Source organism: Apostichopus japonicus, chromosome 4 (genome assembly GCF_037975245.1).
Source record: "Apostichopus japonicus isolate 1M-3 chromosome 4, ASM3797524v1, whole genome shotgun sequence".
NCBI classification, from domain to species: domain Eukaryota; kingdom Metazoa; phylum Echinodermata; class Holothuroidea; order Aspidochirotida; family Stichopodidae; genus Apostichopus; species Apostichopus japonicus.
Window position 1 is genome coordinate 22,408,336 of NC_092564.1, and position 61,581 is coordinate 22,469,916.

Here is a 61,581-nt window from a genome sequence, read left to right on the forward strand (position 1 = left end):
ACTGGAATAGTCGTTACTAGAACAACCTTGTCACAACAACTCTGTCAATACCCATGAGTTCCCCAACCTCAGGGACGTAGCCAGGGGGGGAGCAGGGGAGCGATCGCTCCCCCCCTTTCAGTGTCGATTTTTTTTTTTAAACTGTCGTTTTTTTAGCATGGTATTTTGTCAGTGCTCTTTTGATCTTGAATACTCGTCAGCTCCGTTAACTCGATTGTAATCGTAGTAATATTCACGCCTACTGATTCAACTACTTACTTAGTTTGGCAGATGCAATTAGCTAAATTTAGCTTATAGCCAATTACAAGCCTACAGTTGGCCACTGCGTAATAAAATACATATTGCCTACCAACCGCACTCTATGGAATGTCACGAACTGTATGCACAACAACGTCGACAATGTTCGTTTGAGTCGTTCTAAGTTGTTGCATGAACAGCATGTTATGAAGCTAAGCTAGCAATCGTACGTGATACGCACTTCCTATAAATAATTATTACACTGCTAATACACTGCGATAACGATATTTGTTTTTAGGCCACTGCATATCTGGCTGTATTACAAAATATGAAAGTTTATATTGTCCATCACTTAAGTTCGTCAAATGTATTAAAGTCCAGACATTGGACAATAAACAAGAATCATCCTACTGGAAAACTTGTAAAAGAGCACTATGTTTGTCTTTCTGATATATTATGTAAAAGAACATGTAAAAGAATTTAAACAGGAAACAAAATCTGCTGATACTGATATCATATGATCAGGGCATAGCCAGTATGTAGCACGATAGTTTCATTCAACACTATACCCGCCGAAATCCGATCTTGTCAGTTTTTTAACATGTAGTTAAGAACCCGTTTACGCAGATAATATTTCAGTTGAGAAAACGCTTGAGAAATTTGCATCAGATGGCAATCGTCGGATAGCTCTCGCCTTCTCTTAGTAGGCTAACTTAAACATGTACTAGCTACAGTTGTATCAAAGACATTTCTGGACTATCTTTGTATCTACAAGTATCAGAAGTTGAAAAGTAAGACTACTTTGTACATGTACCTTCAAGGGCGGCGGAACCGGGGGCACAGGGGGCAAGTGCCCCCCCCACTTTTCCTCAGGTTAAAAATGTGCCCTTTTTCTACATAAAACTTGTACTCTTGATCACCTTATTAGGTCAGCGATATTTCAGTAAGAGATCTAATCCTAATTTAGAACTATCAGGGGTGTAGCCAGTATGTAGCACTGTAGGCCTGGGCCTACACTTTTTTTGGCCAAGTTATCTTTTTATTAAAACACCCATAATTCAAATCCATAAGCTTGCTGGACGAGTTTAAGAGTCTAGACAGGAAAAACTATTGAAATGAACGTAGCAAGATTATGGCTAAATTATGTGACCTATTCTTCTGTCATCTAGGCTGTCATTCATATCGCGTGCCATTTCATTCAATACTCTACCCGCCAAAAAAAAAAGACTAGGATACGATCTTGTCAGTTTTGTAATATACTTAAGAACCCGTTTACGCAGATAAAATTTCAGTTGAGAACATTCCACAGTCAAATAAGCCTATCGTTGATTAACAGACTTTGTATGTATAGAGCTGCAGCACTTTCTTGCCTGTTGTTGTCACGATCGGCGTTCCAAGTTCCAAAACAGCCTTTTCGATAAACATTTACTAGCTACAGTTGTATCAAAGACAAATACTGGCTATGGTTGTATCAAAGACATTTCTGGCCTATCTTTGTATCTACAAGTATCAGAAGTTGAAAAGTAAGACTACTAAGACGGGGGGGTTGATGGAGTGATGTGTATACGCAAATAAGATAATACATCAAGATTTATAAAGGGTACTAAATATCAGGCTGCATCAGTCCAATCGAATTTCTGCAAAGTGCCCTTTGATGTCGGTGCCCCCCCCCCCCCAGATTAAAAGTGCTTCCGCCGCCCTTGTGTATCTTGCTAATTTTAATACATTATGTATTTTTGAATTACGTACTATTTTAACTCGTTTGTTTTTTGGGTTTAAAAGTGATATTGAATGAGGTGTCTCAAGTTAGCAAGAGGCCAGGGAACCAGAATGAACACTAGGGAAGGGCCGTTTCCGGCCATCTGGGGGTTTGTAAAACCAAAAAATTTCTTGTACGCTCCGCGCCAACCGATGGTGGCGCTCCGCTCAGATAGTCGTGCCTACAACTTTGAAAATCCATATCAATCGCAAAAAGGGCTCCCCCCCTTTCAAATTCCTGGCTACGTCGCTGCCCAACCTCCACATGGTAATTTGTCAATGTGGTAACAAATAATGCAATTTTCATGGTCAAAGACATTACATTGCTTTATGATGTTACACACTTCACATTTGAAGGTAAAAGTTGGTTACAGGGACAATTTGTGATATCTTGAATTAGTTGGTGACATTTGTGTGATCGATATTTATGCACTTCTCTACAGCTGTGCAGGCAGCTATTCTCTCTGGAGACAAGTCTGATGAAGTTCAGGATCTGCTGCTTCTTGATGTTGCCCCTCTTTCATTGGGTATTGAGACTGCCGGTGGAGTCATGACTAATATCATTGACAGGAACACAACTATTCCAGCCAGGAAGGAGCGTACTTTCACCACATACTCTGATAACCAACCAGCTGTACTTATCCAAGTCTTTGAAGGGGAACGTGCAATGACTGCTGACAATGTAAGTTAACCTAATTTATTTTTATAAATTGAATCAGTAGGGGTGGGAGGTGAATTTGATGCAGTTTCTTTGTGTTAAAAATTGACAGTGTGACCAAGAAAAGTCTTGTATTGCTTATGAAAAGGTGCTGCAAGGTGGCCGGTTATCACATACTGATTACGAAGACTTCCTTCAAATGTTTAGTAAGATATGTTAATGTGATGTTTACCTTGAATCTATCCTACATTTTTAGAGACCAAGATAACATTCTAAGGATGCATGTTCACCTCCAGCATATTCGACTCAATAATTTGTTTGCATAAGCCAATAAGTGATGTCCACCTTGTTCTCCTACAGAATATTTTGGGTAAATTTGAACTGACTGGAATTCCTCCAGCACCTAGAGGTGTACCTCAGATTGATGTCATCTTTGACATTGATGCCAATGGAATCTTGAATGTTTCTGCTCAAGACAAGAGCACAGGCAAAGAGAACAAGATCACTATCACAAATGACAAAGGTGAGTACTTCTTGGCAGACTATCAAGCACAACTTTCCAAGGGCGAGCACCATTCTCATACATAACAGTTCCCAGCAACTTTTGTCATACCGTTCTGGGGATATGATTTCATATTTTAATCAAAATAGTTTGATGTCATACGCAGACAACAGATGAAACTATGTAGATATGGCAGAGGTTGAATTTCTAGGTTGTGTTATCATCTCAAGTAATAGCAGCTCATTTAATTTAGCCTTTATAACACACTGCAAAATAAAGTGAACAAATCTAAACAACAGAGCAAACTATAAAGCTCCGAGTTTGATCAATGTACTTGATATTTGATATTGCAAAAGTATACAATATTTATTTTTAAATATCTGGCGGTTTGGGGGCTGGGGGGTGGTGGTGGGGAGAATAGGAGGAATGATCATATGAATCTTTGAGTCTCAAGGCTACTTACTATTTACACAAACGACAGACAAGTACAATCATGTTACCAGTGTAGTCAATAATGTCATTGCAATGTTTACTAGCCATGGTGTACGTCTTTTGCAGGTCGTCTTTCCAAGGAAGAAATTGAAAGAATGGTTTCAGAAGCAGAGAAGTACAAGAATGAGGATGAGGCTCAAAAGCAGAGGATTGGTGCAAAGAATGCTTTGGAGAGCTATGCCTATAACATGAAGAGTACCATGGAGGATGACAAGATTAAGGACAAGGTATCAGAAGAAGACAGGAAGACTGTGATTGATAAATGTGCAGAAGCAGTGGACTGGCTGGACAAGAACCAGGTATGTGCTGGAGTTACGTTGCATTGCTTCCTCCCATTTCTAAGAAGATGTGCTTTACCCCATAACAGATGAGGTACTGCCCTTGCAGATTTTAGATTGCAACAAGTCTTGTAGGGGGGGTGGGGGTGTAACTACAAGTCCTGTAGGGGAGGGGGTGACTGAAGTAGATCCGCAAACTGACAAGAGAATGCCCATTCCCAATGGCTACACAGATGATGAAAATGTTGATTGCCATTTCATTTTTGTACCTAACTTTATAACGATGCAGTTGTTTATGAACTATTTGGCTGTGTTAAACATGTGGTACATGTGTGTATTGCTAGTGCCAATACATGTCTAGTGTACTCTGTATAGAATGGTTATTAATTCTGGGTTACCATTGGTGCAAAACAAGTGTTGTTTTTGAGATTGTCATTAACAGCAGAAATTCAGACGTACAAACTGTCAGCTTACTAACATTAGAAATGGACTGTATGAGTATTGAGATTCCACAAAAACCGCTGCTGTAGTGATACTTTAGGCATTCTACAGATGCATGAAATGAGACAAAGTGACAACAGATAATCTTTGATAGTAATCACCGTTTTGATCTCTGTTGTTGTTTAGACTGCTGAGAAGGATGAGTTTGAATACCACCAGAAGGAATTGGAGAAAGTGTGCCAACCCATCATCACCAAACTGTACCAGGCTGGTGGTGCTCCAGAAGGGGGAATGCCTGGTGGTATGCCAGGAGGAATGCCCGGTGGTGGTATGCCCGGTGGTGGTATGCCAGGAGGGTTTCCAGGTGCAGGTGGAGCTGGTGGTGCCCCAGAGGGCCAATCCAGTGGTGGCGGACCAACTATTGAAGAAGTGGACTAAATTGGTAAGTTTGCAGCACTTGCTATAAAGTGCCCAACCAAATAACAAATAGTTGTTTATACAACTAGGAGCCCACATAGACATAAAATGCACTATCAAAATTTGATAGCAGACAGCCATAGTATTAGTGTGGTAGAGCATAAGATGACTATGCACACATAGCCTTAAGGCCTCTTTCCTCACATTTATGTCACCAAGCATTTCTGAAATTTAATGTGATGATAATGGATAGAAGCCATTGCAAGATTCTTCATGTTTGAATTAGAACGATCATTTTCACCACCAGAGCCAAAACAAAAAATGATCACGATTTTCTCAGATACATAGAAAAGTTCTGTCGTACCGTTAGTCAGCTATGCTGACTACTTCCGCCTAGCAAAAGTGGCAAGGGCCTTGTGTTTGAAATTTTTATTTTAAAGGAATCAAAACTGCATCCATGAATTTGTAGCTTTTATTGCTCATCGGAGCCAAAAATGTTAATTGCATGTTAGTGATAGGCTACATGGTATTACAAACATTTTTCACCGTCTCAAGGTGACCCCAGTGTTTTGTTTGAAAATTAGGGTAAGGGGTGTCTTGCATTCTTGCCAAGAACTTTTGGAAGAGTTAGGTGTCATCCGGGTATATTGAATTTTTCTTGTGCAGTGCTCAACTACCAAAAGTATCTGTACTACTGAAATTAACTGTACCGCATAGTGAATCTTGGCAGCCAGACATTATTTGGCCATAAATTTAGGTAGCCCCAGGAACAAGGAGCCCAGGGCACCCTGTGCATAGGATTTTTCGAGCTCTGATGGTGGTATGCTGTTACAAGTCTATTTCTAAAATTTTCACCCATTGATGAGTTGTTATTGTGTAAACTATTGTTCAATTCTCTTTTTGTTTGTTTGTTCACAGGGTCATTGCCAACAAAATAATAGACCAAGCAGTGTTGCCATTTGCAGAAAGATGTATGACCCATAAAGACATAGGGAATTTATTCAATCAGGCCAAATCACAAAACAGTATGCTATGTGCATATTCCCTGACTGAGACAATCACCCATAAAGCCATCCAAGTTCAATATAAGTAACCAAACTGTACTGCAGTGGTAGTTATTTTTTTCCCTAAATAGTGCACATCAATTATGATTTTCTTAAAATGGTCACACCAGGTTTTGTGGTAATGTTTCAACCGTACTAATTTTTTAAAGGAGCATATTGTGAAGAAATCATCCCAGGTGGCGACTGCATACCATTAAAACTGTGATCCTTTCGCCACTCCAGACATGTACCAAACATATTTTGCACACAGCAAAATGGAGGAACAATTTCATCAGCAAAATAGATTATTATTGAACAATAAGTCACATCTATAAACATTCTGACTATTGCATATGCATTACATGCAGAAAGGTCACGTCAGGTCACCTCAGGAAATTCTTGGATTACTTACTGCCCCATAGACAATACCAGTATGCAAACATATACAGGAGGGTGTATGCACACATTACAGTGCCACAAAGTCTTATAAGAATGTTATACAATTTTAAGCTGCATATTGCATTGAAAATCTGTTTATTTAGCAACACTTAGAGGCTTCCCAATTCAAAAGTTAACCATTTAAAGTGTAAAATGAAATTTGCAATATAAACGAATAAAATCATCAGTTTACGTAAAAAGAAAAGCTCATTAACGTGCAGTCAATCACGAATCATGTCTGTGTTGGATGTGACAGAGAAAAAACGCAGTCCTGGACACTGATTGGTCAATTGAACAATAACCGTTACCTTACAGTACCTTAACCTAGTTGACTACAGTTGTAGGTCCTGTTTATCATTTATTGTATTTATGCCCCTTGTCATGATTGATTTGTCTCATTTACTACAGACGACTAATACACCACTACCAATAGTAATACAATAATACTGTATGTAGAACATTATACTGCATGCAATATAGCAGTACAGTAGTACATCACATTATAGAGCGGATTTTGGTGGTTGAGTTAAAAATATGAATGAGGAAGGTGTGGTTTGAATGCAGAAATGTCAATTTTTACGAAAGGCTTATTACTCGTTAATTATTAAAGGTTCACCAGGAAAAAATTCCATCACAGTTATCCCCCTTATACATCGATCACTTTGCTGATTGGTAACGTACAGTGGAATGCTAAAAACTACGGATGAATGCAATATGGACCTTTAACATAATTTCAAAAATAATAATCAAAAATAATAAATGTTATAGAAACAGTTATTGTTGTGAGTGTCCTTTTGCTTTCATTGTATGTATCCTTTTGCATGTACCAGATCACCTCTGGAGTTTTGCAGAAAGAAAAATGTAAATTTTAATTACAAATTTCTGATATATTTTTTGGTACTTATTTTCAGTAGTATTCTGTTTATGAACAAATAGAAATGTTAGGAAGTTTAACATCCGTATTCGTTACCTATTTGACTCCATTCAAGTTCTGTTAGAATTTGTAAACTTAGGCCAATCGAACTGAACAGCAAATGGTACCATCTTGACTTGTTTATAATTACTGTAGAATGCTACCAGATTGATGTAAAGAAATCATAAAAACTAGAAACTACTTCAATATTGTTTTTTCACATTTTAACATTTGCATTTACTTGTGCATAATTGATTTGAGGAAAATTCTAGACCGTATTCCGAGACCTGAATTAAAATGTAACAACCTAGGGTTAGGACTAATGCGACGGCTATGGATTCGAGGCATTTCTGCCGAAGTAACATATTTGAGAGCATTTTGGCAAACATCGAAATTTTGAAAAAATTAGAGATAAGAGAGTCCAGAAAAGAAACATCAAATTACAAATTATTGCATCAAATACACTGCACTACGGATCATTACATGCCTAAACATAACCTACACTCAGCTAATCAACAAAGGCCTTACATATCCAGCACGTTTGTTGATTTGCGGCATTGGTATTGTTACCATGCTTACTGTGTCGAGAAACATTGAAGTCTGTTTCGTAGTAAAAGAACAGACCTAGAACATCAGTTGATATTGTCACATTCCATAGTTTTTAGCTCATACCAGCATGCTGGTGTGAGCTATTGTTACAGTGCGACGTCTATCACTCTATCATTCTATCACTCTATCCGTCAACAATTGGTAAAACCGCTCCCACTCGCACAGTGTTTGATGGAATTTCATGAAACTTGGACACAAGGACCATTGGGTATAGGGCCATCAGATATGGTCCAAAATTTGGGGTCAATGGTCACCTGTGGGCCGTAATGGGCCATTTTGTGGAAATACGCAAAATGCTTCTTCTCCTACAGATTCCATGGTACAATGTTGAGGGTTTGTCACAATAGTCCTATGGTAGTTTTACCTTCAGGGTGTTCATGAATTTGAGATCAAAGATCAACTAGGGGTCTTTTGTGGCCCGGGCCGCGGCCCTATATTTTCAAATTGCTCCTGTTCGTACAGTGTATGGCCAATTATAATGAAACTTGGTCACAATGTTCCTCGGGATGAGAGTTACGAGGGGTGTTCGGAAAATTGAGGTCAAATGTCATTTAGGGGGTCATCGGGGGTCATTCTTTGTAATATTTTCAAATATCTCAATCTCCTCAAGATTTTAATGGATCATATTCAAAGTTGAACTGATGATTGTTGGATTGTGTATGAATAAGGTGATGCCTAAAAAATTTTGGTCAAAAGTTAATTAATTACAATTAATCCCCATTGTTTAAAAAAATCTGAGCCTTCACTTTTTGCCAAAGCTCCTTTAATTTGTCTCCCAGTTTCTGCAGTGTTTGTTTACATTTGTGGTTAAGCTCTGCAGAGGCTGTTAGTGGAATTAAAGCAGGACTGGGAGTTGTTATTAACTGATGAACTGTAAGCATGAGAGCCCTATAGCCAATCAGCACTTGCCGATTCTTAGAAGTCTTTGAGCCTGAGGTACGTAGGCAGCTTGTGAAGTTATGTCTTGTAGGTATGGAACGCGAAAAGGGCAACCTTATTTCGTTGTCTATACTAAGTTTGTTGCTGTCTAAACTAAAGTTGTTGCTGCTGTTTGACTATGTTGTTGCTCAAACTCACATTGCTGTCTAAGCTTACGTTGTTGTCTAAACTTACATTGTTGCCTTAACTTCCGTTGCTGCCTAAACTTTCGTTGCTGCCTAAACTTACATGTATGTCTAAACTTTCGTTGTCTTAACCTACGTTGATGTCGGAACTCATGTTGGTGTCTAAATTCACGTTGATGTCTGAACTCACGTTGATGTCTAAAATTACGTTGATGACTAAATTCACGTTGATGCTCAAAATTTCGTCGATGCCTTAACGTTCGTTGATATCTAAACTTCCGTTGCTATCTAAACTTCCGTTGCTATCTAAACTTCCGTTGCTATCTAAACTTCGTTGCTATCTAAACTTCCGTTGTCTAAACTTCCGTTGTCTAAACTTACGTTGTCTAAACTTACGTCGTTGTCTAAACTTACGTTGCTGCCATCGGCGCTGTTCAACAATTGCTCAACCATGTGACGTAAAAATAGCTCGTTTTAATTTTTCGCACGAAATTTAACAACCCAACACCAGCGCATGAGAATGCTGCTATGAACTATATAGGCCTCAGACTACCACTATCACACCCGGGTCCCACGAGCCATATTGGTACTTTTAGCCTTACTACCAGACTCAACAATGGAAAGAATTCTAATCAGTCTAGACTACCACAGCGAGTGGTCGACAACTTCGATCGTGAAGGGGTAAGCCTTTTTAGTTACCAAAGTGATTGGATTAAATAGCCCAGTGCCTTATCATTCACATTAATATATTGTAATACCCAAAGTGCGCCCTGATGAGCTTGGGCTAGGCTAGGCGGAATTAGTCCTACTCCCAGTACCCCTATGATTTAGTTCGATTACAAAACTAAATATCCTCATCTCTGTTCATAATGATTAATGCCAGTGGCGTAGGAAGATACTTTTGAGTGGGGGGCTGAAGACTGATGTCCGGCCTGGGGGAGGGGTCTAAGGGAAGGGGGTGTCCCCCACTCCCTTTGGAATTTTGCTACATTTCCAGATGGCCTCAGATGCAATTTGGTGCAATATAGCACACTTCAACAACCACTCCATTTTGTATATAATTTCGCATTTTCACCTGGCCTTAGATGCAATTTGGTTCTCCAAATGAGATTTTTTTTCTCATTTGGAAATGAAAAAGGGGTTTTCTGACTTGCGAAGCGGGGGGCGGAATGATACTTCCGCCCCCATATTTTTCATACGCCCTTGATTATTGCCATGTTGGGTTGGCCCTTTGGGGCTGCTGTCATTGGTGTTTCAGTGTTCTAAGTACTAGCCAAGTACTAGTAGTAGTACTAAAGGCCAGGCCTACATTACTAATCATCTGAGTACGTTTCATTTTTGTCTCTCTACATGTTAATAAATGCATTTTTGGCCCCCAATTAAGTATTATGGGACTCCCAGGTTTACCTCACTCAGGTTTTTGTTAAAACGTCATACATCCACCAAACCCTTTGTCTATTTCCATGGGATTGAATCTTCTGGGCCCCCAGTCGTAACCAATAAGAGCAGTAATTCTATTTCTCAACCTAGATAATGTACTACTACTAGTACTAGGCAGACGTACCATGCACTTTGAACATCTTTGTTTCGAAGGTTGTATTCTTTCCTCCGACTCTTTACAGTCCTTTCAGAGCATCCCAAATACTCTGCAATCTTCCTGTTCGTGTAACCCAAGAAAATATATTGCTTAAATTGGTCGATTTCCGCCATGTCTGTCGACTAATGGCTCAGTAAAAATTAATTGTTATACGTGCGTATAGTAGTAGTAAGCATTTGCAGCGCAAGTTGAATTTCGAGCGAAAAGTTATTTCATTTACATCACGTGCTTGAGCAATTGTTGAACAGCGCCGATGGCAACAACGTAAGTTTAGACAACGGAACCAACTTTAGACGTCAACGTAGGATTAGACAACAACGTAAGTTTAGACAACAACGTAAGTTTAGGCAACAACGGAAGTTTAGACAACCACGAACGTTTAGACAACAACGGAAGTTTAGGCAACAACGTAAGTTTAGACAACAACGTAAGTTTAGGCAACAACATGGTCAAAACAGCAGCAACAACTTTAGTTTAGACGACAACGAAATCAGTTTTCCCTTTTCGCGTTCCATATGTAGGGAGTGCTTGTTATGTCTGCTAAGGTAGAGGGGAGAAAGTTTAATAGGGTAGGTCATTGGTATTGTTTGAGAGAGTGGGTAAAATAGGATTTAAAGGGGCAAATAGGAATTATAGCCAGTGGTGTGGCCAGGATTCTGCTAACGGAGGGGGAGGGGGGTATCCCTCACGGGCCCAAAATTGGTTTTGTGGGCCCTACATTTTTCAGCTCGAAAAGGTATGAGCTTCTGCACCATTGGTGCTCTAGTTGAATAATGATATTTCATCTTCCATGTGTTTTTGAATAATCGGTATGACAACTGGTATTTCACATAATTGTTACAGATTCCGATTATCGTTTGAAGTTTCATGAATCATATTAGGCAGAAACCTATGTTCATGCTTGAATGTGGCCAATTCAACATCCTCTCTTCAATGTAGGAGGAGCTATTCTTGGTGGTAAGAGGAGTTCCAGAGAAAGAAAACCGGCATGCATCATTACAAATTTGGCAAAGAAGGTTTACACAAGTGGATGTTCAATGTATCAGATGTTTTGGATAAACAAGTCATGTAATTGTCTGTCAACTGCCATTTCATAGTGAGACCAAATTTGCAGTCAAGGTTAGATTTGTGCTCAGTGGTATAACTAATGGACACCATGTTTTGCAAGTAGAGGCTGTGCTAACCTCTGAATCTACACAAAAAACTGAAATTGCCATCTGGTAATAAAAAGAACTTCTCTAATCCTTGTGCATAATGCTTGGAAGAAGGGTATTTTACCTACCTGGAGTGTAGTGCCCAATGATTTCACTTCCAGTAGAATTCAGCTGCTCGCAGGGTTCTCTTTTGTAGCATGCTTATATTATTTACATAAACCAGAAAGGCAAATGATTTAGGATTCCCTGACACATATCATGAGAATGTTACGCTCCTAAAAAGATTTGACCCTGGCAAAAGTCAGGAACACTAAGTGAAGTATAAATCTGATAGAAGTAGCAGTCACAGCATACAAACATATACTGTTCTATATTTAAGAACAGTATGTGTTAGCATTGCTAAATAAGGACTACTTAAAATAAAAGTGATACCACGTTATACTACAACAGAAAGGAGCACAAAAGATTTAATTTCTTTCTCATGTTTTCCAAATACAAAAGGAATATTGTACTTTGGCTATGGTGACCAAGTGTCCCTAATCTCTGGGCACCACCAGTATAATAGATAAAGGACTGCAGTCTCCAAATTTAAGAAAGACCCTATTGGGCCTCCATGGAATTGACTTGAATGTAGGATCACCACAGCAAGCTGAAATTCAATTCCATAGCCTGTATATCTCATGGAAAACTTGTTGGTAAATTCCAGAGAACTTTATGTTGGATTTCGCTCCTGAACAAACTGCTTTCTGGATGACCATACTTGAAATATCAAAACACTGAGAGGCCTAACCATCCATAACAACCACCCTCTAAATATGTAATGCAGGTAATTAACCATGATGCCAACATAAAGGACCAACATAGTTGCCCCTGATACTCCTGGAAAACAGACCAAGAATCTATCTTGACACAATAGCCCCATCCAAAGCATGGCGTATCCATACAAGTCATTGGTTCACTCATAATGTACTTGAGTAACACTCTAGGTGAGCGGTTTTAAGACTTCACATGTGACAACCTTGTTGCAACAATTGAGAGAATTTGGATCACCATACATCCAGAAAATGAAACAATGCATACAAAGGTTTCAATAATGTACTTGCTGCATTTTTAGGAATCTCAACTAAATATAGTTCATAAACTGAAAATAGTGCAAGGTTGAGAACCATTCAGGCTTCCCTTATCCTGATTTAATAGGTTTTCAAACCTGTGACCTTTACTAAAAACAGCATGCCTAGGGTATTTATTTACTCGATTTGGAGTGTCTAAATGATATGATACATCCCGGATTCCATTCTTAAAATATTTTATAAAAGCTTCAGACTTGTCATGACCATTAATCTCCCATAAACACAATAGGGTTAATGTTATCAGTATGACACAACCACATACTACAGATGAATTAAGTATTAAGTTTCCCTTTGAGTGAAATTTTTCACAAGTTTTCCTCTGCTGATCTCAATGAACTTAAACCACCATACACAAGAGGAAGGTCCATCCATGCTGTGCTGTTTGGGAACCTTGACTTTTACACAAAACAATGGGGATCTTGTTCTATGGTGTATCTATGTAGCACATCTGAAGTTCACCCAGGATTTATTTGAAGGAGTATCACGTTAACAAATTCAAAGCTTAAACTACCTTGATGAGAAAATCAATTTCTGTGACTCCTAAAACCAAATACTGAAATTCAAGTGATAACTTGCCAGATTTTGTAAGGGTAAGTCTTATGTAAACTACATCAAGATTCCTGTAAATAAATTCAAATCCACAAGTAAATGGACCCACACACCAAATATGAAGTCCATCAAAACTTTCTCTTTTGTGGTGTCACCCAAAGGTTTTACGATTTTAAGGGGCTAGCCGCTTCAGATGCTGAAGCTTCCCAGCCAGTTCTGACATCATACATAGTAATAAGTAGATGACAAATAGGTAGCTGATAATAACTATGTTATGAATACCGAGATCATTTCTGTTTCCCAGTCACAATATATGAACAAATAGAGTTACTTGCCAAATCGCCTCGCACTTTTGGTGCCCTCTAACCTTTGTGTGACCTTTCACAATGATTCAAAGACATGCCAACTACATTCTTGCTATTAAACAAATTCAAACTCAGGGAAAGGAAATATGAAGTTAATAAACATAAAATGAAAGACTTTCAGTTAAAAAAAGTGATCGTTCTCCATTCAAAGGATGACTTCAGGCAGACTATTGGTCCAAAATTGCTGCTACAGTGGCAATTGACGGTGACATCAAAATGGAGGACACATTCAGAGGCTTGTTGAGCCACAAGGAAAATTATAAAGTATACTACAAAAATGAGAATACATTATTCCTAATCTCACAGTGTCCCCTACATTTATCCCAGGGCCCCCTCCTTCCATACCTGGACAAGACAGGCTGCTTATTGTGGACCATGTTTTATAAATGTGTAGTGGTAGGACTCCATAGCTATAGAAAGTTAAATGAGTAGTTTTGCTCCATAAAAGTGCTGGTCAAACCTGTGATAGTCATGAACGTTGGAGGATAATGCACTGAATTGCTGTAATGTTGGATGCTGGGCAACCCTATAACTGCAGCCACATCTGTCCCACCCCTCCCCACCCCCCACCCAAGAAAGCAGGGTGGTGACATTGATACAGCTGTTCTGCGATTCAAGAAATTCCAGCAGCAATGATTCTAGCGAGGATAAAGTAGTGGTTTCAACATTAAATAATATTTCAAATTTGTGCCTTCAGTCATCCTTTAATTGCTGGGGAAGAAAATAAATACATTTATTTATTTATCATTCACCAAAGAGAAAAATATGCTGATTCTAAAAATCTGCAGAAATAATTTCATATAAAATGTTACAAACCACTCATGATTACATAACTGAATGTCCTCATTAGGTGTAACAAGTCAAGTGCCATAATGAAACATGACTGCTACAAACCACTAAATTAATGATATTACTGAACATAAACATTAGCTGTAACAAATCAAGTCAGTGCTATTACAAAACACGACTCAAGAGTGCTTCTAGCATATAGTGCCAAAGCAGTCGAGTCCATTTTCTGAGTGAAATGCAATCTTACAAATTTAGCTCCAAATAGAGGGAGAAAACATCCTCTTGTTTAGAGGTAATTTTGAATGAAGCCTCTTGCTTCAAATTGGTAACTGCTTTAAGACTGACAGTAGATTCTTCGTCATGAACTATAGTGGCTGGATGATTATATCAGATACTTTACGTATAACCTAATTTGAAGCTAATAATTTATGATATAATACTTAAGATATAAAGATATAATACTTAAGAGAAGCCAAACTCTGAAATAGTAGACGGAAGGCTATTAAAAATTTCAAAGATAACTTTAGGCAGCATGAATATTTGATAAGAAAGAAGATGTTTCTAGTGCAGTTTAGAGGCATGTTCAAGCTTACTTACATTATTTCCCTCTGCGTTCTCTTTCTACAAGAAATTTAATGTTTGAACTTTTGGCCATTTAAATACTGGTCCCTATATGTTAGTGCAAAGCTAATATTAGGGTCCAGTCAATGTTTGTTGACAAAAGATTTAGGGCTAGTGTAGGTAATGTCTTGGTAACAATCCATCAGTCATGTAAAAGAAAATGACCTACTGTAATTGTAGTCTGCTGTCGGTGTAATGTCGTTACCAGCGACACATTTATACCTTCTTCTAACACTGGAGGGGCAGTGATGTTAGTCATATTGTCCTTATAACTAGTGTGCTAATTTAGGTGGTAACGGCTTTTGTCCTTGGGAGTATGTCATAGCTGTAGGTTTTGCTGGTGTTTGTCCTTGTAGGTTTCCAGTGGAGAGTGGGATACATCACTTTAGTGGCAGAACCAGGAAAAAGTTGGGAGGGGGGGGGGGGGTTAGGGTTAATGATCATAATTCTACCACCTAGGGACAACTGGACCATTCTCATGGATGCCTTTGCATGTCAAAATATTTCTGTTGGTGGGGTGGGTGGGGGGGGGTCTCCGTTGGACATACCCACCAGGGCTTAAAGATATATACATACATTCTAACAATATTTCACAATAGCTTCTCTTCTGACATGTATTGTGTAACATTATCAAGTGGATGTAAATCCAAAAGGTCTTCAAACTGAACCCCTACTTATGCAACCCCCATCCTCACTTTGAATTCTTGAAAAAGCCACCATCAATATGGGACACTCTACAATCTACATAACTTATGAAATATTACTTGTGCATAGCATCCAAGTGGTTCCATGTTACAGATCTTGACTGTTACACCCAACAAGTCAAGTGCTGTTGAGTAAGTGACTGTTACACCCAGCAAGCCAAGGGCTGTTCTATTAAATGACTGTTACATCCAGCAAGCCAAGGGCTGTTCTAGTGAATGACTGTTACAACCAGCAAGTCAAGTGCTGTTCTAGTATATGACTGTTACACCGAGAAAGTCAAGTGCTGTTGTAGTAAATGACTGTTGCATCCAGCAAGTCAAGTGCTATTCTAGTAAATGACTGTTACATCCAGCAAGGTCAAGTGCTGTTGTAGTAAACGACTGTTACAACCAGCAAGTCAAGTGCTGTTCTAGTATATGACTGTTACACCAAGAAAGTCAAGTGCTGTTGTAGTAAATGACTGTTGCATCCAGCAAGCCAAGGGCTGTTCTAGTGAATGACTGTTACAACCAGCAAGTCAAGTGCTGTTCTAGTATATGACTGTTACACCGAGAAAGTCAAGTGCTGTTCTGGTAAATGACTGTTACATCCAGCAAGTCAAGTGCTGTTCTGGTAAATAACTTACATCCAGCAGGTCAAGTGCTATTCTAGTAAATGACTTAACCACCCAGCAAGCCAAGTGCTGTTCTAATAAATGACTGTTACATCCATCAAGTCAAGTGCTGTTCTAGTAAATGACTGTTACACCTTGCAAGTCAAGTGTTGTACTAGTGAATGACTGTTTCATCCAGCAAGGTCAAGTTCTGTTCTAGCAAATGACTGTTACACCTTGCAAGTCAAGTGCTGTACTAGTGAATGACTGTTTCATCCAGCAAGGTCAAGTTCTGTTCTAGCAAATGACTGTTACACCTTGCAAGTCAAGTGCTGTACTAGTGAATGACTGTTACACCTTGCAAGTCAAGTGCTGTACTGGTGAATGACTGTTACACCTTGCAAGTCAAGTGCTGTACTAGTAAATGACTGTTTCAACCAGCAAGGTCAAGTGCTGTTCTGGTAAATGACTGCTACACCCATCAAGTCAAGTGCTGTGCTAGTAAATGACTGTAACTTCCAGCAAGTTCAAGTGCTGTTCTAGTAAATGACTGCTACACCCATTCTGTTACTTCCAGCAAGTTCAAGTGCTGATCTAGTAAATGACTGTTACTTCCAGCAAGGTCAAGTGCTGTTCTGGTAAATGACTGCTACACCCATCAAGTCAAGTGCTGTGCTAGTAAATGACTGTTTCATCCAGCAAGGTCAAGTTCTGTTCTAGCAAATGACTGTTACACCTTGCAAGTCAAGTGCTGTACTGGTGAATGACTGTTACACCTTGCAAGTCAAGTGCTGTACTAGTGAATGACTGTTTCATCCAGCAAGGTCAAGTGCTGTTCTAGTAAATGACTGCACCACCCATCAAGTCAAGTGCTGATCTAGTTAATGACTGTAACTTCCAGCAAGTTCAATAGCTGTTCTAGTTAATGACTGCTACACCCATTCTGTTACTTCCAGCAAGGTCAAGTGCTGTTCTGGTAAATGACTGCTACACCCATCAAGTCAAGTGCTGTGCTAGTAAATGACTGTAACTTCCAGCAAGTTCAAGTGCTGTTCTAGTAAATGACTGCTACACCCATTCTGTTACTTCCAGCAAGTTCAAGTGCTGATCTAGTAAATGACTGTTACTTCCAGCAAGGTCAAGTGCTGTTCTAGTAAATGACTGTTACACCAAGCAAGTCAAGTGCTGTACTAGTGAATGACTGTTTCATCCAGCAAGGTCAAGTGCTGTTCTAGTAAATGACTGTTACACCAAGCAAGTCAAGTGCTGTACTAGTGAATGACTGTTTCATCCAGCAAGGTCAAGTGCTGTTCTAGTAAATGACTGCACCACCCATCAAGCCAAGTGCTGATCTAGTAAATGACTGTTACTTCCAGCAAGGTCAAGTGCTGTTCTAGTAAATGATTGCTACACCCATTCTGTTACTTACAGCAGGGTCAAGTGCTGTTCTAGTAAATGACTGCCACACCCATCAAGTCAAGTGCCCTTTTGGTAAATGACTGTTACATCCAGCTAGTCAAGTGCTGTTCTCGTAAATTACTGTTACACCTTGTAAGCCAAGTGCTGTTCTAGTAAATGACTTAAAAGCAAAACAGTCAAACATGTTTTGGAACATCACTTTTAGGAAGTGTGTAACCGTGTAATATATATATGTGGATGATACCTAACTGTAACATAGCTCAAGGATACTAAATAAAAAATAAGCACAATATCACAAAGCTTTACTCATCTTTGTGATAAACTGCTACACCTCAATTTCAGCATTGTCATTTTATGGCCAAACTGTCATGATGGTGTGTTAAAATTCCAGATAAGAAAACTGTTCTCAGCCGGTTCCAACATTTTCATTAGAAATACATTATTCTTCAACGTAGTTGTTACATTTATTCTCTCTGTCCAATTACTTACAACGATTGCACTGGTTTGATATTCTGTCAGTGGAATACTTTAACTGCATACAAACAAACACTCTTTTCCTCTTGTAATAACTTTCAATCAATGATGACAAACTCTAACAGATTCATCTTCTAACAGATCAGTAGGCCATTTCCTGCCACAAATCATCACAAAAAGAATCATATGTTGGGATTTGCTGTCTTTACAAATAGCTGATTTGGAATGTTCAGATGTTGGTTTTGATGGTCCTTTTTTTCTCAATGAAATTTGATTCTGTATGTTTTGATTTCCATTGGTTGAATCTCAACAGTAGCTTTGTCCCCCAGACTCTTTTCATCCTTGATACCAGACAGAGATGTTGCTTGAATGTCTCGAATTTCCATATCTGGGAATAGGTAAGCTGTATCAACCTGAGAGGTGAAAACAAAGTACACAGTGGTAATATGCAGTTCATACACACAAGGTATTACAACAACAAACCTGCAAAACCTGAGGAAAACAAGGCAGTAATTGGTCAAAATCCAACTACAGCAAGATAGGAACATTACACATTTACAAAGTACATTACAATTGGTATTCTACATACATAATTTACAACATCAATATATTGCCTTTTCAATAATATAGGTCAAGTTCAAGTAATTAGTGTGCCAATGTTAGAACTACAGAACACAACTACTTCAGGAATTTGTACAATTCTCCCATACACCCCCTCCCCCAAGTGGATTTTTGTCCACTTTAGTAATGGTACAAGCCATAAAACCAGAATAGCTGATAAATTAGCAAGGATAAAAAGCAGACCATAAATATGGTAGCAACAATATTTGCTTTCAGTTGGTTGATTTGCTAAACTTGATCTATCACTCGTATAGTGTCATGTGTCAATCTATAATAACAGTGCACAGTTCATAAGAGATTGTTCTTTTAGTGCTGCAGGTCCTAAACTCTGGAATTCTCTTCCCCATCACTTGAGAAATATCACACATATTGACACTTTTAAGAAGCACTTGAAAACTTATCTTTTTAGGCTCGAGTATGGGCATTAATCTTAAGCCCGGGTCACATCTGCGCGATTCAACACACGATTCAACTCGCAACTAAAATCACGCGCATCGGAAAAGTTGCTTCTAAGAAGTTGCGCTGATTAGGACATTGCTCTATTGCAAATCAACCCAAATCGACGGCGCAACTTTTATTGCGCAACAAGTTGATACCCGTGTCTAACTACGCGATTCAACCTTCAATTGTATTGCGAGTTGAATCGCGTGTTGAATCGCGCAGATGTGACCGGGGCTTAATTCACATTTCTTTGTTTTATTCACTTTACTGTGCCCATATTTATGTATATTTATATATTTTATTTTTTCTTTATTGTGGTTTATTACCCTGTCTTATATCAGGTTTTACTTTTACTGCTGTTGTTATTACTTTTAGGTTTTCTTAAGTTTGGTATTTTTATATTCCAGGTTTTGGTTCTTTTGTACAGTGCTCTTGAGCATGTTTTATTTCATGATAACAGCACTTTAATACATGGTATTTATTATATTTTATTTATATTAGCTTGAAGAGTGCGATGACTCAATTTAATAACAACTCAGTCATTAGCTAGAATAGTGTCATGCTTCAATTAATGATAACAATTTAGTTCATTAGATGGAATAAAGTCATGATTTAGTTTTTAATAACAATGTACAGGTAGTGCGTTAGCCTGAATAGTGTCTTGTTTCAATCTATAATAACAATGCAGTTCATTAACTTGAGTAGTGTCATTTTTTTATTCAATAGTAACAATGCAGTTCATTAATATCATGTTTCAATCTAATAACAAAACAATTCATTAGTCTGGTTATTACATATGTAGTGTTTGCTTACCTGTCCTCCCTGGGTCATACACTGTAGTCTGGTTATTACATATATGTAGTGTTTGCTTACCTGTCCTCCCTAGGTCATACACTGTAGTCTGGTAATTACATATGTAGTGTTTGCTTACCTGTCCTCCCTGGGTCATACACTGTAGTCTGGTTATTTACATATGTAGTGTTTGCTTACCTGTCCTCCCTAGGTCATACACTGTAGTCTGGTTATTTACATATGTAGTGTTTGCTTACCTGTCCTCCTTGGGTCATACACTTAGTCTGGTTATTACATATGTAGTGTTTGCTTACCTGTCCTCCCTAGGTCATACACTGTAGTCTGGTTATTTACATATGTAGTGTTTGCTTACCCTGTCCTCCCTGGGTCATACACTGTAGTCTGGTTATTTACATATGTAGTATTTGCTTACCTGTCCTCCCTGGGTCATACACTGTAGTCTGGTTATTACATATGTAGTGTTTGCTTACCTGTCCTCCCTAGGTCATACACTGGTTATTTACATATGTAGTGTTTGCTTACCTGTCCTCCCTGGGTCATACACTGTAGTCTGGTTATTACATGTAGTGTTTGCTTACCTGTCCTCCCTGGGTCATACACTGTAGTCTGGTTATTACATATATGTAGTGTTTGCTTACCTGTCCTCCCTGGGTCATACACTGTAGTCTGGTTATTTACATATGTAGTGTTTGCTTACCTGTCCTCCCTGGGTCATACACTGAAGTCTGGTTATTACATATGTAGTGTTTGCTTACCTGTCCTCCCTAGGTCATACACTGTAGTCTGGTTATTACATATGTAGTATTTGCTTACCTGTCCTCCCTGGGTCATACACTGTAGTCTGGTTATTTACATATGTAGTGTTTGCTTACCTGTCCTCCCTAGGTCATACACTGTAGTCTGGTTATTTACATATGTAGTGTTTGCTTACCTGTCCTCCCTGGGTCATACACTGTAGTCTGGTTATTTACATATGTAGTGTTTGCTTACCTGTCCTCCCTGGGTCATACACTGTAGTCTGGTTATTACATATATGTAGTGTTTGCTTACCTGTCCTCCCTGGGTCATACACTGTAGTCTGGTTATTACATATATGTAGTGTTTGCTTACCTGTCCTCCCTGGGTCATACACTGTAGTCTGGTTATTACATATGTAGTATTTGCTTACCTGTCCTCCCTGGGTCATACACTGTAGTCTGGTTATTACATATATGTAGTGTTTGCTTACCTTTCCTCCCTGGGTCATACACTGTAGTCTGGTTATTTACATATGTAGTGTTTGCTTACCTGTCCTCCCTGGGTCATACACTGTAGTCTGGTTATTACATATATGTAGTGTTTGCTTACCTGTCCTCCCTGGGTCATACACTGTAGTCTGGTTATTTACATATGTAGTGTTTGCTTACCTGTCCTCCCTGGGTCATGCACTGTAGTCTGGTTATTACATATATGAAGTGTTTGCTTACCTGTCCTCCCTGGGTCATACACTGTAGTCTGGTTATTACATGCTTACCTGTCCTCCCTGGGTCATACACTGTAGTCTCAGTCCAGGGTATCTACAATCAAAGCCAAGTCTATGCAGTATTAAGAATGCTTCTCTTCTAGCTGTCACACCAGTGGTTTTCTGACTAGATCTGGTCCTGTGGAAAAAAAAACAAATCATACCAAATAGTAAAGAAAGTAAAGTCTTTTTATGAATTGGAGCTAACTTCAGACAATCGTAGCACATGGTAGGTACTAAAACAACTTTCAGCATATAACATATTATCCCTGAAGTTATCCAAACTAGCATGTCTAAAATCAAACAATTTGAGCAATGGGCTTTCCGCTAGTTTGTTGACTGAGAATCAGCAGAGGAATATCTCTTTGCTTTTGAAGTTTCACTCTTATAGAAAATCCATACATGATTTATCTGTAAATATAGCTTCTATAACGTTTATTCTTGAAGTCTTAATAGCTACAGAAACCTTCCGGTAACAGAAAATGTCTTATTTTATAACGTGAAGATTTGATCTGTCCATAGGCATGCACTGAAATATTCACTAATTCCACTAATCCCACTCAATGCACACAATTCTTGGTATAGGTAGTTCTCATTACCAGTTTTAACTTGCTCGTTCCCCATTTGTGTTCTATTTGGACTGAATATGAGAAAGATTATGCACATGTTTCATACTGATAGTCATTTTTGCTAATTTTAGGGTTTTGTTTTGTCATTATCAGTTATTTTACATGGTCATCTCGAGCATACCAAGCACCTGATAAACTATCATATAATTACATGACAAATATTACATTTATAGTTGTAGCAAAGATACGGAAGCCAAGTTTTGTCAATTTCAAGAATTGGCCATCGTTTATCTTGATGCAAAAAATAGAAAATAGATTGACATCAAAACAAAGACCACAAGTTTGAACTAAAAGCAGTTACAAATAATTTTTATTTCTTCTAAGGTTAACATAGATTAGTTTAAAACTATGTATAAGGAATCTAAGCCATTGCTGCTAAATTTAAGGAGGCCTACACTATAATGGACTCAAACAAAGGCCAAGCATTTGTCTTCTGACTAAAGGATCAACAGACTACAGTAACAACACAGTTTTAAGGCCAAAAAATAAGATTAGACATAGGTGTAAGTATATGCTTGCCTTTTATACTTCCCTATAGATGATCCTGTCTTTAACTTTTGCTGTACACCAGCATAAAGTAAGTCAAGGTAACAGGCCAGGCCTAGATAAATATGCATGTTTGATTGATACAGCTATCAGTGAAATACTGAATATATATAGGATATGTCTTACAATTTACCAATCAAGGATTTAAAGACACTAACAAACACGATCCCACAAAGAAATAAGTGAGTTGTATGAAAGGGGACCTACTGTGAAGGAGTAACAATATGGTCTGAAGTGTACATGCTTCTTAAGAGTTCCATGGTGTGAAGCAGCACAACCAGCATTTAAAAGCAATGTTTTACACATTTAAAAAGGGTGTCTACTTGGCTGGTTTCCATTGTCACAATAACTGACTTTTGACTTGACATTATCTGTTGCACCTCTCCACAAAATCTGGTAAGATATTATGATACCGTTCGAACATTGAAAAGAAGACATTGGCCAAGAAGGATATCCCTATGCAGCATGACATATGTAGTACACACATATTGATATAAAATCAAATTCCATACCTGAGATTTAGCAAGTGAACATCACAAGGCAGGCCTTTGAGTATAAGACTAACATCACCAACAAGACTAGGTTGTTCCTGTCTCTCAGCCATGGTTACTATGTGAGAGTAGATGGGATGATTCAAGGCTAGGGAGGTGAAATGACCCAGCAAGGATGGATACCCAACAGGCACTGTATCTAAAGTCTGGGGAGATAGAAATAATGCATAGTTATAAAACATATTGCAGTGTGACTGTTCCTATTGGGGAGATGATCCAATAGGCACTGCATCTCAAGGCTGGGGAGATAGAAACAATGCATTGTTACAAAACATATTGCAGTGGTGACTGTTTTTTGGGAGGCGCTTCTACTTTAGCAATGCCAAGAATTCCAATATACCAATCCAAGTCAAGTCACAGTTAATTTCTTGTCAGCTCAAGGCAAAGTCATTTATTGCCAAGTCAAGGCAAGGTCCAAAAATGTGACTGCTTACAGTAAGTACGACTCAAGTCCAGACTCAAGGTCAGACAAGACAAGTACGACTTAACTGCTAAACAGTCATGGTGATGTGTTAGTGCTACCATAGTCTAAACATGGTGGGTGATGTGTAAGTGCCACCATTGTCTAAACATGGTGGGTGATGTGCAAGTGCCACCATTGTCTAAACATGGTGGGTGATGTGTTAGTGCTACTATAGTCCAACCATGGTGGGTGATGTGCAAGTGCCACCATTGTCTAAACATGGTGGGTGATGTGTTAGTGCTACCATAGTCTAAACATGGTGGGTGATGTGTAAGTGCCACCATAGTCTAAACATGGTGGGTGATGTGTAAGTGCCACCATAGTCTAAACATGGTGGGTGATGTGTAAGTGCCACCTTTGTCTAAACATGGTGGGTGATGTGCAAGTGCCACCATTGTCTAAACATGGTGGGTGATGTGTTAGTGCTACCATAGTCTAAACATGGTGGGTGATGTGTAAGTGCCACCATAGTCTAAACATGGTGGGTGATGTGTAAGTGCCACCATAGTCTAAACATGGTGGGTGATGTGTTAGTGCCACCTTTGTCTAAACATGGTGGGTGATGTGTATGTGCTACCATAGTCTAAACATGGTGGGTGATGTGTTAGTGCTACCATAGTCCAACCATGGTGGGTAGGACATGCCTGTTGAATTTAACCTGCATCTATGCTCTAGCGACCTTGGAAAGTGGCAAAGTTATTGTGTAAGTAAATTTGTAACAAGTCAATGTGTGTAAGTCAAGGTGTGTATTAAGTCAAGGTGTGTAAGTCAAGGAAGCAATAATTAGTTGTCAAACAACATTATGGATAAACATTGTCATTAGCTATTGAGATTATTGGTATTTTATTCCTTGTGTTTATCTTGGCCATGTATTTTCACATTGCTCAGCTGCTGTCTGTTGCCCTATGTACAGCAATTAGCAATCCTAGCTATCGTAGGGCATTATACATGAAGGGTATTAGATGTTGCAGTAGACCACCTGAAGCAGTAATGCTATCTGGTTCTTCTTACCTTTAATGAACTGCTATCTACTCTTCTCTCTAGTAGTAATTTGAAGTAACTTGGTGTTCTCCTATTATCTTGGACACCTTGTTGCAGGCCTCTGAAATCATCCTGCATTAACCTCCTATCTAGAACAACTTCAAGCCAGCCTGAGAAAGATCAATCACCAAACATGAAAATGTTTATGACTAGTGTCAAACATATGAGATGTATAACATTGATTATCGGTTGCATGATATGAGATTCTAAAATAGTCTCTTATCAATCACATGAAATATGAAGCAGTAAATTATCAATGGCATAAACCATATAAATGTATAAAAAATGGATTACAGGTACCAATAACTTAAATAAGAAGACCCAAGCAGATGAGTTTGCAAGGTTAACAAAAACCTATGGATACATGATTTTGTGGTGTCAAAGCAACATAAACAATTTGTTTTGTTGGAAAATAATCATTGGAAGATAAATGTGATTTGTATGTTCTCTCACAAATTTTAAGCATTTCTATAAATGATTAAAAATTGCAAAAAGTCTGAGAATGGCTACATTAAAAACACTTCCTGCATAAGGTTTCACATTGATTAAATAGCAGATATTTCTGTAACAGTTAAATGGTAGATCTGTTATGGTTAAACCTCTAAGACTATGACCTTTGACGCAATAATGTCATCACTTACAGAGGCCCAACAGCCCATGCCCTATTCAACCAAATTTGTAGTCCATCACGAATTGAATTTTGAATTTTGAAGAAATACTTTCAAACAAATTTTATGGGATTTTTGACATTTCAATACTTCCTTATGACACAGTCTCAAGCTTGCAACCTAGTCACTCACCGCCTTAGACACATTCCAAAGCTTGCAGCCCAGGAATACAATCATAAACTGTCTTAGACACATTCTAGGCTTGCAGCACAGGCACACACTTATCAACTGCCTTAGACACATTCTAGGCTTGCATCACAGGCAAACACTTATCAACTGCCTTAGACACATTCTAGGCTTGCAGCACAAACACACACTTATCAGCTGCCTTAGACACATTCTAGTCTTACAACCCAGGCACACACTTATCAACTGCATTGGACCACATTCTAGGCTTCCAGCCCAGGCACACACTTATCAACTGCCTTAGACACATTCTAGGAGGGGAGGTATTTTAATGGAGTTCATGCTAGGACCTGCCTTGACCCCAAAAGGATCTACTTTTTGTGCAAAAAATTGTTGAGCCCCTCAACATGGGCAACAACTTGGACAACTTTTATTGCACAAGATCCATTGGCTACGCCAAACAAAATCTGTCCTTTTGGGGATTGGATGTCAAAGTACACAAGTGGAAGTAAATTTGGTGCAAAAATCTGGTCAATTGAGGCACTGTAAGACCATTTTAAGCCTCCCAAAAGCATTTAAAATAAAAAAGTATTAGAGATTTGTTTACAAGTGAAAAAAGCTTCAAGCTCTCATGAATAATGAAAAGTCTTCATGGTCCTGATACAGAAAATTGAAGGTGCCATGACTGTTCACCTGCCTGGATAGCCACCACTAGATATCAGATACATTGAGATACTGCATTTCAGAGGTTTGCAGATTTTCTACGTCTGATGAACTTGTACCCCCAACATAAACAATGCATAGGCTTATAGCTTCATATAACAGTAGGAGTATCATCCCAGTTTATTCCTTAAAATATCATCTTTACAAGGTTTCTAGACTTTGACCTATGTTGACCTCAAATGACCTTGACTTACACTTTGAACAAAAGCATTCATCTAATCAAATACAGGGAATCCAAATACCAAGTTTCACGATTCATCTAACTTTGCATTCTTGGGATATGGAGTTTACAAACAGGAGGTTTCTAGTTAAGACTTTACCTTTCATCCAACATATGGAAGTGACACAGGTTAAGTTTAGTAGCTTTTGTATCTTAGAAGACTGCATCTTTTGCTGCTCTGTTCATAATACTTAACAACCAGACAACTTATTCACTTACCCATTTCAAGGCTGGATACTCCAAGAGGTTGAGCAGATATTAATGATACCCTTGTATCATCATCTTCAATAAAGGCCATTGTTGGCATTGGATAAAAGTTTGCTTGAAGAGGTAGTTTACCTTCTGGGGAGGATTTTCGTTTTTGTATCTACAAAGGAGTGAAAGCAAAATAGGAAAGCTCATCTCAGCAATCAAGCCCTACTAAAACAAAAATCATTTACATTTGTATCATATGTATCTAGGTAATTATGTATTCCACTTGAAACAACAAGTGGTCAATACATGTGTTAGCTATTGAATAATGAGTATCTGAATGGTCCATACATGTGTTAGCTATTGAATAATGAGTATGTAAGTGTTCCACACATAGTTAGCTATTGAATAATGAGTATCTAAGTGGTCCATAAATGTGTAAGCTATTGAATAATGAGTATGAGTTGTCCAAACATGTTTTAACATTGAATAATGAGTATCTCAGTGGTTCATACATGTGTTAGCTATGGAATAATGAGAATATGAGTGGTCCATACATGTGTAAGCTATTAAATAATGAGTACCTCAGTTGTCCTACATGTGTAATTGGCTATAGAATAATGAGTATATGAGTGGCCCATAGATGTGTTAGCAATTGAACCAGACTGTAATGATGCAGTGAGGTTCTGATGTAACCTTGGGGACCATGCAGTTAATATAGTTGACACATGTACCAAGTATGACATCTTGTTGGTCTTGAGATATCTGGTTTACAAGCTTCTTTCTGTGAAAATACCCTATCCCTGCCCATTTATGAAAAATTAATGAGATTGAATTATTGATTATGTGATTACACATGTCCACATGTGTGTTAGCTATTGAATAATCAATAGTTGAGTGGTCCATTCATGTGTTAGCTATTGGATGAGTATCTGAGTGGAATATCTTGGTAGTTTTGTACATTAAGGTTATATTCCATTAAGACAAATTGTGTCTTTAATCAAATATCTCTGAACTGATACATGTACTGAGTATGATAGAGGAGGACCCTTACCTGAAAGCCATTAAGGTCTGTGTAAAATATTCCGTCTCTGTTCTCCACACTTGTCTTCATCCTCATCACTAATTCTTTGTTTCTCTCGTTCCTGATGTCAACTATATTCTTAATTCCTATCCCCAAACTTTCTGGGCCTGTAATAATAAAAAAAACAGGATTATCTTATTACTATCAATCATATTTTCTAGAACAGAAAAGGAACATCCCAACTTGATATGAGGACAATCCACAGAGTTGTGTATCTCATCACAAACTCCCTTCATGATCAAATTGGTTGTTGGCTATAAAATAACATGTCTGAACATCCTAAGAACATTCAGTAGTTTCAATTCAGTGAACAGAATTACATACACACACATGCATATACAGACATGCTGCTTAATCAAATGGGTGATAGTATACTGCATGGAACCAGTGACTCACACACATCCATATACAGACATGCTGCTTAATCAAATGGGTGATAGTATACTGCATGGAATCAGTGACTCACACACATCCATTACAGACATGCTGCTTAATCAAATGGGTGATAGTATACTGCATGGAATCAGTGACTCACACACATCCATATACAGACATGCTGCTTAATGATATGGGTAATAGTATACTGCATGGAATCAGTGACACATACACATCCATATACAGACATGCTGCTTAATCAAATGGGTGATAGTATACTGCATGGAATCAGTGACTCACACACATCCATATACAGGCATGCTGCTTAATCAAATAGGTGATAGTATACTGCATGGAATCAGTGACTCACACACATCCATATACAGACATGCTGCTTAATGATATGGGTGATAGTATACTGCATGGAATCAGTGACTCACACACATCCATATACAGACATGCTGCTTAATCAAATGGGTGATAGTATACTGCATGGAACCAGTGACTCACACACATCCATATACAGACATGCTGCTTAATCAAATGGGTGATAGTATACTGCATGGAATCAGTGACTCACACACATCCATATACAGACATGCTGCTTAATGATATGGGTGATAGTATACTGCATGGAATCAGTGACTCACACACATCCATATACAGACATGCTGCTTAATCAAATGGGTGATAGTATACTGCATGGAATCAGTGACTCACACACATGCATATACAGACATGCTGCTTAATCAAATGGGTGATAGTTTACTGCATGGAATCAGTGACTCACACACATGCATATACATACATGCTGCTTAATCAAATGGGTGATAGTATACTGCATGGAATCAGTGACTCACACACATCCATATACAGACATGCTGCTTAATGAAATAGGTGATAGTACACTGCATGGAATCAGTGACTAACACACATACATATACAGACATGCTGCTTAATCAAATGGGTGATAGTACACTGTATGGAATCAGTGACTCACACACATACATATATACAGACATGCTGCTTAATGAAATAGGTGATAGTACACTGCATGGAATCAGTGACTAACACACATACATATACAGACATGCTGCTTAATCAAATGGGTGATAGTATACTGCATGGAATCAGTGACTCACACACATCCATATACAGACATGCTGCTTAATGAAATAGGTGATAGTATGTACACTGCATGGAATCAGTGACTCACACACATGCATATACAGACATGCTGCTTAATCAAATGGGTGATAGTATACTGCATGGAATCAGTGACTCACACACATCCATATACAGACATGCTGCTTAATGAAATAGGTGATAGTACACTGCATGGAATCAGTGACTCACGCACATACATATACAGACATGCTGCTTAATCAAATGGGTGATAGTATACTGCATGGAATCAGTGACTCACACACATCCATATACAGACATGCTTCTTAATCAAATGGGTGATAGTATACTGCATGGAATCAGTGACTCACACATATCCATTACAGACATGCTGCTTAATGAAATGGGTGATAGTATACTGCATGGAATCAGTGACTCACACACATCCATATATACAGACATGCTGCTTAATGGGTGATAGTATACTGCATTGAATCAGCGACTCACCTTCTGTGTTTGTAAGAGACACAATATGTTCAACACAAAAGAGACTCACAGACACTTCAGAGAATAAAGGACCAGAGGTGACCCTGACAGGAGGATGTTGACCAGTCACAGCCTGTTGCCAAATTAAAAAAAATGACATAAGTTAAATACTCAAAACCGAAAACCAGGAGAGGGTACAAGCATGTAGTAAAGTAATACCAGACAAACAACAGAGAGAAGGCAAATATTATCAAATGTAACTGAGAAGGCAAAGCATTCTATGATGAAAGAATTAATGAGGGCAGCAGAATGGAACATATTCCTTGGATAGATTAGAAAGAAATGCTGCCAGACTATGAACCATGTAATATTGTGTGCATAAACAGTATGATTCATAGGCAATGCTACACATCAATAAGACCAACATCTACATCTAATTCTTATATTTTAATTTTACAAACAGCCAAGAGAGAAAAGACTGATAAGAAACTGCTAATTCACTGGAAAAGCCTGTGAAGGCATTGCACTATATCATCATGATCATGATCATCATCAATCAGTATTTATATAGCGCTGATATCGTGGAAAACTTCATTAGCACCTTGTAAGAGAAAGGTTTAAAGCTGTTTCTTGAAACTGTTCAGTGAGTGGCAATGTCTGAGTTCATGTGGCATGGAATTCCACAACTGAGTGCCAATTCTAGAAAATGCACGACAACCGTATGGACTATTGAGTTTGAAGCGAGGCTCGATAAGGAGATTAGCATGTTGAGAACAGAGAGAACAAGTTGGCTCGTAAGGAAGGATGTGATCTCAGAAATGTTCAGGAGTTTGCTAATGAAGGGCCTTCCAAGTCAGTAAAAGAATTTTGTAGTTGATTATTTGTTGAATTGGAAGCTGGTGAAGGTGATATTGCATAAGTGATAATTTGCTGCCCTACAGATTGATGACATGTGTTGCTCCACGTTTAAGGTGGAGTCAAGAATGATACCCAAGGAATGTACTGATGATGAGGACTCAACAACATCACTCCCCATTTAGATCTGAGTGCCCTGTAAGCTCTCATTGAAGTATGGAGGAGTTACAACAAGTAGATCAGTCTTGTCATCATTCAGTTTGAGGAGGTTAACTTTCATCCATAAACGTAGGTCTGCAAATAAACCCCTCAATGCAGTGAATATAAAAACAGGGATGTAAGGGCAGCCCAAAAAAAACAAAAAAAGGAAAACTATTCGGAGACCCCGGGTGAATGCCGTCCTAACACATCCTACTCCTAGCTCTGACTACTTACACACTATGGTTATGTTAGGCTAGCCCAAAGTTACGAATACATTGCAGCGAAATCCGGAATAAAAAACCGTCTCACAATTGAATCCCGTAGATTTCCGCCCCTCACAAATATCACAAGCGTTCATTCCGAAACTTATGTCGAGCACCAGCAGTTAAGAAGATGTGAATTAGGCAAGGTTTTTTCAACAACAGAAATGAGCTATGGCGATTTGAAGTTCGCACGTATGCAACGATGTTCACATGGCACAATGTTTTACAGTGCAATGCGATGTGTAACAGGAAATGGTATTTTGGTTGATCGATGAGTGAAAATTGAAGTTAGCTTGCCGCAACGGGCCAGGCATTTATACCGTGTTGTGTCTTTGATATTCATACAATTTTGTGGAAACTTTATTGGAATTTAAAAAAAAAACAGATTTCCGTAAAAATATGGAAGACTTGCATCCCTGTAAAAAGCCTGTGAAGGCATTGCACTATATACAACAGGCAAGAGAGAACTAATAACAAACTGCTAAATAAGTGTAGATACATTTAATACTAGCAATCAAATATTTTTTGTGTTGCTGGACTAAAGCTATCCTTCTACATCTATCTGGTTGTCTTCGTTACACTGCTGCATACAGTTGAATTCTTGTGGATATTACTTTTCCTCATGAGTTATGAAAATTCAAACCCGCATCATCTTGGGGAAACAAGTGATTGCCATAAACCTTAAAAGAACTGTTTCATTTTCTGCACTTAAGTCATAGCCATTTCATCATCAATGGCAAATTATAGCTAATTCACTCATGGCCAGAAAAAATAAGATTTCACTGGTAAATGGGTGCAAACAATCCTCTGACCTCCCATGCTGCAGAGAAACTTCCAGGGAATGAAAAGTTTGCACTTCTAGAAAAAGGAAAGGATTTCTATGAAGAAAGAAACTTTAGGCAGTCACTAGTGCTCTAACCTGTTTTAATGTACTAGACATTGTACTACATCACATCTGCATGATTGGATTTCATAAGTATGCAGATCATTAACTTACTGGTTCCAAGTGCGTTTAGTATATGATTTTACACCAAACTAACTTAAATTACTCATTTCTTTAATTGCTAATTAACCTTCTCATGGTAAAAGAACCCACAAAGGTGAAATCAACTCTATTCTGAGGTTTGGATAAAACTTATTTGGTGTGGCCGACTGTCAGAGGCTAATTTCGTCTACCAAATATAAAATGTCTTTACTATCCAAACTTTCTCTTGTGTTTCCTTGGATTTGATTTAATAGTTCAAAATCAATAATGGACAAAACAACATACAAATAGATACAAGCACATCTTGAGAAAGATAAATTTAGCAGAGACTGACCTTAGCTGGTCCATCTGGAAGGAACAGGTAAGCCCCACTCTTCATATTGGTAGCTTTGTTGGTTCCATACATCACAAACTCCATTTCTATGTTGGTATCTTTGTTATCTGCCTTTGTTGTCACTGACTACAATAACAAAGCATAACAAAGCAAAATGGATGATATCTTACTTCTAAATATGTTATTACAGCGACCAATCTGTTTCAATGGCACAAAATACACATATACTTGAAGCTCAGAAATGGTAGTTACTATTTACAAGTAACTTAAAGGGGTATTCTTATGTCACTTATTGTGATGCTGACAGGGAAGACAGATACATAGCTCACTAGTAATGATTCAATCCAACATTGAAAGTAACCTTAACATTCGACAAATTACTTAATCTAAACCATTGTTATAAACCTTTTACTAAATTATCATTCTGTAATAAATTGGTTTTCCTGTGAAGTCATCATTGCACATACTCTTCCAGAGCTAAAAGATTACAAACTGAGGATTTTGAAAATAGTGTTTGAGATTGTTTTCAGATAATTTTCAGAGAGACAATCAAAGACTGTCGATATGAGGCTTCTTTTGAGATCAAAGATTGTCAATAGGAGGCTTCCTTTGAGTGCAACATTGGATCCTTAAGCATTCTCTACAGATTCAGCATCATTTTAGTACTTGTAATAAACCCATCAGATGGTTTGGTATTTGTTATTAACCAGTTTTATGGATTCAGCATGGTTTGTATAAACATTTTCATGAACTGTTCTATGAAAGTTCAGCGGTGCTTCAGCATCTGTAATGAACAATTCTAAGCATTCAGTATTATTTTAGTTTTTGTAATGCACAATCTTTCAAATCAGCAAGGCTCCAATTATTATATAATAAACAATTCAATACTTTAAATTAATTCTAGGAATCAACCATATTTTTCAATGTTTAAGTGCTTTTTATTATTAATTGTATGAGTTGATTATTGTCATTTGAACAAAAGTCTTCTATACTGCTTGATTTTGAAAGCATTGTACATACCTTCAAAAACCCAGTAAGCCTATCAAACTTTGCCAGAAGGAAGTCATTTTCTAGAAGAATGCTCTCTGCAGATTCAGAATGCTTCAAAACTTCCACAGCACCTCTAAAATATGAGAAGATATCCAATAATTACATGCATAAAATGATTAAGTAAATTGCCAGAAGAGTACAGAGCATAGTTGATGAGTGTAGAGGGGAAGAGGGGAGGGGGTTACAAAGTCATGGGTATGACTGAATAGCCACACTGTTCACATATTCCTGAAGACAGACCATAATTTAAACCTTTCTCTTCTTGTGTTGCAGATAAAACTTTCCACTTTTAGCGTCTATTATTATTTACAACGGATCAATTCTTATTAAAAGGACAATTCTGTTCTTACACAGTAAACAAGTAGAACTTTGTTTATTTAAATCAATTCAAAATGTCATTGATCAACTATGAATTTAAAGGGACCATTAGAAATGAAGAACTTATGAAAAAAAAATGGATTGCAATGTAGTAATTCTACAAGCTATACCTGACAATAAATATAAGCACTAATGAACAAGGATCTACAGTAAGTTAAATATTAAAACACGTAAAAAAGCAAGGAAGAGGAATAATAACCAGAAATGTAAAATAGCTTGAGGTTTCTATGACATGATTTAGCTACATTTCTTATGTCTGAAGATTCCCTTCTTGAGATATCATGCACACAGGGTTTCCACAGATTGTTATCTATTAATAATAATAAAAGTAATATTTGTCAACACTTCAGCTTGGATGGCAGTCTTTTAGACTACGGACACAATATTTGGCATGAAATTCATCACTTCTATAGTTCTTTGTATAGCTCTGACAACACTTCTGCGGGATCTTCCCTTTTATGACTTAGATCACCCAGAATTATGCTATGATGTCTCTGAGCTTTGTGACGGTGAACTCATCTCTGCGGGATCTTCCCTTTATGACCAAGATTAAGATTTGTTTAAAAATTTCTTCAAAGCTCCTAAGGTCTCCGTACAATTCATTTATGGGAAATATCAACAAAAATTGCTGAGGAACCAACTGCAACCCAAGTGTACTCTGTGGTTTATTTTAGAGGTAGAGAGATTGTTGGTTAAAAAGAAACCGTGCTCTAGAAGAGGGATTTTCTTCTTAAGGGATGACCATTCACATTTAACAAGAACACATACACATGCACAACATACGATTTCAAAAGTTACTATTTTACATCATAAACAGAAATGACTTCTTGTCCAGAGGCTTAAAGAATGAAAGTTACCTAATATCTGTTAAGAGCATAGTATAATATCTTGTCAAATTACCTTCTAATGTTGGCTTGTTCGTCCATGTTGAAAAACTCTACTGAAGAATGTTGGTGGTGAGAGGTGACTTTGGTCCCAGAGTCTCGAATCCAATATTTCTTCATACTCATTGGCTTCAAATCTACTTCAAACAACAACTGTGAACAGAAAGAAGGTAATTATTTATAGGGGATTCAAAGGAAACAGTAGATTCTACACTGTAATGCTTCCAAACAAATCACCTACATGAGTGTGAGAGACCACTTAGGTTATCTCTTCAGTGTCTGGTGCTATCAAGTCAGTAACATTGTTATAACATTCCCAAACAGGTCACCTAGGTGAGTGTCAGAGACCATTACACTCTGCCAAGTTATGAAGCTATCTACTTTTGCTGAGAAATTGCAGCTTGTATCTAGCGTATTACTCACTAGTTACCACACATTACAGACTCTGCACACTCTGGCATTTTAGTATGTCTTAAGTGTAGGTCAACAGATATGAAGCAAGTTGGCCTAACGAGAACTATCATCATTTAGTATTCCAAAGAATGTTACGTGACTAGGAATAGTATCTTCTAACATGAATATTCAAATAAGGAGTCTTACTTCAAAGAAAGAGTCATCTAGGGCGTCAAACTGATTGAAGACCAAGCCTCCTTGGCTGTTGACTGGATTATTGTCAGAGTCAGTAACTTCAACATTAACAGATGACACTCTAAGTTTCACCAGCTCTTTCCTTGGTTGTCCCAAAGAATTGAAAAACACCACAGCTCTGAAAGAAAATTCAAGCGACTTGTTCAGTTTTCTGTGTATCAAAATCATTCAACGTCTGTACATTGATCAAGCAAGCCCACATACATAACTTTAGTTTGGTTAATTCATTACAAAGTGGAATATGGCAACTGTTTTTCAGTAACATACACACACAGACAGTTTTCTTTGGACAAACTGAGAGAGCTGTGAAGAGAAGGCTGATAGTGTAAATTGAATGACACAGATAGGAATAGGGTTCAGTTTACAAATTGAGATATACTACAGAATGAACAGCTTATTTGGAAAAGCTTCAAGAAATATGTTTACTCCTAGCTTTGTGATTTTAAAGTTTTATTTTGCAAGTTATTCTAAAATGTATCTCACAGGCAAATTGAAATAAGCTCCTGCTGACATGTCATCTCTGCAATTGAGACCTCTCTTTGATTAGTTTTGTGATAGTTTGGGGAGTCAGGTACTATATGGGATCATAACAGTTATAGTGACAGTTCTCCTTTAACATTTATGAAATGTTTTTACAGGGTTTATCTTTTTGTCACATTAAATGTACTGTCAGTTCATGAGTGAGACAATTGAAAATGATTTAACATTCCATAAAGATTCAATGTAATCAAACACCAATCAGAATTATCTGATTTAACATTCCCTACAGATTCAATGTAATAAAATACCAACCTCGGATCCTCTTCATCTAGGAGAACAATTTCTTGGCTCGGCATGGCGTCATGGCTCGCCCTCGTTTCATCCTGTATAAAAGAAAACCAAGGTGAAAACTTCTAAGTGAATTATCTGTAATATTTCAGCGAGTTGGCATTAACGTTCACATATTTACAAAAAAGAGAAGGTCAAAATCTATAATACTAATTAATGTTGGAAGCAATAGCAATAACAAAGCCAATTCAATTGATTATCATTCAAGGAAGTTGAAGATTTTGAAAATGTGTTTTATGTTTATACCAAGGGCGGCGGAACTGGGGGGGGCACAGGGGGCACGTGCCCCCCCACTTTTCCTCAGGTTAAAAATGTGCCCTTTTTCTACATAAAAATTGAGGTGTCTCAAGTTAGCAAGAGGCCAGGGAACCAGAATGAACACTCGGGAAGGGCCGTTTCCGGCCATCTGAGGGGTTTGTAAAACCAAAACTTTTCTTGTACGCTCCGCGCCAACCGATGGTGGCGCTCCGCTCAGATAGTCGTGCATACAACTTTGCAAATCCTGGCTAAGCCTGTGACTTTTAATGAATTTCTGTGGGTCATCCTCAAAGCTATTTCGAATGGAAAAAAATTGTTAAGATATTAACAAGAAAAAAGAAGATTCCTACATTAGCAACTAGCATGATTTCACCTCATTTTGTCTCAAAAGAAAACTTGTTCCTTGTTTCCCAATTTGCACATTGGATATTGCAGTTCTAGTATGCATATTTTCCTTGAGGGGGGGGGGGGGGTCGGGACGTTGATGGAGTGATGTGTATACGCAAATAAGTTAATACAATAAGTGTTATCAAGGGTACTAAATATAAGGCTGCATCAGTCCAATCGAATTTCTGCAAAGTGCCCTTTGATGTCGGTGCCCCCCCCCAGATTAAAAGTGCTTCCGCCGCCCTTGGTTTATACTCACAGCTGTAATAAACTGTTGAGCAATATTTAATGTTCTTACTCATCACTTGAGAAAATTTAACCCCTGACTTATAGTGTATGTATCCTTAACATTAATATTCATCACTTTAGAGAATTTAACCCCTGACTTACAGTGTAAGTATATTTAATCTTCATACTCATCCCTTTAGAGATTTTAACCCCTGACTTACAGTGTAAGTATATTTAATCTTCATACTCATCCCTTTAGAGAATTTAACCCCTGACTTACAGTGTAAGTATATTTAACATTGGTACTCATCACTTTGGAGAATTTAACCCCTGGCTTACAGTGTAAGTATATTTAATGTTCATACTCATCACTTTAGAGAATTTAACCCCTGACTTATAGTGTAAGTATATTTAACATTGGTACTCATCACTTTGGAGAATTTAACTCCTGACTTATAGTGTATGTATACTTAACATTAATATTCATCACTTTAGAGAATTTGACCCCTGACTAACAGTGTAAGTATATTTCACATTCATACTCCTCTCTGTAAAGTAGTTAACTGAATAATTTGTAGGTGTACTTAGTATTCATACTCACCACTGTGAAGTATTTAACTCCTGACTTGTAGTCAGATTTTTGCTGCAGCATTAGAAAGTACAGACTCTCCATCATAACCAGTCTTGAATCTTCAATAGCTTTAAGCAATCTGCGTAAATAAAACACAAAAACTTGAGAGGTGGAAAAACTTAAGGTTCCTAACAACTGGAAGAAGTTTGCACACAAAACAGCCAGATTTTCCTGTCAAATGCAGGATTTCAATTCTCTTCTTAGGATAAATGCTGCAATTTATATGTACTTTAACAAAGTTATTAATATTCTTTTCTTTCTCAAAAGAGTACTTACTTTGCTATAAATGTCATTTAGAAAACTAAGCACTACAAAATGTTTCAAAAATCAATTCTTACGTCATACTGCGCATTCCACTAACAAATACCCACAGTTGCATATGGAATTACTTGAAGTCAGATTACAGTTAAAAGAACTACTTACTTATTATAACGAAGATATATCTACTCGTTTAATGTTCTAATTTACAAAGCACTGTTACCCACACATACTACTGGCAATCACTTTCAATATTTACATACTCTACATTTGTTCATTTAGGTGGTTGGGTCATATTCATTCAATCTGCACACATTATTCTCTCTCTCTCTAGTAGTGCCTTCTTTTCCTTTTTAAAGCCCTCATATGACCCCTTCTTATAATGAATGCAATGAATGCTAAACTTTGTTGAGATGTTTGCTTCAAACTGTAAAGAAAGCTATAATCATTTGTCCTTGAAAATGTTCATAAATACCTAAAAACCATTAATGTTCTTTGCACTTTGAATACTGACTAAGTTTAGGAAATGTTTTATGGAGACACAACCTTGCCATCATAATCACCAGTCTATGTGATAGAGATGACCATCATGAACAGCTTAGGAAAAATCTGATTCCATTTAGGAAATGTCACAAATTTAATGCTTCTTCACACACAAGACAAGCGAGACTTGATCAAGACATTATCAAACCAGCCCATGCTTGAATTGTGAATGATTTTGTATTTATAACAATGTCTATTTTCTGTAATGAAGATGGGTTTTGCAGTTTATGCAGAATCAAACATATTGAACCTCTTCACATGACCTAAACAAGAAACTGGATTACTGTCACCACTTGTTGACATTCTACCTTGAAAATATCAGAAGAAAAACCAAGATATAGTAAAAGGTTGAGATCCTAGTGGCATAATGACATCACAGGTATGACTTTTCAACTACAATATCTGACAAATGGAACAAGATTTGTCATAGCTGTGTGGTGAGTTTGTGTCCCCCTTTAACTCACAAATTGTGTTAGCTTAAAAATACTTTCAGTAAAAAAGCACACAAGGGTTTGTCTACAAGCTGCTAGCTGTTTCATGTTTAATAATACATCAAATTTGAAGGATGGTTAAGTAACAGACCAACAAGGTTATATATAGTTGTTTCTGTAAATCGCTGTGATCTTTTGTAGAGCGCTCTATCAAATACATAGTAATATTAATAATATTAATAATACTAATGATGATGATGATGATGATGATGATGATGATGATGATGATGATGATGATGATGATGATGATGATGATGATGATGATGATGATGATGATGATACAAGTTGCTAGCTAATCCATTTACGCAACAGATTGTATTACTCTTCATACTATATAAATGTACCACTTACTTTTGGCCATAATCAACAACAACATGATCCTTAGCAGTCCCTGTAATAGCGTCATGGTGCTGAAATAAACCAAGTGATTTCCTGGATTGTGATAGTAGGTGGATCAGTTCACTATCTTGAAAAGCCCCAATCTCGGCCTGCCTGGCAGAAGCTGCAGCATATGAAAATGCAATTTCTGCAGCCCTACGGTAGAACAAAAAAAAATGCATCTTTTATGGTTTCATTTAAATTTAAATTTAAAAGGCAAAATTACAAATAAAGTATGGCAAACAAAACGATTACAAACAATATTTTTATTTTTTAATATAATATTGTTTAATATTTACAATATTATTAAGAACAATATTAAAAACAATTATGGCAAAATATTGTAAAAAGCATCAAAATACAAAATTAACTTGAAAGTTGCATGCTGTCAAGTGTTAATATTGTAAATGAATACAGACATGTTGTAATATTGTCTCATATTTACACATGTAACAGAAAACCTACTGAAATGGATTAATACAGTCATGTCAAATGTCTCAGCTTCACTATTTTTTACTATTTATAAACCTCAAACCTAGTGACATGAATGACTACAGATATGTAATAATGTCTTCACAATTACGTCAACAAAGGTCAAACCATTTGAATTTTGTAAAAGGTAGCTGTATATACAATACAAATAGTATACTTGCCTATCAATTACACCAAATATGGATAATTAATATATATTCTCTTCTTTAAATTCAAAATCATTGCTTGTTTTTGCTAGCTGAAATTTACATGAGATTTTGAAGAAAAAAAAGTTACAAAGAAATCTCTCTACCTCAAGTGACCTTCTACTACTCGGTCCAGATGTTTATGAAGCGGTCTGGAGGTGAAGTACCCTGTCCAGTAGTCTTTATCTCGATCAGCGTAGGCAAAAAAGTCCCCACTGAGGGAAGGAAATCCTTCTGGCTGCGCCCCAATTTCAGTGTTGGTCTCGTACCACAGAGCACTAAAGTAGTCATTTAATGTTCCAAACTGGGCCTACAACAGACAGAATCCAATACTTTCAAAGACATTGATCATTCATCTACCTTCCACATTTATATCTATATCAAGTAGTATAAGTGCTATGCATATATATTGTAATATGCATATTATGTACTAGGTATAATATGTACTATACATATTATGAACTATACATATTATGTACTATGTATATAACTTACTATGTGTATGTACTATACATATTATGTGATATGCAGATTATATCCTATGCATATTAGATACATTATATAATATGTACTTTACATACTTTGTACTACGCATGTTACATACTGTGTATACAACATACTATGTATATACTATGTCATTCTACCATTTTGAAGGGTTGCCCATTCGTGAGGCCCATGTTTGTTTATAGAGCCCTTGTGTATCCTAAAAACACACTGATTCACTTTAGATTTCCTTGTCTATTGTATGGTTTGATCCCGATGTATATCATGAAAGCACACTCACTAGTTATAGATTTCCTTGTCTCTGTTACAGTTTGATTCCTATGTGCATCATAAACACACACTCATCCACTTAAGATACCCTTGTCTTTCTTCCGGTTTGATCCCTACGTGTATCCTTAAACCACACTCATTCACTTTAGATTTCCTTGTCTCTATTACAGTGTGATTCCTATGTGTATCCTAAACACACACCCGGTAGTTGTAGATTTCCTGGTCTCTTTTCACAGTTTGATTCCTATGTGTATCCTAAAAACATAGTAGTTGTAGATGTCCGTGTCTTGTATTGTGATGAATAGTTAGCTGTGTCTTCCCACCCTTGACAAGGTAAGTGAAAAAGTCTCTTGGGAAGACTCCCATAGACACTGTTAGCTCATTAAGGATTGATTGTTGCTGCCCTTTGTAATGAGCATTGCAATAACTTGATAGTAATTCACAATGTTGAGTGTAAACGCTCACTGAGTATCGCAGAGTCTGTACAGAGTCTGTGCACTACTCAGTGCTGAGCTGATAGGCTCACACAAACACTGTGTGGCAATACAGTGTTAAAAGCTATATATATAAACAGCTCATTTCAATTTGTTACTAAGCAATGGAAGTGGGATACATTTCAGAAAAAACAGAAACTATTTGGATCTACTTTCTGAGAACTATACCAAAAATCTATCAGCTCTTGACTATTTAATTTTGGACTTTCACACCAACTTTGAATGTGTAGCATGTACACAATACAGCCCATTGTGTATTGTATGTACACAATATTCGCAAGTATGTACACGGTATGTACATGTATGTATACAGTTTACACAGTGTACACAATATACAGTATACAATGTACACAGTGTACATGTACACAGTATGTACACAGTATTTGCAATAATTGCATGTACACAATACAGCCCATTCTTGCTCCTTGGTGACCATGACAAAGATGAAATTTGGTCTCTCTGACAAAAGTTATTAGCTTAAAGCCTATGACTTTGGTATCTTTCCTGACCCTTTTATTTATACACATTAAAAAGTATGATATCCCAAAAAATAGCCCACATTACAAACAACATAACATAAATGTAACAAAAACTAAGAAAAACTAATTGAAACTGTTAATTTATACCTGAACATGCCAGTCTTTTCTTTGATTCATATAACTGAACAGTTTTTCATAATTTTCATACTGCTGGTCCCACTCGATTGCTTTGTCATATCTGAAGTCATCGCCCAATGGAACCATGAGTACATTACTCTTGAAAAGTTTGGACTTTTTCCTATACTGGTCCAGTAGCATGCCAGCCCTGTTGAAGCAAGTAGTATATGTATTGAAATGAAAATTAGTGTCAGAAACACATTCATCTTAATGCAATCTGCCAAAGACTTACCACGTGAATAAAAGCTGGCGACCAACAATGTGCCAATGTCATATAGTATAATCAAAATTAATTCACAGGTTCAGTTCAGTTATTATGACCTCATTCCTACCCGTAATGTACTGGGGACGAGATATTGCACTCCATCAACAAATTGTGCAAAATTGTTACTAAATTGCTGCCCATCCCACACCCTTTGAGGGTTATGCAATAATAATTTAAAGACAAAACACAGCATTTTTGCCGAGAAACATATTTATCAAACTTACAAAATGGCCAAAACCCTCAAAGAGATGTAGAATATCAGACTTTTTATTTCTATATTAAATGTGATAAATTAATGTAAAACACGAAAGTTCATGTTATCAAAGGAAGTCAAAGATCAAAGGATGCCAAATTTGTGTGTAACAACAATTCACAAACTACTCCTTAACCTTATTAGGCTGATAGACTTGGTGAGTACTGGCATGGGCATGAGATATAGCAGCCCTGTGATTAATGACATCATAGGGTCAAAGGTCTGAAGTCAAATAACCAAAAAACAGCATTTTAGTCATTACACACAAATATGAAAATAGGGCCAACAGAATAGCAAACCATGTGAGATATCAGACTCTACATCTCTACAGGGCAATAATAAATATATGAAGCCAAACGTCACATGATTACACAAGTTCAAAGGTCAAGCTTTGCCAAATTTGATCATTCGAAAAAGGGCCAAAAATTTGTGGTCAAATCCTAAAAGGATAATCCCATAGCTACTGTTGATTGCTGAACAAAATTGCTGGAAAAGTAAATTTACTAACTGTTCTTTAATTATTATGCACATCTATGTCAAGTGACTCATAAGGGAGTAAAGAATCTTTGAATGAATGTTTACAGCATAACGTCAATGGTCATGGGGTCAGTAAAACCATTCTTGTGTACTTCAAACTCAGTGAGTCACAGCGATGACATCATAGTGGTCACATAAGGTTTGAGACGAGATCTGCAACTCTGTGGATTTTCTATTTATTTTCAATTGCATCTACAATTCTGCTTTGGTTAACATTTATATTGTTATACTGGACACAGTCTCTTAATAGCAAACTTCACCTTTGTTCGACATTGGTATCGGTAATTCTGGTCGGAGGGACCTTCCAAGGACAATTTATTCTTCCTCCTGGCAACCTCTTGAAGTCAAACTGGCAACAAACTTTTGGGTCTGGTCCACAAGAATGTGGAACATCATAACTGTAAAACGGCATCATGTGACAGAACATATCTGTGGTAGACTCATGATCTGTCAAAATAGTAATCAAAGAACGGTACACTCAAATCAAATCAAAGAAAATAGTAATCAAAGAACAATACACTCTTATAGACTTTGAACAACAATGACTAGTCAACAGTTACGTAAAGATAAATGAAATGGCAAACTGTACTAGACTGATATCTAGCACCAGGGTACTAGTATCTAGCAATGAGCAATAGAATATAGCATTAGAGTACTAGTTCTTATCATCTGAGTACTAGTACTCTAATACTACAGTACTGATATCTAGCAATGAGTACTAGTACATAGCATTAGAGTACTAGTACTTATCATCTGAGTAATAGTATCTACCACTACAGTACTAGTATCTAGCAATGAGCAATAGAATATAGCATTAGAGTACTAGTTCTTATCATCTGAGTACTAGTACTCTAATACTACAGTACTGATATCTAGCAATGAGTACTAGTATATAGCATTAGAGTACTAGTACTTATCATCTGAGTAATAGTATCTACCACTACAGTACTAGTATCTAGCAATGAGCAATAGAATACAGCATTAGAGTACTAGTTCTTATCATCTGAGTACTAGTACTCTAATACTACAGTACTGATATCTAGCAATGAGTACTAGTATATAGCATTAGAGTACTAGTACTTATCATCTGAGTAATAGTATCTACCACTACAGTACTAGTATCTAGCAATGAGCAATAGAATACAGCATTAGAGTACTAGTTCTTATCATCTGAGTACTAGTACTCTAATACTACAGTACTGATATCTAGCAATGAGTACTAGTATATAGCATTAGAGTACTAGTACTTATCATCTGAGTACTAGTATATAGCATTAAAGTACCTAGTACTTATCATCTGAGTAATAGTATCTACCACTACAGTACTAGTATCTAGCAATGAGCACTAGAATATAGCATCAGAGTACTAGTAATTATCATCTGAGTAATAGTATCTAGCATTGCAGTACTAGGATCTAGTAATGTGCACTAATACATAGCATTAGAGTACTAGTACTTATCATCTTAGCACTAGTATATGAAAAATTGTGAAAAAGATATCAATTGATTCAACTCACCCCAATTTTGTCTCCACATAAATTCCAGCTGCTGTCGCTTTCCAAGATATTTCTTAATTTCATAATGAGTTCTCTGGATTACCATGGCATCAAAGCCCATTCCTTTTAGTAAATAGGCTAGGGTTGGAGACATTCCAAAGGGGTCTATAGACCAGCTAATCTTTGGTTTGATACCTGAAATGATCAATTATTCAGTATGTGGGTCATTGGGAAAAATAGAGGTCCAACTTGTGACCACTTTGGTGCTCCTGTTACACTAGACATTTTCTGAAAGGAGGCTAGGGCATGTCTAACATATATTGACACGATTTTTAATGGTATCAACATTGATACTGTAATAGGAATTGGGACAAATAATATCAGGCACAAGTCTACAACATCACACAATTCCTAGGATCTTTGTAAATTTCTTTGCTGATAACAACCATGCTATACAGGAGAGCATCCAGCTAGTACACAGATTCTGCATTTAAAGTTTAGAACATGGCATATATTTTCACCTTCTATCACCCTCTGTAAAGTTATCATACAGTACCAAATAAAAGTTGGTGTATCGACCAACATCAACCACTACAATCTGCCAAGTCCGTGTACCTATTTTCGATCTGCGAACTCCTTGTACTTCCTTTCAAAGCCTGGTTGACTAGAAATTGAGGTATTGTTATAAAAAACAGTACAATTCTACTAATGCCTCACCTAACATTTCGTCCATCCATTCATGACCCTCGATATATTGATCAAGGATGGCAAAGTAATGAGTATTAGCCTCATCTACCATAACCCAGCCACCTGTCACTATCTCCCACTGGCCACTGCTAATTAACCTGTGAACAAGAAATAACACAAGATCAGAGTGGTCAGTGTTGTACAAGCCAGATCCTGCAGGTTAGCAAAAGTAATATTTAAAACAAAAAAACAGACCATTATTATTAAATAATGATAAGGGCAGACATTCAGAACGGAAGCTTTAGTACTTAATTACTCACACTGACAGTTGCTAATTAACCTGTAGAGAAATAACAAGAAGATAAATGGGATAAATTCAGAGGTTAAAGTCTCAATACAGTATGTGTTACTGATGAATTTCGGAAAACAAACTTCCAAAGTAGATTCAATTTTTCTTAATATTCTAAATGCACTCTGACCAGGTGGGTTTAATGGAGAAAAGCTGTCGCAATGGAAAGAAAGAAATATATTTTCTGTTGCCCTAATGGGGCAAACAATTTAACGTAAAATCACTGCCACCGCCCATGCCAGCATGTTCATTACACAAATCTAAACAAAATAGTCTTCAAGATTTTAATGCAGTCCTATTCTCGTATCGGCCAAAGGAAACGTCTGAAAACACTTGTTTATTCATTGTAATGGAAGAAAATGACATCATTTTGCAAGCTGCGCCTTTAAGACTGAGAGAAAGGAACTATTCAAGAGAAGGGACCTAACACAGGCTAGCCACGAAAGTGAAAGTAGTCCTTGGCCTAACGGTGGTAATCAAAACAGAGAGATTTGATTTGGCACATGATCTGTTGGGCGGGTCTTGAAAAATTTGATTGACATTTGTAGAATCTACGGACTTGTTAAAAAATCTGGCGAATTTTATTCAGCTCAAAATTTTAACGATAGTTAACTCAATTAAAATATTGAACATTGATATTAAAATTGAATAGAACGGAGTCATTTTCACTGAGCTTTTAGTGCAGTAAGCTCAAAAATTGAAACAAGTACTGAGATTTGAAAATCTCCTGTCACTATCTCCCACTGACAATTTAACCCCTGCTAGGTGATCTGCGGTGAAACATTCCAAATGGCTGGTTTGGATGCTTATGAGTGACAGACCAACTTGTCTTTTCAACGTTTTGCACTCTTGCACTACTGAATCTACATCTTTTGTTACTGACCTCCCACACTGACCGGTCATATTGGTTTGACCTGCTACCTCATAAAAACACATCCCTATCAGCAATATCTGATGGATGCAATCTGTGCTACTCATAACAGGGGGAGGGAGGAGTTATGTGCAGTGAAACTATTCTCATGTTAAAGAATGAGAATTCCTTGCCCAAATAGCCTTGCCCACATAGAATTCCTTGCCCACACTCCGGTGCCTCCGAATCATAAGGTCCCCAGTTCGAGTCACTCCAAGAGTTATGTATGTCGTCCAGTTACAGAGTTGTTCACAATTGACAATTCATAATCATGGACGTTAAATATGAATGTAAGAGACTGCCTTCCGTCAGCTTGCGGCTTTGATAAGCCAATGATGGCTTCTTCGCTAGTTCCTGCTTGCAGGAGGATCTAAAATACATACATACATACACACAAACCATCATACATAGCAACAGGCACAGAAACTCAGCTCTAAACAGCTCATAAACATGACAAGCATTAAACGGAGGGGCAATAGCATCACATGGTATTTAGATATAGTGAAGATGACAAATCAATATGTCAACCCACCATACAAGAACCTGTGTTAGTAACCCAACAATGTTGGTTAATATTGGGACTATTGACCTATAACATCAGAAATATAGTGTAGTGTAGTGACTTTATGTTTTTGTCTTGGCATTCCCAAATAACCACATACAGTTTATACTCTCTGACAAACAATACTTCATCAAGATGGATATCTTCATCCCTGGTGAAGGAAGGCATGAATGGAGAATGATAAATGGTATAATCATCGCCAGTTAGTACCAAAATCATGTAAGTTTTGGAATATTCATTTCCTCACTTACATGTGTCCTCAAAATGTATTTAAATGTATTCCAGAATTTATGAATAGCTGCTTCACAGATTCAGACCATGGGAATTAAAATATTCCATATCTCAATTACCTCTCACAATAGGGCACCAATCAGTTTATGGCACCCCAATTGTACCAGAGGGCACCACTCAGTTTATGGCACCCCAACCATACAATAGGGCATCCCTCAGTTTACGGCACCCCAACCATACAATAGGGCGCCACTCAGTTTATGGCACCCCAACCATACAAGAGGGCACCACTCAGTTTACGGCACTCCAACCATACAATAGGGCATCCCTCAGTTTATGGCACCCCAACCATACAATAGGGCACCACTAAGTTTATGGCATCCCAACCATACAATAGGGCACCACTCAGTTTATGGCACCCCAACCATACAATAGGGCATCCCTCAGTTTATGCTCCCCAACCATACAATAGGGCATCCCTCAGTTTATGGCACCCCAACCATAGAATAGGGCGCCACTCAGTTTATGGCACCCCAACCATACAATAGGGCACCACTCAGTTTATGGCACCCCAACCATACAATAGGGCATCCCTCAGTTTATGGCACCCCAACCACACAATATGGCATAACTCAGTTTATGGCACCCCAACCATACAATAGGGCACCACTCAGTTTATGGCACACAATCATATAATAGGGCATCCATCAGTTTTAAGGCACCCCAACCATTCATGTTCTAATCAACAGAAAGGTCAACTAAAAACAGTAACTAGGAAATTAAACGCAATGTGTGTATGAGCCAAATAGCCAGATCCTGTTACCTTTTGGCTGCTGTTTTCTTTGCTTCCGTTGTTTTCCACCACCACTCTGCGAAGTAAGATATCTCAGCCCAAATGAACTTCATGGCTGGATATTGCTTTAATTTTTCTACAGCATTGTCCAGGATGTGCTGGGTCTGATCTTGGTAATACTTGGAAAAGGTTTTGATCCACCCTACAAAACAAGAAAAGGGTAAAAAGATCACTTTAAAAGAAAAATTCTTCATGGTCTACCAAAGAGCAGGAATTTTGTTAAAGTTGTCTACAGAGCAAACTTGGTGTTCAAGAAGACTGATAGGTCCCAGTATCATACTTTTACTAGAAATCACAAAAACTTACTGGTTTATATATTTACGAGTGACAAGCTTACCTGTCTCCTCACAACCTTAGCACTCTCTATCTACCTGGCCAAGAGTAACATTCCAACTTCTAGCAAAAGTATGGTTTTGATTATACAACATTTGGCTCAGGGGTAGCATGTTTATGCTGTTACTAGCCACATGTATTAAATGACTTTGGCAACCACACTTCGACAGAGCCTGTTAAAATGGTTCACACAATTCAATTAACAGTTTAAGAAGCTCCCTTTCCTTTAATTCCCTTTCCCCTACTAAACCTCCACCCCTCCTTTCATTCCCCCCTCTGTACGGACAATCCATGACTACTACTGTGAAGTGGGGACAGTTACTGTGAGTGCAAAGACCTGATATAGCAACAGTAACTTGAATACTAACCAGGATCATTGTGAGAATGAGGCACAACATAAACTTTAAGAGGTTTGTTTTTCCACTCATCAGCATTGTATGTGATATCAAAGCCTTGCTTCCAGACACCACCATTGGCATTATTGAAGTCCACCTCATCATAGACATTCATCATCTGAAAGAAAGATAAAGAATTGTCAGCATTAATAATAGTTGAACTGACTATTAAATTTGAACAACTTTGATTCACCAGTTGCTTTGATTTAACCAGACAAGGATCTGATTCTGAAAGCAACATTTGGTAGGATACATGAGCAGAACAGGACACAGATAAATGCTTACCATATCAACACAAAACCCTGAAACATGGCATCAGTAAAACCAGACCGGGGCGGCGAGGGGGCAGGGGAGGGAGTGGAGGAAATACCAAGTGCAAACAGTGCTCAGTATTACTCAACATTCTCTAACGTATTCTAACTAGACTCTGATCAAACTTCTAGAAACTAGGCTTGACAACCTTGCAAAAGATGGGGAAATGTTTCCTTGTTTTGTCTGTAACAAACTATCTATAATTTATGAAATCGTGCAATAAAACCAAAATATAGGGTTCAAATTTTTAAAAATTCATATTTACACAGAGCATCTATTTTTCTTCAAAATGGAAATTTAAATGATTTGATTTAATGTATCCTTTTTGATATTTCCTTATCATTCCCAGTTGAACTTAAATTTTCAAAACTGTTGATTGTGTTACTTACCTTTTAAATGTCTTTACTCTTTAATCGCTTTCCTTTTTATTGTAATTTTTGTATCATGACTTTTTATACTCTCCTATTTATTAATTTTATTTTATGCTATTTATACTGGAATAAAGGAAACTGAAACTGAAACTCATCAGTTTTGGGAAACTTTTATATTTAAATCAACAAACAAACTAGAGGTATGGTTTGATAAAGAATAATACCATAAAGTGAAACAATGTGTATTCATATTAAAATGCCCAGGTTTATACTGCAGTTATAGTCATTGTCAAAACAACAGGACAGCAGGTAATACTTTGCACTATGTACCATTCCTTCTGAGTTCTTAAAGCCATTTGCTGAACTGCGATATACATGTGATTTTTCCAAAAATTAAATTCCGATTGATCACCCCAAGCACTGTTACTATATGGGCTACAGCATCTATTTCAAACTTAAATTTTTGAATGCTTAAATGATCAGCTTGATCTAAGAACAGTTGTCATGGAGAAACCTTTATGTTTCGGTGGATTATCATTCAGGCAAGAAAGTGAGAGGCTTATCTCAAACAACATCATACAACATAGACTGACAATAATTGCTGTAAAATTATTGTTTGGCTTATTACCTTAGCTATAGAAGCTGTTCATGGTGTTAAGTCACTGTACTAATTTACCAGATATTGGCATAAAATATGCTAACCAATGGCCATGCTTGTTTCTCTTCAGAGTTGTGTTGACAAACAACCTCAAGAGAAATCCTATTGCTACAGCAAATGAAATAACTCCATGCATCATCCGAATGACTGCCCAGCACTTATTGGATACTTACTCAACAGATTCAAACTGGCAATGAAAATGTTGACAGAATTACCATCAGATCTCTCCCAAATATGGAGTCAACCAAAAGTAGATTTATGAAGAAATTGCACTTTTATGTTTTTCACCACATAAGTTCTGCCCACTTCATTAATATGCATGTTACCTGTACCAAAACAATAGGGATCATCACAGGAATATGGCAATGGGATACCATTGCATATGTGGAGTGTTACAGTAGCTCAGTGGTTAACACCGGTGCCTTTCAATCATAAGGTCCCCGGTTCGAGTCACTCCAAGATTAGTGTATGTCGTCCAGTTACAGAGTTGTTGACAATTAACAATTCATACTCATGGACGTTAAATATGAATGTAAGAGACCGACTTCGGTCAGCTTGCAGCTTTAATAAGCCAATGAGGCTTCTTCGCGAGTTCCTGCTTGCAGGAAGATCTAATATACATATGCCAAATATTCTTCCTAAATGGTAGTTATCGGAAGGAGGTGTAAGTGGGCATTGCCCAGGGAGCGAGGGCGCAGTGCTTAAATGTTCCAATGTGTAGTTAGGTAGATAGGAAAGTGCAAATGTGAATGGTAGACAGGTAAGAGAGGAGTGAAGTAAATTAACTCAAACCAATTATATAGTTCTTGATTTTTTACTTTGAAGTCCTGTCCACAGGAAATACTGTATATGATCTGCACTGAAATCATTACATAGGGACCATTGCTGGATCATACTAAGGCATCATGTTGATACAAGTAACTAATCTTGTTTGGCCCAACCCCCCCCCCCCCCTCCCCTGAAAGAAATTTATTCAGCCAAAACCAAACTGGCGCTGAAATTTTGATGAAGTCTAACAACACATCTAGATATCATTAAAGAAGTTAACCAGATTTTGTTTATAAATAACGCATTTGCACTATAAAGTGTTCCACTTAAAGGCCCATCCCTCTCCCATTCCACTCTTTAATATGTATGTGATCTGCATCAAAATCAACATGGCCATCTCTAGATCATGGGGTATCATTGTATCAAGTATAAAATAAGTTCCAAGCATAGGTGCTAAGACCAGAAGATTTCTTTCAAATAGTAGCCATTTAGTTGTGACTTAATTTTATTTCAATAAGGTCATATCTCTCATTATTGATTACTTTTCTAACCATTAATCCAAGTTTAGTTGTGATATACTGTAACAAGCGTTTCCCACAGCACAATATGACTTTGTGCTCAATGCACTGGTAGAGTTGTACAGTTTCATCAAATTCTAAGTATGCATTCCCCTACCTTCACATATACACAGAAGCTCAGTATTTTACACAGTAGTCTGTGCAATACCTCATACACAGGGACTAGTACAATATAGACCTAAGAAAGACCTATCAGTGCAAGTTCATTGGTTCAACTATCCCACTTATCTATTGACTATTTAACTACAGTATACTGGTATACCATTACTGTGATATCCTCATACAACTATGCCTTACTCTTTAATGGCAGTGAAAGATCTCTACTGAAAGTGTCAGTAATTTTCTCACCAAATTACAAAAAGAGAGCTGCATTATGAGAATATTAATAATAATAATGACCAGCCTGGAAGGCAGCTGTTTTATGATGCTAAGTAGCTACTGTACATACAAGTGGTAGAAGCTGAATAGCTTGTGATCTACACTTGTATATTTATGAAGAAAAGTCCATAGTTCAATTGAACCCCTTAACAGTACAGTACATCAATTTCATCATTGATGCTTTTTACATACTGTACTACCGACACTAAATGCATGATAACTGATATTAGCATATTTTACATGTGGTTTGCTTATATACCGTATGAATTTGTAGTGTTTACCTGTAGTACATTCTGAAAAGAGATCAGTTGTCTAATTTGAAAGTGACACACTATTTTGTGACACACAGTGACACAAAACTTATTTTACCAGTCACCAAAGAGTTTCCCATTGGATATTCCCACTGATATCTTAAATAGGTATACTTAAATGTCTCAGACAATTCATATATTACTTTCTGTTTTGACTCATGCTCCAAACCCCCTCTCCCACTTTTCAGAGGGTAACTGATTTTACCAGCAGCATAATGGGCTGAGTCACAAGGACATTATGCAGCACTTCTGTAAAAGTATCCAGAAATACGTCTCTGTAAAGTATCAGACAATAAACTGAGGCTCACATGTATCATAAACAAAGACATACAGTAAATATTACCATCTCTGAACAGTTTGCTGATATATATTTGTTTTCAGCAAAATACTATGTGAACTATACGTAGAAAATGTTATTGTGTAGGAGAGGGATATAAATTTATATTACATGTATAAGGTTTACCGTCAAGTCAAATAGAAGAAGTAGGAACAAATATGAAATTATGGACTGCTCCAGCCTCTCTCTAGCCCCGACTCCTTCTCCTGCTTGTCCTCCTCCTCCTCTCCATCTATACAAAACAGATGAATAATAAAACAAAATACCTGTATATCTGCTGATGTTCCACTTTCCCCTGCTGCAAAAGAACATTCCATTTGGTTGACATGTGCCTTGGCTCCCAAGTTAAGTGGGGCACCATCGTCCCTATCATCACCCCCTCCTCCGCCTCCTTCATCTGCTCTCTGATGGAATACCCATGGGTCTCCCTTTACATTATCCTCTGGGTCTCCACCTGGAGCTATCAGCTTGGGATTAGGACCTCCATTTGATATGACCTTAAGAGCATCCTTCAATTGATTAATGATGTTGTGGTTTTTGTTCAAATCTTTTTCAAGAATGCCTACTTTGTCTTCTAAAACTTCTAACTGCCTCTGTGAAGAAACAAGATCAAAACCAATCACATGACATATCTATGCTGATGACACTTGACTGCAGTGTGGAGAGGTGTTAAACAATCCACTAGATAAACATCTATAAAAATGTATTCTGTCAAACTCCATGATGCTTGATATGAACAAAGACAATGTTTCACTGATAAATTTGGCACCTGTGTATATATTTTGACTTAAGCCTTAGTAGTTTGCAGAAGACCTTCCAGTGCCTGAGAGTTTTGTGTTCACAGGGGATGGCATGCCTGTGTGGAATACTGCAGGTTCCCTTATGGCTCCTGTGATCTGATGGCATACAAATATGTGAGTGTGTAATTATGCTTTACTAATAATAGTTTTGTGTATACATACAGAAAAAATATTACAATGTTTCAGAGAGATGCATCTAAACACACAGTAACCTGCAGTACCAGTTTCCGCAAAAATATATTTTAGGAATTGTAGGACATACAGTAGCTCTGAAAACTTCAGTGCCTTAGCAAATGCTTTGGGGATAAACTTAAGCACCAAACTGGATTGTGTACATGGCAACAGCTTTCTTGAATTATCCCTAAGTTGCACTACTGTAGTATGATGGTTTCATACCCTATTAACCATGCCCTAGAAGTATGTTAGTTTCATACACTAGTAACCCACCCCTAGAAGTATGTTAGTTTCATACCCTAGTAACCCCTGCCCTAGAAGTATGTTAGTTTCATACACTAGTAACCCACCCCTAGAAGTATGTTAGCTTTATAGCAAAGTAACCCTCCCCTTGAAATATGTTACTGTAGGTTCATAGTACCTAATAACCTGTCCCTAGAAGTGTGTTTAATACCCTCGTAGCCCTGCCCTAGAAGTATGTTAGTTTCATACACTAGTAACCCTCCCCTACTAGTATGTTAGTTTTATAACATAGTAACCCTTCCCTTGAAGTATGTTAGTCTCAGAACCTAGTAACCCTCCTCTAGAAGTATGTTAGTTTCACACCCTAGTAACCCTCCCCTAGAAGTACGGTAGGTTACTCTCATACCCTAGTAACCCTCCCCTACAAGTATGAAAATTTGATAAACTTGTAACCCTCCCATAGAAGTATGTTAGTTTCAGAACCTAGTAACTCTCTCCTACACGTAGGTTAGTTTCAGACCTTAGTAACCCTCCCCTAAAAGGCTAGAAGTGTGTCAGTTTCATACCCTTGTAACCTTCTGCTAGGAGTATGTTAGTTTCAGACCCTTGTAACCAGGTCTCTAGAAGTAAGTAGTTTCAGACCCAAGTAATCCTCCCCTAGAAGTATGTTAGTTTCAGACTGTTGTATCCCTCCCCATATATGTTACATTGAATATTTACACTTGTACCTTTCCATTGATGTATGGCACATTGTATTATTTTCTTTTGGGACCCAGTAAAACTTGATCAACCTAGCACATTTGGATAAGGAATTTGCTCTTTTTGCAAAAATTCCTTACGGCTCACGTTTTGCTTCGCATTCGTGGTACACTCCTCAAAATGACGTCACACTGTGACATGCGTTCATGTGCTTTTATGCATCACGTTTCTGGTCACTTTAAACTTAGCTGCTAACTTTGATATCAAGTTTCCTTAAATTACTGTCTCTTTCGACTAAACAGGCACCACAGTATTGTTTGTGTACTAAAGTACTTTAGTATGAGCCAAAAAATAATGAACATTTTTGCCAACAGCTACTGTATGCATTTGAAGTCATCATGCTTGGATGTTCCACATGTTTACTGTTAACAGCCCTGCATCAACATCATTAATTGACATAACTGAGAATGAATGTTTAGAACAGATGACATGGTGTATGTATACTAATATCCTCTCATGACTAAACCTTTCATTGTACTTATATCCTCTCATGACTAAACCTCACATTGTACTGTACTAATATCCTCTCATGACTAAGCTGCATAAAACCTTTCATTGTACTAATATCCTCTCTGACTAAAGTAAGCTGCGTGAAACCTTTCATTGTACTAATATCCTCTCATGTCTAAGCTGTGTAACCTTTCTGCACTAGTGGGCTAGAGAACCGAAAGGTAAAATTCTTTTAAAAACATTAGTAGTATACAAACTGTAAGTCACTTTCACATGAAAGTGTATACGACATATTACACACAAATTTAATTTAATCATGTATGGCATAACATTGCCAAAGTACAGTAAGCTACTTAGCCTCGGTCCCCTGGAGTGTACAGTATCATATGGACACAGTTTCATAGAAGACCAACTGATAACACTGGACACCTCTGGTAATAATCCTAAATGGAAACTGTAAGACTGAACATGCATTCCCTTGCTAAAGAGTGTTTATGGTAATTCTATCAAATTTGACAAAAGAATGTTTTAAGAAATAAACTAATAAATTCAGTTTATCAAAATGTTTTTTGAGGTCAATTTAGTCTCCAGTGGTATTAGAGGCAAGGGAAGCATTGATGATCAGTGGTAAATCCGTAGAGCATGTTAGTAAACCTTCTTTAGGTAGATGCTTGCAGTCCACATCCCCTTCCTCGGTAATGCAATAAATAACCATGGCTTCAGGTTTTTGGTTTGGTTGAGTTGTTTAAGGATTGGAATTTGGAGCACCAAGAGCCATCTCTTGACCTCTATGTTATCTCGTTCTTTGAATTTAGGTTGCAATTGCCCCTCTGGTGTGGTGGGATGGAAAGAATTTTGGCACATCTGCTTCCTAGAGCTACATCCTAAGGATAAACTCTCTCTTGAAACCTTCTTCGACTATGTCCAGAACTCAAACATTTCAGCCATTCCCCCCACCTTCAATGCTGTCCAAGTGAGGTGAACACCGATAGGGCCTAGCAGTGAACATCAGCCTGCTGAAAGAGTGTTTGCCAGCATGCCAGTTGTAACCTGCTCAGCTGCTACCTCATCTGATTCCTACCAGTACCTTTAACCAGGGCTTCTACCTCAAGTCTAGCCTCTTTTATCTGATATTCCACTTTGGGATGGAAAAGTCAAGATCTAAACCACTCTGCCATCCTGAGTATTAGACTTGGATAGGGTCTCACGACAATTAACTTTCTCAGATTGTAATATTTGTTTGAAGGTAACCGCGAGCATTCTGGCCTTTGCCTCTATCAATGGCCGTTTAATAGAGCTCTGCAAACACACACATCAGGACTAGCCTTGAGAGCAGGCAAGACAACTTGCTGGCAACAGAAAGTCTCAGTGCCCTACTTGTAAGAAAACTTGCATGATTGACTATGTACAGTTAGATGTTCGACTAATCCCCAGAATCCAACGGGAAGTTCTTTTTGCTCTAGCAGGCCAAGGAGAGGGTTATCTTCATCAGAGGACAAACTCAACTTTTAAGTAATTCAAAGATTGGGAATGTATCTTACTTTCTCCCAAAGCCTGTTGTACAGTATCTCTGTATAAGAAATCTTGATGACTTAAAAATGGATACAGGGTTACATGTACTATGGAACGTGTCACATGACTGCCATGCATGGTAGGGTTCCTCTTAAAACTGCAACATTCAGTTTTTCTTCATATTAATGATACCGTACCAAGTGTGATCTTCATGAATCCAAGCTAAGATACTGTACTTTTGAAGTGATTGTGTTTACAAGGTTTTCAGACTTTGGCCTCATAATTATCACCTTCCAATGAATGTAATATCCATACAAAAACAAAGAGTGCATCCTTTAGGACCAAATGAACATTCCAATTTCAAAATCAAAGATATTAAAAATCAAACAACTATTAGGTATTGTGGCCTCAGTATTAGTACCTCATCACAGAGAACCTTTAACCTTAGATCTTTGTTGTAAGAAAACTGTATTAATGTGTCAGTTCAATACTTGTTGAATAAATGCTACATAAATTGATATCTTTCAGGGTTTCTTCATATGTAATGTATGCTCAATGCATAACCTAATACATTTGGAACTGTAAGTGAATGCCTCTCACCTGTGCTTCATTAACTTGACCTGGGTATCCAGCAGTTTGGCCACTTTTGTCCAATATTAGATACATTGAAATCACCACCAGCAGAAAGAAGCCACAGCCTACAATCAACACACGCTTGGGCCTCATGGTAAGTTGTAGTACTGCAGGAGCTTTATAAGATACTAAAACAAAAAATAATAATTAATGATCTTACTTTATTTACAAAGATTTAATTTACATCATACACAGTAACAGATGCATCATGAGTGTTAACATGTCGTTTGGACCTAAAAGAATATATTGGCAGTGTAGGGCCTATCATTATAATTTAATATAAAAATATGTACAGTCCTTCCCAGTCATGCAGAGTAAGTGAGGTCATCCCAGAAATTTATACAGCAGATAGGTTGAATATCCCATATTTATATTTCTGTACAGTATGTACACTGAAGATTTTTAAAGGATATTCTGGTGACACAAGTTGATCACTTAGCAAAATTGCTGAAAATTTCCTGAATCTGTAGAGGAACACCACATCCTCATGGCATTTTGCTTTGCAAAGATATAAAGTTTAAAATTTGGGAAAATTTGTAATTTATGCATCTGCAATAGCAGAATGGATGTCATCAGGGCAATTCAGTTGAAATTGTCTTTGTTATTCTTTATTATTTTGTCATTCACTTCAAATCCACAGAGAAATAGAATATTTATATCAAAAAGATACATTTTCATGAAATTCTAAATACTTTGACAGCTAAGCAAACATTTCAAGTGTATTCAGGTTTCAAGGATAAATATACCAGAAGATTATAATAGTCTACGTAAAGCTTTTGAAGAGATTTTGCTCATATGACATCACAAATTCCTACTATGATACGCTATGGCAACATCTAAAAGGCTGGGAATATCACTAAATGATGACATTATGCAATAATACACAGGGTTTTTTTTCCTTTCTTTGTCCCCATGACTAGGATTTATCTAAGGATCTAGCTAAATCACATGCCTGAAGGGGCTTTCTAGTGGGTTTGATTCTTGACGGGCTCCAAAAAAGGAAAGTTTTTTTTAAACCCTCTCAACTTTAGCTCAAAAAAGATACAAAAGTTCACAAACAACAGAACTTTCTAAATACACTAACAGCACTGCACATTAAAGGTACACTGTACAACTTCAAAAGCATAAAAACCATGTACAGTTGGTCATCATTTAGGTTCCAGTGATTGTCCAATTGTGCCTTGAAGTTATCCAATGAAGTTGCAGGGAGTTACCGTGTTGAGCAATTCATATGAGAAATTGATATAGTAAAATATAAGTTGACATTCGTTGACATTCTCAAGGTAACTGTTATTGTGTAACACTATACACTAACGTATATGCCTAACGTAAGCCTAAGTTAGGCCTGTAATTTTAGGCTAACAATTCTTCTGCATTGCAAGTCTTACAAAACTGTTAACCAGTTACCTGTTCGTAAAGACTCAGTGATAGTTGGAGAGCTGTAGTGGTATATAGAAACAGCACCTCTGATAAAGTGTTTTTCTTTTCCTTTTTGGTTACAAGAGAATTGCCATGACGTGGAGACGAAGTAAATAATGCTTAACTGATATATGTAGCTATTTCGCGGAATAGGGTCTTACGCTAGTCTAGAGCTTGATTACATCGGCGCATATGATCATATATAATTTGATGGCTAGCTTAGTATGGTAATTAGGCATTACAGTAATAACACAGTAACACTCACACCTACGGTTAAACTAACAATTACCCCATTTATCAAACATACTTTCCTATTTCATCTTGGACACTGCTTTTAATGTGGCAGAAAGCAGTATCCTCATTACAGATAGTTTCGTGAATTTCACTAAAAGTAAGAAAATTCTACTCACTCAAGGGTAACTGTTAACAGGTTGAAATGTACTGAGTAATAGCAGTATATTTTTATTTTTTAACTGAGATTATCGTCACTTTGTAGAGAACTTATGGCAAGCCGTTTTAGTTATTATTCTTGTATTTACTGTTATCATCAAATATTTGATGATATCAACAATTCAATTGCTAATATCACCAATTATTTGCTGATATCAGCAAATAATTGGTGATATCAACAAATATTTGATAATATCATTAATTATTGATGATATCAACACATATTTGATGATATCACCAATTATTTGATGATATCATCAATTGAACTGGTGATATCAGCAAATTGCTTGTATCAGCAATTCTACATATCGTTAATTGATTGGTGATATCAGCAATTGATTTGATGATATCATGCAAATGATTTGATGATATCAACAAATGATTTGATGATATCAGCAAATGATTTCATCTGCTGATATCACCAATTCAATTGCTGATATCAGTAATTCAACCGTGAAAACATTGCTTTTAAGATGAGCGCCCCCACTTTAGTTTGTTGGAGGCAAAAAGGAAACTTTCACTGGCCTAGCCTGTGTGCATAATGCATACATACGTACATAAGCCTACCTTGTATGTACATAGCCTAAGTTGTTTTTGATCAATAAAGTAGTACATCGTAAAACTCGAGAAATGCGAGTGGGTATAGCATGAATGTTCAAACCTTCAGCCATTTTCCAAAGCAGTGTATATACATTGAACAAACACCTTACGCGTAATGGTACGGTCAGATTGGTCGTATGGCAAGCCGTTTTACTTTTTATTCGATATTTGATGATATCATCAAATATTTGTTGATATCAGCAAATAATTGTTGATATCATCAAATCATTTGATGATATCATCAAATAATTGCTGATATCAACAATTATTTGGTGATATCACCAAATAATTGTTGATATCAGCAATTCATTTGCTGATATCAGCAATTCATTTGCTGATATCACCAATTCATTTGGTGATATCACCAAATAATTGCTGATATCAATAAATAATAGCTGATATCAACAAATATTTGCTGATATCAGCAAATGAATTGGTGATATTATCAATTGAATTGATGATATCAGCAAATCATTTGCTGATATCAACAATTCCGACATATCACTAATTAATTAGTGATATGAGGAACCGAATTGCTGATATCATGAAATGATTTGGTGATATCATTAAAAGATTTGCTGATATCAGCAATTGAATTGACGATATGTTGGAATTGCTGATATCAACAATTCATTTGCTGATATCACCAATTCATTTGCTGATATCAGTAATTCAAGCGTATCGAACCAACGTCTACAAAAAGGAATTAGAAACGATCGAGCGCCATCAACAGGAATTCTTTTTGGGTCTTAAGGGCGCTGTTTGGCTGGTAGCGGGCACAGAAAGGCGCCTGGTGCGCGGTTAATTTCAGCCTTGGTTATAGCGATCAACGGGAGCGGAAAGGGGACTAAGTTACGCAGTACTACTACTGCCACTGGGAGAGGTACCGTTGCTACTCATGCACTTGTGACAGGGAGGACAACATTGGGCAAGCACCGAGTAGGCCAGGCCTTAAAACCTATGAAAAATAATATCGGGTGGTTAAGTAGCTCAATATGAAATACCACTTGAAATGTAAAAAGTATACCCTGGTCGGCGGGCGACAGAAACAGGCTGGGAACAGTGTCCTTTAGGCTGGCTCCCCGATGGTGGCTGCAACCAGTGGCGGCGATTTGTTTCAAATATTGGGGTGGGAGACTTTAACTTGGGTGCAGACGCGTAACAATTCCCCCACCCCCAAATTAAAATTGTTCGCGCACTTCGTTATTTTGTATATATATATATATATATATATATATATATATATATATATATATATATATATATATATATATATATATATATATATATATATATATATATATATATATATATATGTATGTATATATATATATATATATATATATATATAGATATATATATATATATATAAATACAGGTGTGTATTCAGGATTTTCTAACCCGGGGGCGCGATCGAATTACTATCTAAGCGGAGCGCCACAGAAAATTTCTGGTTTTGATAGCCCCCCAGATCACAGGAAATGGCACCTCTCGGGCTTGAAAATGATCAAAGTTGTACACTTTGGCCTGAGAATCAAGTTTTCCCAATAGTTTTTTTTTTCCATCCATAACCTTTTTCAAGATTGTCACCAGTCACACATCATGTTCGACCTCATCGCTTCTCCTGTGGATCATTGCTTTGGAAGGTAATACTACGTAACGGCCTATACAATACCCGTCAGCCCCACTTTTCAAGGTTTGAAGCCCATTATTTGTTCAGAATTTGAATTATAAATTCACTTCAAAACATATCCATAAATGTTGCACAAAATTTCATCTATGGTCAACCAATATAGAAAAAAAAAACCTTCAACCCCTAACAGACCGGTCAAAATCGCACGAGTAGAGGGAAGTATGTGAAGAATGTTGGTCAGGGAATTTTCGAAAATTCAGACACAGTTAATTT

The 61,581-nt window shown here is 37.3% G+C and overlaps 2 protein-coding genes across 3 annotated transcripts in view; one reads left to right on the forward strand and one right to left on the reverse strand.

The window, feature by feature from the left end:
• The window catches only part of LOC139966820 (heat shock cognate 71 kDa protein-like), a 16,628-nt gene extending 9,485 nt beyond the window's left edge, over nt 1-7,143 (forward strand). Inside the window, exons 7-11 of the mRNA XM_071970194.1 lie at nt 2,439-2,677; nt 3,014-3,176; nt 3,714-3,946; nt 4,553-4,808; nt 5,702-7,143. Coding sequence (XP_071826295.1) covers nt 2,439-2,677; nt 3,014-3,176; nt 3,714-3,946; nt 4,553-4,804 — 887 coding nt within the window. The 3' untranslated portion in view covers nt 4,805-4,808; nt 5,702-7,143. The remainder of the gene's footprint in view (nt 1-2,438; nt 2,678-3,013; nt 3,177-3,713; nt 3,947-4,552; nt 4,809-5,701) is intronic.
• Nucleotides 7,144-13,534: 6,391 nt separating this feature from the next.
• Nucleotides 13,535-59,187, reverse strand: LOC139966819 (alpha-mannosidase 2x-like). Of its 2 annotated transcripts, none has more exons than XM_071970192.1 (24): nt 59,036-59,187; nt 57,174-57,334; nt 52,902-53,228; nt 48,896-49,040; nt 48,165-48,336; nt 45,320-45,447; nt 44,624-44,797; nt 43,367-43,553; nt 42,022-42,199; nt 40,235-40,437; nt 39,424-39,606; nt 37,751-37,859; nt 36,241-36,311; nt 35,401-35,566; nt 34,817-34,953; nt 33,509-33,611; nt 32,489-32,614; nt 29,872-29,983; nt 27,835-27,971; nt 26,808-26,955; nt 24,822-24,961; nt 23,309-23,493; nt 21,634-21,760; nt 13,535-18,658 (listed from the first exon to the last, which is right to left on the reverse strand). In XM_071970192.1, exons 2-24 carry the CDS (start codon nt 57,297-57,299, stop codon nt 18,506-18,508), a joined length of 3,537 nt encoding a protein of 1,178 aa, XP_071826293.1. In that variant the 5' UTR covers nt 57,300-57,334; nt 59,036-59,187; the 3' UTR covers nt 13,535-18,505. The 2 variants fall into 2 exon arrangements, with proteins under 2 accessions (XP_071826293.1, XP_071826292.1); XM_071970191.1 differs by lacking the exon at nt 59,036-59,187 and adding an exon at nt 58,614-58,797.
• Nucleotides 59,188-61,581: the final 2,394 nt, after the last annotated feature.

Coding starts and splice junctions, on each gene's coding strand:
- LOC139966819 (XM_071970192.1), bottom strand. CDS start 57,299: ATGAGGCCCAAGCGTGTGTTGATTGTAGGCTGTGGCTTCTTTCTGCTG. Junction 48,337..48,895: donor TCATTCTCACAATGATCCTG/GTTAGTATTCAA, acceptor CTTGTTTTGTAG/GGTGGATCAAAACCTTTTCC. Junction 33,612..34,816: donor GAACAAGCCAACATTAGAAG/GTAATTTGACAA, acceptor CTCATATTTTAG/AGGTGCTGTGGAAGTTTTGA.